Below are 72,089 nucleotides of genomic sequence, written 5' to 3'. Positions count from 1 at the left end.
AAAACTATATATGAAGCTCTGAGGAAGGGGCGTTTATATGACATGATAGTTATGTGTTACTACTATCCTTTTGATTAAATCGTCAAACCAATGCTTCTATATGGCTAATAAATGGTGTTTTTATTATACTGATGCAATAAACAGAGTCCATTTGAAGTTCTGTATAGTTTTTTTTTAGATATGAAGGGGAAAATGGGCACCATGTTTTATGTTTAAAAGAGAAAGTAAAATTACAAAAAAACTGAACTCCGAGAAAAATTCGAAAAGAAAAGTTCTAAATCAAATGGCAAAATCAAAAGCTCAAACACATCAAGCGAATGGATAACAACTGTCATGTTCCTGACTTGGAATATACATTTTCTTATTTAGAAAATGTTGGATTAAACCTAGTTTTAAAGCTCGCTAAATCTCTCACTTGTAGAGAGCTCGTGACAATCATATGTCAGTATATGTGAAACACAGTATGGTGTCTTGTTGGTCTAATATTGTTAATTGTTCGGAACAATGTCAAATATTGTGTAAAGATATATTTACCAACCAAACGAAGATAATGGTTAAGTTTTTAAATGGTTGATCATTTGTATCAAATATTCTAAAATAAATAGAGTTTTCCAATATATAAGGATGAATCAACAGGGTTACAATTGTTATTAAATATGGGAGCAGTTGAGCAATCAAAAGAGAATATTTCGACAAAATTCCAGAAATGTTTGAATTCGAGAACGGCAAACTCTCCAAAAAAAATAAGTTCGAAAGATTTTAATGAAAAACTGAGTTTGAAGAATATCTCTTACCTTACAAAGATGGTATAGCTGTATGAAGATTAAGAATTGGTATCATCTCAGACTGTTAAATTACAAAACTGATAGATGGATCAGAATTGGTAGACAGGAAAAGCACCGTAATGTGCAACTCTTTCCAAAGAGATAGATGAAGGACAGCTCTAACGGGAGACAGAAGGGCTTTTCAAACACTATACGGTAAATTAATCAGAATTATTATCTCACAAGCTAGTTCTCAATGTATATCATTAATTTCTTAGCTTTTAATGCTTATTTATTTATTTGTGTCTATGATGAGTTTATTTACAATCACTGGGTCGATACCACTGCTCGTGGAGTTTTAATTTCCCGAGGGTATCACAAGCCCAGTAGTCAGCACTTCTGTGCTGACATAAACTATCATTGATATAGTCAATTTTGGTCAGCAATGCTTTTCAACTTCGTACTTTATTTTGTCTTTTTAACAGCGTCACTGATGAGTCGTGTAGACGAAACGCGTGTCTGTCGTAAAAACAAAATTGAATTCTGGTATCCATGATGAGTTTATTGTGCATATTTTCCATGCGCAGAATGTTCTTCTATGTAACACATCTTATTTTATATCATCAACTTGTTTTTACAAGAAATAACATTTTTTAAAAGGTTAATTGTATTAAAATGTCTACCCTTGATCCTGATTAAACTTAGGATGTATGGTATCTGTTTGGTTGATTGTTAAAGTAGGTTAACTAATTGAACATAATTTAAGACCACTTATGCTGCTTTCACACGTAATTCAAATTCGATTCGCATTAACTAATTCGAATTTGATTAATTCGCATTCGAAACGGTTTACGTCCAAACTTTGCTTTGTTAGAAAAAGATGCTGTTCCTTTTCTTATATAAAAATCATTAAAATGGTTGGACTTTTAAATTCAAATGTGAAGATTCTGTTTGATGAGTTATCATAGGATTAAACGCCTTTTTAAAGGAATTTATTGGTGTATAAACTCGACCAATTCACTCACAAAAAAATAAAAGTCTGAAGGACTTTTACGATATACTTGTGAGTGAATTGGTCCAGTTTATACACCAATAAATTCCTTTAAAAACGCGTTTAATCCTTATAATTCTTTGTAATTGGAGATAAGGAATACATTTTTCCACACTCGTAATCTCTATCGCATTTATAATAAATTGTATATTTGTGTCATTGAATAGGCCAGGCGCATGAATTTATTTGTTGGCTTACGCAAAAACATGTTCTCCATGAAATTTGCAATATGATAAATAAAATAAACTACAAGAACTCTTATTATCATTCAAACGAATGTTTTTGTTTTTGTTATTTTATTTAACGATTAACTTGCACTGAAATAAATTTTGTAAACGTCGGTGTTATTATCGCCGCTATCTTGTTTTACAAAAAGAAGTTCGGTCAACATCGTCTATCGAAAAATATCAACTACCAAAAGTTCTCTCGACCAATCATATCAACGTCTTCCCTAATATGCAAATCATATAAGAATTTTAACAAATTATCTATTATATATTTTAATGTTTTTTTAATACACTAGATGTAAATTTTTCATTAAAACATTTACAGGAACATTAGCTGTCAAATTCAGGTTGATCAATCTCACCTAAATTCTCATTTTTGATTTATTACATACTTTAAAGAGGGACGAAAGATACCAGAGGGACAGTCAAACTCATAAATCGAAAATAAACTGAAACGCCATGGCTAAAATGAAAAAGACAAACAGACAAGCAATAACACATATGACACATCATACAAAACTAAAGAATAAGCAACACGAACCCCACCAAACACTCGGGGTGATCTCAGGTGCTCGGATAGGTAAGCAGATCCTACTCTACACGTGGCACCCGTCCTATATTCAAATTACAAAAAATCTGCAATTAACAATTTATGATGCATGTACTCGTATATGCAGTTCGTTTGAATTTTAGTGTAGACGTCATCCATTTGATTTACAATGAGGTGACCTCCGAAGATTGCCGCAGGTCATATAACCCGATATAAACATAAATATAAAATGTAAAGACAGACAAGAGCTGGAAATCCTTCTTACGACTTGTATCTGTATGATTTCATATTAAAGATTAAAATATAAATTGCATATCATCTTTTTACCTGCATAAAGATTAATCTGTGCGGATTAGATATATATCAGTCTCTTTTGTTTTACTTTCAAAGTCGACAAAATACTAAAAAGACCAAAAAAAGAGTGACGATTCCCTTTGGGATCATCTTACGGTATTTGTATATTTTAACTCGTTCGCTATACCCGTGAAGTAGTGAAGGTTTAGATTTCAATGTATAAATGGTAAAATATTAAGTATGGGATTTTGTGACCGAAACTTATATCAAAGCTATTGTGTTTCTCCCCTTACCTGTTGGTACCACACTAATGTGCTGGCAACCACTGTTTGAGCACTAGATATATAAAAAGGCTAGCCATCCCATAAATCATTTTATCCTTTATGTAAGAAAATCAGAGCCATGAATTACATTATTTACAATTCATAGACCTTGCCAGCACTTCTAAGTCCATAACTCGTCGTCCTTGGAACCAAGGTTTGTAGGGTTCAAATTCGACGTTTTACCCAACTTGAAAACAGTTGCATTAAAATGTCCTTTCCTCAAAACAGCACCGTAATTATGGTCTTCTCCGTTCATTGTATTCTTCATTTTCTGAAATACTTATATAAAGACTAAAAAGATACAAGTAATATATGGCTTTTCAAAAATTCAAAACGAGTAAAAAAGATAAGATGATACAAGACAGAACACATTAAAACAAAAGAACAAAACTAACAGATGGTCAACGTACCAGCAATGTAACTACCAGGAGGTTCGGTGATCGTAATTTGAAATCCATCATCTCGTACGGTTAAACATGTAACAATTGTGGATTTGTATATGTCGGTGAAACGAAAGGACGGCTTACTCAACATATATGCGGTCATAGCTCAGACATTAACAATACCGTAATATATCTTATTTTCGCGACTTTTGCGATTTAAAAAAACGCAAATATAAGTCGTCGCGAAAAGGTAACGTTTTTATCTTTCTCTATTTGGCTACATCAAATTAATTTGAAAATCGCGAAATTAAATCGCTGCGAAGTGCTCTATAACGAGCTAAACGCAAAATACTAGTATAGTATCCGCGAAATTAAGATGAATTACAGTAGTTTTATTAGTACAAACGATTTTCTAAAAACTTTTTTATTTGTCAATCTAATCTTTTGATCCTTTCTGCGTGAGTTTTTATCATCGAAAGTTTACCACAGGATTAACAATTCTTATCTTACAAAAATGTGTTGAATATTTTAACTCTACTCCTCGCAACTTAGACGCAGGCAAGTAAATCGTCATTATTCATTACCTCCTCTCTATGTTTACTCTATTAATGACGTCCATAAGCCGTTATGTATATTTCTTACTCGTTGAAGTTTAATTCAATATTTAATTTATATATTCCGCCATTGCGTTATTGTGCTATGTTCATTTTTGAATACTTGTCTTTCCTTTTTGCTATGTACTTTTGTCTTTAGAGTGTCTAAAAGACATTTCGCTTTTCTGTTTTGAAATAGTTATATATTTCTAAAGTGATTAAAATTATAACATAATGTTGACTTCTGTACTCACCTTTTTAACAATTTTACATATTATGTTTATTTCGTTTACACATTGTTGTCAATATAATAGAAATATATGCGACGTTCATAAAAGTGAGAGGTTTAGCAAGCAAAAAACAGGTTTATTCCAACATTTTCTTCATGAGAAAATGCCTGTACCAAGTTGTTTTCCGTATGTTTCATCTATTGATTTTCCCCATTTGATAAAGGGATATCCGTTTTGAATTTTCTGTGGAGTTCGGTAATTTGTTTGCTTTACCTTTTTCTTTTTGGCAACTTTTGTTTGGAATCCACTGTTACAATTCCCGTTTCAAACCAATACAAACTTACAGCTATCATTTCTGATACTGCCAAATTAATCAGACAAGTTGGCATTGTAAAAGATGAATCAGCGAAAAGATCATTTCTAAAACGTTCCTTTGACAACGAAGTGTTTGATCCAGCAGCTTCGGCAATATATTTTGATATACGTTTAAACGTAAATTTCTCCGGTTTACTTTAAAGATCAGTATGTACCTTTCATCTCAAACCAATTTCGACAAAATTCAATAACAAATACATGTTGTAAAAACTTGTGTCTAATCCATTTGTCATTTTTTTTAAAATAAAATATGTTTAAACTTAACTAACACATGTTGCAAGATCTCATTATTAAATTATTGACTCAAAATCTTAACCTCCTGAGATTCACTGTTGCTTGTCCACATTAGAATATAATCCGGCTCGTAACGTTATTATTGATGACCTCAAGATTGTCACCTACACTTATCTGCGAAATGCGTTATCCAAAAGACCGAATACTTATTGTTTCAGTCGAGGATTTTGCTAAGCAATGGGCTAAACATGAGAAATATAACATAGTTCCCCATTCGAATAGGCTAAAACTGTTGATATAAATCAAAAAAATGACCAAATCCTGTACTATCATAGGTCTGTTACTATGGAATTTCAACAAAGGATAAAGAACTGTGTCTCCCTTCATTGTATCTGATTCCTGTATCACATACGTGTCTTTGCAATCTCTGGGTCTTCCATGTACTCCATGAAACGTCTTTATAAACTATATTTATTGTATCAGCAACCAAACCCTGGATTCAGGATTATTGTCTTTAACAGGGATGAGATTCATATTCCAAAGATATGTTAGACTACATATTATCTAGATCTTTTTCCTCTTGCAAAAGTATAGAAAAACATTTGACTTTTCTTCCCATCACCCAAGTTTTCCTAAATCCAAACAAATTGAAACAACTTTAAAGAATTGATTCAGCTTTGTTTCATTTAAATGAATGGCAAACGTAGATAAAAGTATCTTGTTTTGAGAATGGATAAATAATACTTTGTAAAACATTAATTCTGATTCTAAAAAAAATATCTGAACATGCCTGATCTTTTGATAGACAAAATATTTATTACGTTTAGATCACGTGTTTTTTCAGCAAACAATCAGTTTAAACGGGCCTCAACCATGCACATTTTCATCCTGAAGTAGCTTCTTATCAACAATGAAAGGACTCTAGAATTATCCTGTACTTCACGTTCAGATAAATAGATAATGTCCTGTTACAAATTAATTCAAAGTTTGGTGACTATTTGAACACATCCATCCAATCGAATTTAAAATAAGGGATACAACAACAAATACTGTTAGTCTGCCTCGTATCTTGACTTGCATGTTTCCTATCAAGATAGCTGTTAAAAAGATAGCAATTGAAAATAAGTAATAATAAATCCAAGTGGTGACATTGAAGTCATCACTTTGAAAATACCACGGTCACCATTAACAATTTGTTATCCATTCGTTTGATGTGTTTGAACTTATGAGTTTGCCATTTGATTAGGGACTTTCCGTTTGGAAAATCCTCGGAGTTCAGTATGTGATTTTACTTTATAATGGAAAATTTGTTTTACTGATGTCGGATATATTTCAAACGTCGTTACCAGAATGTCGTCCTCTTTTTCTTGAATGTGACATTATTACCGAAAACCATTTTTGTTCATACGCGAACAACACGACAGGTGCCATATGTGGATAAGGATCTGCTTACTTTTTAGATCGCACCCAAGATCACCCCAACTTTTGATGGGGTTCGCTTTGTTCAGTATTTAGTTATTGATGTTCATGTTTGTAGATTGATGATTTTGTTTTGTTCAGTATTTAGTTATTGATGTTCATGTTTGTAGACTGATGATTTTGTTTTGTTCAGTATTTAGTTATTGATGTTCATGTTTGTAGACTGATGATTTTGTTTTGTTCAGTCTTTAGTTATTGATGTTCATGTTTATAGACTGATGATTTTGTTTTGTTCAGTCTTTAGTTATTGAGGTTCATGTTTGTAGACTGATGATTTTGTTATTATTATAGTTTATCTCTTTTTCTGCCATGACATTGTCAGTGTGAATATTTCTTTGGTATCTTAAACTTCCGTCTCTCCTTATAGCAAAGATTAAAAATAATAAGCATGGAGACGTATATACAACACTAAAAACTTGGTGATTGGTCATGTATTCAACCGGGTGATGACAGGTGTTCCGGAGGCTCTTACAATGCATCTTGTCCGATGTTAAGGTCTTAATTAATTTCTTATATGGTTTGGAAGCTATGATTCCTCACATACAGTTCAAAGATAGTTATGAAAGAGCTTCGTTTTACCAAGTTTCAAATCGAATTGTTAAAGAGGGACGAAAGATACCAGAGGGACAGTCAAACTCATAGATTGCAAATAAACTGACAACGCCATGGCTAAAAATTAAAAGACAAGCAGACAAATAATAGAACAGAAGACAATACATAGAAAACTAAAGACTAAGCAACACGAACCCCGCCAAAAGCTGTGGGTAATCTCAGGTGCGTGGGAAGGGTAAGCAGATCCTGCTCCACATGTGGCATTCGTCGGGTTGCTCATGTTATTACAAATCCGGTAAAAAGCCTAATTTGGTAAGTCACAATCGTAAAAAGGGAAGGTTATTGTGGTTACGACATAAGGAACATATCCGATATCATCTGTGAAACGGTTATTCTATAACGGTCAACCAACTCGTGATGGCGTACGTAAAATGTACGAAGGGATGATTTCATCTTCACCATTTGAAACTCTTTGTGTAATAGCTTCCTTGTGAGCAGCAACCCTCTATCAAGAAAATCATGGTAGGAAATGCAAGCACGGGAATATCGTATCAATTGGGAAATATATACCCCGTATGCAGGTGCTGCTGGAATGTTGCTACTTAGAAATGGAAAGTTCACAATTGGAAAGATGATATCATCTGTTTTGTCGTAAAGTTTTGTTTTCAACCGACCCTCATTATCAATTTCTAGATGTAAGTCAAGATATGAGTTCGACTTAACTGTATCTGTAGTATCCTTTATTTCTAATTCAATGGGATAGATGCGTTCAACATAGTAAACAAATTTTTAATTATTTAGTAAAATTACATCATCTATATAGCGACAAGTAGAGTTAAAGGATTTTGCTAACTTCTTATCTTTCTTCCTAAGAAGTTCCTGTATGAAGTCAGCCTCATAAAGTCGACAAAAAGAGGGGCACAATTTGTTCCCATTGGAATGCCGACAGTCTGTTGAAAAATCTGTCCTCCGAACGTAATAAATATGTTGTCAATCAAGAAATCAAGCATCTTGACAATGTCAGTTTCAGAGAATTTTTTGTTTGAATCAGAGTGATTCTTTACAAAATAGGATGTATCCCTCCCCAAGACAAGATACTTGTATCTACGTTCGCCATTCTTTTTAATGAAACAAAGTAATACCAACTCTTTCAATTTGTCTTTTAGTTTGAAATGGGGATTACTTGTGTAAAGTGTAGAGGAGTCAAATGATTTAATACTATTGCAAGATTATTGCAACTTATTCTTTGAACAGTTTAATTTCATCCGCAAAAAAATCATGAAAATAATTTTTATTTTTATTTCAATTTGCATAAATCCATTTTCAAATAACAGTTAAAAAACATAAATCTATTTTCAAATAATTGCATTTCAACATAAAAATCACACAGACTTTGCGATGACGATTGCATAGTATACATACTATATATTTGGCAACCGGCATACCATTTAATTAATGATTGATACGAGTATTTGATTTCATCAAAATTGTTTTAATGTAATTTTATATTCCATTTATGGCAATTTTATGTGTATTGTATATGTAATTCATGAATTAAATTTGAGGGTCTGCATCGGTTTACATAGTTTCAACTATGTATACCATATAAAAAAAACTAGATATGAATGATAATCGGTAAAGGTTACGTGAGTTGGTTGTTGGATTAAAATTCTCCGTATCTTATAATAGACATAATGTTCAGTGATAATAGCAAGAATGATATATTTTAAGGGGACATCTTTCTTTTATATATCAACATAACCTGCTTATCACTTAAGATCTCTTTATGTTTCGTATGTGAAAACTCAATTTCTAAACGTTATATTAAGTAGATTTTGTTTTATTTTCTAACTATCCAACTAATTCGAATGTTTAAATGTTAATCCCCTGTCCTCATTTATACCCCCACATGTCGTACATTGAGGTTTCTTTTGTGCAGCTTATTCATTTTAATCTGATTTATATTGAAAAACTTTTAATTGTTTTGAAAGAAATAAACGATGTATTGTTTAGTATACATGGTTATGTGTGTGGTATTACCCCGTATTAGTGATTGTAATCTTAATAAACTTATGTTATTGATTGGACTGGATTGTAGTACATGTATGTGTTTGCTTTGATAATTATCAATGAAAGTGAGTATGCTTGCTTCTCTGTATCTTCTGTGTTGATAGTCAATGCTGCAAACTGACGTGGTGGTCTTCGCTCATTTCAGATTATGATCCTGGTCACTAGAATGAAATAATTAATATATTTTATGAAGTTTATGTCTATTATTAATTGGAGCATTATTCATTATCAAATTTTTACAAGTTTAAAATGAGTGCAAAGATACTGATAAAAGATGCACATATAGACGAATATAATGAGATTACATAGTATGTATTAGATATGATTTCATTGATTCGCTTATATCTGTTTTGGTGAACTATCGATACATGCGACATTTTTTGTCTAGTATAAGTTCCGAATGCAGAAACAAGAGACGATCTCCAAAATGTAAAAGAGGGACGAAAGATACCAAAGGGACAGACAAACTTATAAATCTAAAACAAACTGACATGTATTCTAATATTTATTGATGCGTTCCTATATAAATGAAAAATATATCTTGCTTTTTATTTTTGCTGGTGTGCTTTTTCTGTATGCTTTTTGTGCTTCTTTGTTGCATATTTGTTTGTTATAGTGGTTGAGATTATAACACAATGTTGACTGCTGTTACCCCTGTTTTTGACATTTTTACGCATTGTGTCTGTTTGTTTTATTCACTCATCGTTGTCAATATAATGGAATTTGATGCGACTTTCATACAAGTAAGAGGTTTAGCTATATATATAGTTATAAAACCATATTTAATCCACTGTTTTATTCATAAAAAAAATGCCTGTACCAAGTCAGGAATATGATAGTTGTTATCCATTCGTTTGATGTTTTTGAGCTTTTAAGTTTGACATTTGCTTAGGGACTTTCCGTTTTGAATTTTCCTCGGAGTTCATTATTTTTGTGAATTTACTTTTCATTTTGTTGATTGGTACCTGACGAATTATTGCTTTAAATAAAACGTCTTTAAAGTCATAAGAAACGAGTGACCGGTGAAAATAATGTTCTTCCAATTCTTGAACCAATGCATACAATCATCATAAACTTAGTCTTCTGTGCACGAATTTATCATTTTTTTCGCATAAATTTCGCATAATCGTCAATTTTTTTTCAATCGGTCAGTGTTGTTGTGAAAATATGGCAGGTAATTAAAGTTTGTGTTTTGAAGCCGAAGTTTAACGATTGTCACCTGTTTGTCAACAATCAACAAAAAATCAACAAAAAAGCATGGAAATTAGGCACGTGTTTAACATGTAAATTTAGATAATAGTTTATTTTAAGGACTATCCATGCGTATTGCGATCACCGGATTTTTACGAGATGGGTCACACTGAGGTCACTTTGCATACGGAAAATATGTCGGGGGAGTGGAAGGAAGCAATTAAAATAAAGTAAACTTCTTCTAAATATGAATAAATTAAAGAATTTTCTTCAGAAAAAAATATATGTACATAAGTTTTATAATGAAAACTATCCATTGAGCTATAAAAAAACATATGCATATTTTTTTTTTAATTTGAGGTTTCTCTAGACTTTAAAATTAAGTTTTAAGTGCACAGAAACTAAAAAAATGCTTTTATTTTTAACTTATGAAATATACGAGAATGTAATTGTTTATTAGAATTTCGATTAAATAAAGGGAATCATTCTTCCATAAACCAATTTACACCATTGGTATTTAAAACTGATCATCCAGAATGAGTCCTTGTCAATTAGACAAATAAATATACTTATAATATGATATCTTCGATATTAATTCTGTTGTAACTGTCCTCAAACCACGTGAACAACCACATATTTATCTTTCACGATATGCAATATACCAGATATAAAACAGCGTAAGCGCTTGCATAATAAACATTTTACTGATCTTTTTTTTAAAGATATTAAAATATGAACACACACACACACACAAGTCACAACAATATTACGTCATCAATATCGAAATGGGGTAGGGGAAGGGGGTGTTTGAAAATAAAGCGAACGTCATGCGAGCGTATAATACTTAATTATGTTAGCAAAAATGTAAAAAATTTATGATTTTTTTTGGATTCATTTTATCATAGCATATGACTACTGTTTTTTTTTCTCATCGCTAGTGTCTTTTAACTGATATAAATTCATATAACCAGTATGTAATGATAGTGTATAATGATTAACAAAAAAAAACATATAGTCAGATAACAAAATATGAATAATGTTTCAACTGTTCAAATCATTAAAATACGGCTTCGATCTATGAAAGTAGAGTCAAAGGGTATATATTAAACTTCATTACATATAGTCCATTGCATTTCATTTGATAAAACAAAAGACTGAAATGGATACTTTTCTCTAAAAGAAAAGTAAATCTTTTCTATTCATGCAGTCAAACGTGCGATTGCGTTACGTTACCAACAACTACGCAATATTAACATTTTGTAATGGCGATATTTTATTGGAATTATTTATAAAGTTTACATGATTCTTGAAAGAGAAATAGGAAGATGACTTGACAAAACATGTGATGGTAAATATCTCTGTATAGTCGTGATTTATATAAACTTAATTTTCTATTTTCAATACAAGTTAAGAGATTTCAAGTTGAATGTAGTCTTGTTGTTACGTCACATGACCATTTTTTTCATTATGGAATAACGAAAAAATATTACTTATGTTCTACGATGAAGGTAAGGTGTGTATGAGACAATATTCAAAGTACTTTAGGGGGTTTCAGTGTTCTTCAACTTCGAACTTTATTATGCCTTTTGTGCTGTTTTTATTCGAGCGTCATAGAAGAGTATTATGTAGAAAAAACGCGCGCGTCTGACGTACGAAATGTTAAGCCTGGTATCTATGATGAGTATATTGCAAACCTGGAATCGGTGTAATTGCTCGTAGTAGTTTCTTTCCCGAGAGTATCACATACATTATGATTTATATATAAATAATTGAAGATGTGGTATCATGGCGTAATGAAACAACTCTCTACAAGAGAACAACATGCCAATGAAATTAACAACAAAAGTTCACAGTACGGCCTTCATAGTCAGCTATAAAAGGCCCCAAGATGACAAATGTAAAACGAGTCAAACGAGAAAACCAAAGGCCTGATTTGTGTACCGAGCAACAAAAAACTACCACTGAATAACAGACTCCTGACTTGGGACAGACACCTATAAAATGTGACAGGGTTAAACATGTTAGCTAGCGCCTAACTCTCCCCTTACCTGGAACAGTGGTGTAATAGTACAACATAAAAAAACACTTTAAAAATCAGTTATGAATGGCTTTACTCATCAGAGAAATACAAATAGAAATACATCTAACTAAAACACAGATTGGACGTGGACGAGTACTTGTACATTCCAAAAACTAAAAAATATTCAGAATTATCAATCGAATAAGTCACTTTTTCTTTCAAGGAAGAGCACCGATGAGATCAGGAAACCGGATGTCTACATTAATTCATCAATAAAAATAATTAAGCTCGGTGTTTAGTTTTACGCCGATTTACATTTCATTTCCATTAGGACCAAAATAAAATAATTCATATGCGCCAAATACCATGATATTTCATATGTACCACTAATCATATTTCAAATGAGCAAAAACAATTCATTAATTTTCATTAGCGGCGATAACACAGGTAAATATGGTAGTAGTATTTTAATGATTACAGACCTACAGTCATTGGACAATTTTGAGTTCCCACTCAAAATATGTCCTATCATTTCAAGTAAAATCGATATTTAAAAAAAAGGACACAGTGACTGTTTGACTGGTATTAATAATATAAATACCATAAGATGTAGAATGTCTGAAGAAGACACTTTTCAATAATAATGTTACGTTACTTATGTTTGGTAGCACAATATAACATACTATTCATCTTAAATCACATTCACAGATGAACGAAAATGAAATGAAAATATTACACATATGTAATTGTTTCTACAATTTTTCCAAAATTTAATGCAAGTATTCCCCGAACGATTGATTACGGTATATTTATGTTTATTATGAGTGTTCTTTTTTATCCGAATTTGTTATTTAGATAAATTATAACAAAATGTGTTTTTTCATTTAAGTTTTGCACCTTAGTTTTGAATTGATTGGAATAAAAAAAAAAAATACTATTACCTTCATTTTGTCGTCACAATCGTACGAAATTCATCTATCGTAGTATGTGCGATGTGGTATTTCTCAGCTCTTGACATGTGTTTTCTAAAATAGTCTACTTTTGTAATAAAAAAGTCGTATCAAACTCAATAAAATTGAGAATGGAAAAAGAATGGAAATGGGAAATGTGTCAAATCGACAACAACCAGACAATAGAACAGAAAACAGCACGTTATACTTACATCATATACTGGAGAAATTACCATTCGATTTATACTGTATATGGTAAAAGGGTAGAATAAATTGATACATCATATTAAAATGAAATATAAATAGGAAACATGCTTTTTTTAAAGTTACATATTTTTTTTTATCTTTAACCACTACATTAAATAATTTGCCGAAACATATTTTCAGATTTGTGTATTCCTGCGTGTTATGTCATGTAAAACACCAGCAAATGATTTGAAGCGTTGACAACATAGACTAGAAACATAATGCCGCCGACAACACATTTAGCATTTAATCGAAAGAAGCAGACTATAGATCAACTGTCGTTGGAGCGCCCACAGGATCTGCAGCGATTTTATGAATCGGTTGAACTGGGTCTTAAACGAATCGAATACCGACTTATTCGATTAGAAAATTCGTTTAGTGGTTCCGATAAACGTTACGAAGAAGAAGTGCGGAAGTACTTACCATCGATACAGACGATTATGCGATACATCAAGAAACCGGTTATCTTAACCAAAGTCGATGTTCAAGACTTGTTTGATTCTTATGAGCAGGCTCTTGGAGATCCAACCATGGAAGTCAAATTCGATATGGAATCGGTTAGATTAGTGCAGGATTGTGTTAATAAAATTATTAACTTTTTACGAAGTGGGTTTGAAGAAGTAGTAGATAGTTTGTCACTTATTTCAAATTTCATGAAGAAATACTGTTTAAGCTTTTGTAGTGTGAAGGGCGACTCATTACTAGAAACCGCCATTAACTATGAAAAAACAAGAAGAGAATTTGTTCTTGCTGTTAGTACAAATTTAACAGATATTTCCGCTATGGCTGACAAATTTGAATCTGAAAATGGAATAAAGTTGTCAGACTTTGGTTCCGTGGCTCGTGGTTATGCTGAACGTATGGAAGCTAAATATGCGCCATATTTGTTCATGTTTGTTCAAGCCGTTCAAAATGTTAAAGACAGTATAGCCGAAGTTCGTAGATGGATTCAAGAGGACGATAGTTATTCTACATATATCCAACTAGACATCGTAGAAAAGGAGAAAGAACGTGATGAAGTTCAACGGACTTTACGAGATCTTCAAGTTAGGTGTTCAGCTCTCGACCACAGACGTAAAGTTTGTAAGAGAGATATAAGTGAGTGTGTAAGTGAATTAAGACGGTTGGCAAATAAAGAAAAATCGCTTAAATCTCAAGAAGAATGTATACTTGAAGAGCTCAGAGACATTGAAATGGACATCGAGGTAAAAGAAATTCGGAAAGAAGAAAGGAAAAAAGTGCTTCAATATGCAACTAAGAAAGAACGTGAAAAATATGATCGATTAATTAGTGAACTAGAAAGTTTAAAGACAAAACAACCCGGCTTGGAGAGAAAAGCTGACGATATTAAAAGAAAATTAGAATTTCTGAGATTTCGACGTGAATTGAAACACAAACGTGAAGAGCAATTGAAGGAAATAACAGCTGATTATACAGCTGCAGACAAAGAACTAAGAAAACGAGAGAAAGAAAATGAAAGACTTCAAAATGCTGTTTTAAAACTTCGCGAAATTCATCGTTATAAAACTAGTCCTGAGGTGCTAAAGAAATTATTTTACAATATGCCACTTAGTCATAGTAAAAACAAAAAAGGCAAACGAAAAGGCACACTAGGTAAGACTATACAGTTACAGATTTTTTTTTATATTATATAGAGAATTAATCTTGTCGGACTTCCCTCTGTAAACAAAACATCTATAAAATAAACAAATTTGGCAAATACCAGACAGGGAACGAACTTTTGTGTTCCCTATTTCAATCTTCTAAGGTTATCGTAAAATCCTCTTTTTTTTTTGTGTCCTCAAAGATGTTGAACCTGTTTCATATACTAACTTTGACCCAGAATCATCACCGTCGTTATATATGTATATCCAACATTTATATGTTTTACAAGAACCAATCAACTCTTCTTCTGTATATGAATTGCTCTATTCAATGTTCTTTTTCAGATTGCTGTTTGGCTTACTAGCTAAAACAAATCGCATCATTGTGACACACAATTGATGTCTTGCAAAAGTTTTGATTGCAGTTAAAATTATGACGTTATAAAAAAAATATAGTTGTTTGATATAGATATAAATCTCCTTTTAGCTATTGTACATGTAAATATCAAAAACACTGGTAGGTTAAATGATGAATTTAAAAGCTTTTTCACTCGGCCTTGATTAATAAATGTTCATTCGGTGGTATTTGATTACTTTTTACAGATATTTCAGAAAGCCCGAGTTTAACCACCCCAACTCCAGTGGTGGTGTATTCAGGTAAAAAATCACGAAACTAACAATGCCTGCATGACTAAGTACTAAGCTAACTCCGCTAAAACATGACTCTATGATCCTTTATTTTTAACAAATTCGCATAACTCAATCACCCTATTACCGTCTATCGGTACCATCCGACAGCAGTAATAACTAGAGAGGTAATATGCTATTATATATCATTTATTCTGGTATCACCTAAGTTGGACAAGGTATACAGAAAAACACATTAGTTTACATTACATTACATATAAGTACATTTGTTGAGGAAGCATTAAATATGAGTTTTTTACAACGGTATGATCAGTATAGCCGACAGGTTAACATCAGAGAGAATCCAGTTTGTCATTTATAATTCTAATAAATTGGCACAATTTTCGGAGTTTCGATTTCTGTTTTTGGTTCATAATAGTATTAAATTTTATAACATTACAGTTCGTTAGGTATTTATTGTCAATATGTAGTGTTCTATCTGTCAGGAGACTGCTGCATTCCATTACATAGTGGTATTCATCACCTATCGCAACTCTGCATAACGGACACTTTCTCTGTTCTCGGGGAATGTTTTGCCATCTGCCATTTTCAATCGGCAGTTTATGGTTCATTGTCCTAAACCGCGACATTGTTATTATATCTTTATCATCAAGTACGTTAAGGTAGTGTTCGAAATTGTGTGATGTCTTGTACAGGCGATAGTTCAGGGCTTTCGGCGAATCGTTTACCTTTCCTGTCCATGACTGTTTAAACTGATCTTCTAGTCTTTGTTTAATTGTAGATTTAATGTTAGGTGATGTGTTTTGGAATGACCATAAGTAAGAGAATCCACAATTGTCTAGGACACTTTTCATCTTGTCTAATGATCGCGATCGAAATGTTGTTTCTTGTGATAACTTTAAAAGGTATCTAAACATGACAGCAGCGAGCTTACTTTCTTTACCGGTAATCAACTTTGTCCAATAAGATATAATTCTAGTTTTGATATCTATTTCTAGGGGATACCGACCCAATTCTCCGTAAATGAAGTCGGTTTGAGTAGATGGCTTAAGATGTAAAAGTAGCTTAAAAAATTTAGTTTGGACTCTTTCTAGTATATCTATGTTTTCGTAACCCCATATTTCGCATCCATAAAGCAGAATAGGTTTTACCAGTATGTCAAATAAGTCTACGTGGCATTTAATTGATAAATTGTGAATTCTTCCCTTCCTTAAAATTTCGTACATTGCACTTATTGCTTTGCTATTAGAACAAAATTTAGACGATTGCACAATCTGTCGTATTGCAATGGCAATTGGAAATTCAGACAAAAACTATATCGTGTCTACCGTACCAATAGCCGGAAATTAGTGTGTATAGCCTGTTGTTGCTAACATTTTGTTCGTTCAATCCTGTCTTTCAAATGCTCACACATCACAACTGCAGCTACCATATTATTATCTAGCAAAGACTAACTACATACGATTTTTTAATCATTATTGTGTTCATCCTCTTAAAATTAAAAGATGAAGATAATTCATTGGGTGGTTTTTAACTGATCAGTGATTTTCTAACGTGCAAATCTGTCCGTTATACAAGTGCACATATAAACATAGGGCTCATCTATCAATTTAATGCACAATATTATACATTTTTCATATTATTTTTTAAAAAAAAGTAGATAAACCTCACATACGTTTATCCCATTGTATTGAACAAAACAGTAACAATTTTAAACTTCTTTGTATTTGAATTTTCAATGACAGACAGCAACAAACTACAACCAATGAACTACAGACTCCTAACTTCAGCCAGGAAAATAGCATGTGACGGGATTGAACATGTTTGTATGCGATCTACCCTCTCCCTAACTGTGGGCGGCAGTGTAAAAGCACAATATAACAACAAAGTGAACAAATCAATTATTATAAATGACTCGATTTGTGGCATGGATGATGCAAAGCACAAAATAGAACTAACAATACCCAAAATACACAATGTGAAGAAACTGAAAGATAGTTCAGTTTGCTAATAACAATTAATAGATAAACAATATACTCCCCGACTAAAGTAATAATCAGCTATAGCACATCTAACGGATTCAGTGTAAAGACGCAATGAATTGTTTTGAAATACGACCTAGTGCTCTTCCAAAATATAAGTACATAATTACATATTGACCGGATGTAAGAACATAAGATTTTATAGATGTAATAATTAAAAAAAAGTCAATATATTATAAGTACCGATAAAAACAATATTCAAAAATCTTATAACGGCTTTTAAAGTTTATTCAAAGGATCCATGCGTTGAACATTGATTCTCAACAAAAATGTTTTCCAGAGAGACTTTCCCGTAGAAACTATTCAAATGCTGAATTGAAATTCTCGTCCAATAGTCTAATTTCGATTTGTCAGTGCATATATCAGTTTAACGCTTGGATTTAATTCTGTTTTATGTATATGTTACAGTAAATAGGTGCAATTAGGAATTACACGTAATTACTAAACAATTCAGTAAATACATGTACTTACTAATTTGTTTTAGTAAGTACAGGTAATCACTGATTTTTTTTGGTAATTTTTACAGCTATTTACTATCTTGATATTTTTGTATCAAAGTTTGAGACATAATTTAAGAAACCAACCAAGAAAGTAAAGGACTGGAGATTGTAGGACTTACGCTTGGGTTAACAAATTTAAGGTATTTTAAGACTACATACTCTTTAATTACAGTGAGGGTTTTGAAACTGAAAAATGGGTTTTTTTTTTTTATAATTTGCAAGGGTTTAACTTTTATGAGACTTCCAAACTTAAGGTTAAGGAACAGTAAATGGGCTATGCCATAGATTTTGGTATAATTTTGCATATGACTTAGAATCGTTTATTTATATCTGAAAATCGAAAAAAAATAATATTGTTGATAGTTAGTTGTCCGTTTTAAAATTATTAAATAATCTGTAACAGGAGGGTTTTTTTTACGTTGTGTATATTCCGTGTCATTCTCGACATATTTTGACCAACTGTTTACCCCTGTCTGCCTTTTAATTTTAGTTATTACGTGTAATTCCTAATTTCATCTATTTACTGTAACATATACAAGGTTAGTACCGATACTTGTGAACTATCATTTACCGTTCCTGCCATCCATCCCATAATCGGTACTTTTTGCGTTAAACTTTTAAAATGCAGAGTTACTGTTTAATACCATGTAAATACACCTTAAGTTTACCGCTACACCAACAATTGTCATTTGACTTTAGAAAGTTTCGTTTGTTCTGTCTAAGTAATTTCGTTATGTTTTTATTTTTCAAAACACATCCTACATTGTACATATATTTTTGATTTTTCTAATTTCCATATTGATATTTAGGTAAAGACATTTCAATGTAAAAGAAATTTTAATATCGAAGTTTTTTCAGACGGAAATTATTTCAAACTAGATTTCTCTTAATACTGTTAATTTTGTTTGTCGATAAGATTCCTGCTGATGAGCGGGTTTCAAATTTTGAGACACTTATTAAAGTAGGACAAAATTTTGAAAATTTGTATCAATGCTGTCAGATATTATAAATTATGATGTTTTGTTCGTCTGGAATACTTAAAATAGTAAACTCAGCTCTTAATTTTATGTTTTATGCTGAAGATGTTATATATTATTTTTAACAACAAAGGATGCATTGATTAACACATTTATCCGCCTATATGCAGTAAAATATTTATAAATAATATATCTTAAAAGAAAAAGTTCGGTATGACATCCTTACTTTAAAAATCGTGTATTTGGAAGCGTTGTTTGTTATAAGAATTACTAAATATTATAATGTAAAAAAAAACAAAAGCACGAATTGATGGTATTTATATGCGTTCTGTAAAAACACGAATTGATGGTATTTATATGCGTTCTGTAAAAAAATCTGAAGCCATGAAAATAGTATAGTATCAACAAAAGACTATTTATGTATGATTAAGTCAATTTAGGTTGCAAAATTCATAAATGATCATTTAAATATCTACAATTAACCATCTTAGATGTTTTGCTAGAAATACATATTCAGTGTTGTTTTTACTTCGGGTTTTTGTGCTCATAATCATGTTTATCCTCGCCATATTATGAATGTGCCTGTTGTAAGTCAGGAGCCCGTAATTTAGTGGTTATCGTTTGTTACTATTATTATTTTTTTTTATTATTATTCTTTTGTTCGGCTCTTAGGTTTCCCCGTATGATTTATTTTGCATTTGTCAGTTCGGAGCCTTTTGGATCTTACTATGCATTTAGGGCTTTATTCATTGTGGGGGACATAATTGTAATCTATAGTTTCTAACCATTTACTCTATGGTGGAGAGTTGTTTCATTGACACTCATGTCACATTTTCTTATTTTTATCATAAGATACGTTCCATTATAATTTCATAAAAAAAATACCAGTTCTAAGGTGATAATGAATTAATATTAATTTATAATAAATGTGTCATTCTTTTACAGATAAACTGGAGAAAGCATGTCGTGTGGTGGCACAGTCAATAGAGAAGGAATGGGTTCCTCTTTATCGTATGTTACCCTTTCATCCCCCAAGGGGCGAAGAAAATTTGCGCGTTGACATAGATGACATTATAACAAACTTCATGCGTGAAAATCAGGAAGTGCAGGCAAAACAAGCATTATTAAGGTGGCGTCGTGTTCACACTAGAGCAACTCTCGAAGATTTAACAAACACATTGATGTACATGAAGAGACGGGACATTGTTGAGAAAATAGGCGAAGAAATAGCAAAGAAAAAATCCTCCCAAAGTGAGAAAAAACAGTCACCGCAGCGGTCAGTGCGCGTAACGAAATTAGCAGTAGGTCACCCTATGAAATTAAAACTTGCATCGACAGCTGCTATTCATTAGATATAATTGTTTAAAATCGGTGAATAGCGGAACATATGAATTATTTACTACATATTATTTTGTATATTAAATTATAAAATCAATGTGAGCATTTTCATATATATGTTAGCTTAGCGATACATTCCCGTTGTTGACATATATGGTCATAATTTCGATGCTGACGACTGGTTTGTTAATTGTTCCTTCGATTTGTCATTATGGACGCATAGATATACAATATATGTTCATTGTGTGAAAATATCAAATTTATTTGTACGAGCTTTAGAAACATGATGAAAAGCGATGCTCTGTTTCGTAGCGACTACAAACAAATTTTTAATTTTCCGACAATGTACATATATTGTTTTTATACTGTAATTTACACCCGGTACCTGAGGTTAGCTCTTCAAATCGAAATCATTGCTTTTGAATTTTCAAAGAAATCGACAAAACTGAAACGCGGACCGCGAAGAGTACCCAAAAATGAACTGTTACCCAGAAAGAAATATCCGTCTTACCGCTTGCTCAACGTCTAAGCAGGTAACAGGATAATGTAAATAAAGCAAAAATGTATTTGTGTTATCTGTAACAATAACATATCCATGCCTTATATAACATGTACTGTAGTACGACGCTAGATTAAAACTGACGAGGAAAGGTAACACACGGCCACCGAAAGCTTTATTATTGGGAAGCCCAGGTGGTCGTGGGTCTAGCGGGAAGGCTACAGTGCAGGCCATTTGGTGTCACGATATCTCAGTAGCAATGGTTCGAATCACGGAGAAGGAAGAACATAAAATTTGCGAAAGCAAATTTACAAATAAATTTACAGATCTAACATTGTTGGGTTGATGTTTAGACGAGTTGTATATACATAATGTACACAGCCATGTATCACCATCATTGCTGGTGATCCGATGGATAAATCTGTTGTAGAGTTGTCACTGACTCAGACGTACTTATGAATATAATTATTTTCTGTGACTGTATCTTAAGTTACATTAATTTGTAGGATCCTTTACTATAGATAATTGAGCTGATCTGTAACAATAACATCTCCATGCCTTATATATCATGTACTGTAGTACGACGCTAGATTAAAACTGACGAGAACAGGTAACACACGGCCACCGAAAGCTTTATTATTGTGAAGCCCAGGTGGTCGTGTGGTCTAACGGGACGGCTACAGTGCAGGCGATTTGGTGTCACCATATCTCAGTTGCATGGGTTCGAATCCCGGTGAGGGAAGAACATAAAATTTGCGATGGCAAATTTACAGATCTAAAAATGTTGGGTTGATGTTTAGACGAGTTGTATATACATAATGTACACAGCCATGTATCACCATCATTGCTGGTGATCCGATGGCTAAATCTATATATACAACGATACAAGCCGATAGCTACCAAGCAATATAATTCATAGAACTTTTAATACCACTTAAAAGAACTATGCTCTCAAATACTGTTAACCACTTTCTGGATTCCTTTTACATTTGAAACGGATATGACACTAATAAAAAAAAAGTATGGTGCTTTGGTTTTATGTAACCCAGTTTACGGGGGATATATTCTTACACAACTTAAAATAGGTTGTATTTCTAGTTGGGAATAGACAGTTACAACTCTCTCTTCAAACTTGAAATTTATGATTTATAAACAATTCATCCTTATTATTAGTCTGTGCCTCTCATAGTTGTACATTTTATCAAAGCAGTAATAAAATAAAAATCTTAGCATGAAATGCAAATACTTCATGAATTTAAACAGTTGAATAATAAAATAATTCATATATATATATCAAGTGTCGATTTCAAAGTAAGGTTAACTAGCCATTATATTAATGCATAGGAAAGAAACTTAATAGGTCGAGAATGTGTTAAACTAAAACATATTCGTGTTTGTACATATTTAAAAGAATTAAATTACCTCTATTCTCTGAAGATACACATCTAAATCTATTGTTATAGCCTGTCAAAAGGTTTCTTTTTAAACGTTATCCGATTCAATTGTTTTCTTTTAAAAATAAAACAATGTTCGGTATTGAACTAGAATTTGGATACCAATTTATAATTCTTATTCAACATATACGACTACAAATTGTGTGCTTCGTTTAAAACTTTTTTTTTCGGGTTTTTTTAAGGACAAGGCATGATAGAGCACGTTTTTTGGCCACCCTATTTTCTCATTTTTCGAATTCTGCTTTGGAAAGCCACTTTTTATGTTAAAACATTTCCTGAGGTTTGAAGTTTCTTTGGATGAACTTCAAGAACACTTATTTTCGCAACTGCATGGGTGATGTGAGGGGGTTAACTTTCTGTTATTATTCAAATATTGTAATTATTATTCATTTTGCAGGTTATTTTACAATAAATTTTATTTTATTTTGTGATTGCGCCAACGTGACCTTGGAAGACCCCCCCCCCCCCCCCCCAACTTGGAATTTTTTTATTCCAATGTCATGAGAACTGTTTTGGCTGTCTAAATCACCATTTTTTTTTCTGGGTCACGTAGGCGCTAGGTATTAATTTTATGAAGCAATGGCAAAAAATCGTTATTTTTTCTTCTTTTGGCGTTTTTGGTGCCCTTTTACCCCTAACCTTACCCATTTTCTAAAATTAAGGGTTTTGAAGTAGTTATTAAAGGTACCAGGATTATAATTTAGTACGCCAGACGTGCGTTTCGTCTACATATTCATCCAAACAAATTTCAAACCTAAGCGAATATTTTAACGTGATAAGTAGTTTTCCAAAACAAAATTAGACTTGAAAATGAGAAAATATGGGGGCCAAAAACGGGCCTTATCGTACCTTGTCCTTTAAAAGTATAAAAAAAAAGTGTCATGATCGTTCCTGTTTAGATTAAGAAAATACAATTTTATCGTCGTAAACTTGGCTTCACGCAGAAACCGAAAGAAAAACTATTCATTTGAGTCATTTGCCGGTAAAATGAGAAAAAAAGGAATAATCACCGCCCAAAAATCTGTATAGATTTTCCATTTATAAAAATAAAAACTAACAAATGAATAGCAACTAATAAAGCCTTTATATAAGTGTTTTCAATCAGTACATGATAATATCACATTAAGAGTACAATCCTCTTGTCTAGTTCAGTAATATGTTGTTTCCGAATATGTGGCACTGCCATGGATATGAAAGATTTCAAATGCTACCATGAATTGATGTGTTGTGACAGATTGTTAATGTCATGATACAACCCCCCTTCCGCGTATGTAATATTGTAATGATTGTATAACCTCGCTATATGACATACTTGGTATAGAAACTGTCTATACAGTACATCAGTTGTGTCGAAGGAGACTCAGTTACTAAAATGGATAAGCCCGTGACATTGTTATGATTACTTTTAAAGATATTACAAAATATCTTTGAAATTAAAGGGAAAACAAGAAAAATATTAGGCGTACAAATACAATTAGTTTTACATAACGATTATTTCCCACAACAATACTACAATGTATTATTTTTGTTGTTTTGGTTTTTTAGTTAAGAAATGCAATTGAGCCGAAATAGAAGCAAATAAATAATATACAACACTTGTTTTAGGAAAACCACACAACTTTTAGATCGAGAAGAATACACTTCGAGTAATGAGAAAAAATTTTCAATGTCTACTAAATCAGATTAGACGTCCACACAGCATGAGAAAAGTAGCTCAACATTAGCAATATTCCAACAATACAAATATGGTCGTCAACGATCTTTTTTTTTCATAGACAAGTGTCGTAACTTAGCCTTTAATCGCCACGAGTCAACAAGTTGTCAATAAATGTATTTAGGATTAGTCTTCAACATCAAATGTGCAAAGGATACTTGTAAGTGCAACTCTTCTTATATAAAAATAAGGAGTTTTGGTATGATTAATGAAACAACTATCCAACAAAGTTCATATTAAGTAGATGTAAACAATTATAGCCATCCTTACAGCCTTCAACAATGAGAAAAAAATACCATATAGTCGGCTATAAAAGGCCTCGACAAAAAAAAACACCTATGTTTATTGTGAAGTTTTTCTGTGTTGGGTGATATACTAAAGATTGTATTGGAGTATTGAGCTATTATAAACAAATGACATAAAGACTCTTCAGTGTGGAAACTTGCAATGGCATTGATATGTTATAATATACAATATAACATTCAACGCCTTTCTTAAACATTAAAAGGTATAAATTGTGTATGTTCTAAGAACACAGAGAAACGACTTTAAAAAGCTATAAATTGATCATTATGATAGAGCCATCTAAATTATAGAGTTGTCTTTCTTCCATTACAGCTAATATATTTTCTGATTAAAAAACAAATTTAGAGTAACATGCATGCCGTTGCAATATCTTTTTTTTTTTTTTAATAAAATACACATTTTTTAATTTACGTAGACGTCATAAAATCAACCTGTTGATATGCATTGTAGAGAAGTCGTATGAGTATAGAGTTTCTACAATTCTTGGTATGTACAAACAGTTTCGGATTTAGAACCTGAAAATTTGGGTTTATTAGGAAAGAATGGATGCCTTGATATATATCCCTTTTGTGTAAATGGCAGATCTTTGGAACCTTGTTTTTAGATTTATTTAATACCTATTTCTAGACACAGGTTAGAATATGTATATTTTCGCAAATCAACTTGAAGGGTAGTGATCCGGCGAGCTGAAGAGCAGAACGTCGGGTCGTAACTCTTGTCTAGCGTAGATGAAAGCATAAAAACAGGGACCATTGTTTGGACACTAAATGTGCGTCTCTTTCTGTCTCATTGTCTCCTATACTTCACACCTCCTTTCGTTTATTTTGAATACTAAACTCGATTTACTGAGTATGATTTTCACAGACTATTGTAATTTATTCAAAACTGCCAAGTTAATCAATATCTATTGGAATTTTAATTACATGGAATTTAAAATGGTTAAATACTTCGATTTATCATCCCAATTCATTGCGACTGTCTACGATTACAATTCTGTGATTCAATAAAATACTGTTATTGAAGCAGATTTTTCGACAAGAAACAAATAAAGTTTTAATGATTTTCATTATGTGGATAAAGTCTCCAATTAATCAGATCGAATTATTTAAAATGAAGGGAAATGTTTTAGAACCATTGTAGCATATAAGCAATAAAAGATTAAATGACACATTGTTTGGTCTACAGACTCATATTTCTATAATTAACTGGTTGGTAATACTAGTATGTTCATAACACTATAAAACTATATTTTAATATTAATAAATGAAATGTTCATCTATCATTTCGGGCCATAATTTTACTAACAAATGAACGGGTTTTCATTTAGGACTATGTTTTATTAAAAATAAAATATAATCCCCATTTTATGCAATGGTTTCTTGACTAATTGTAGACATTGTTATTTAGCTTTCAATTTTAATCATAAAAATTATATTTCCTACTATCTAAAGTTTATTGAGAATAAAAAGAGTTTTGGGGATTGAAGGCAAACGAGACAGCAACTAAACAACGTATATAACCAAAAGACATCAACACACAATCTTCAACCATTATGTCATGTTTTGTACACTATTTAAAATTAAACCAACCGGAGTCTAACCTGGTTGTGAATACACCAACGACTTTCAAACATTTACCATTTACGTGAAATACTAAGATAACCAACATATCGGTTTTTCCTCATTGTTGAAGGACTTACGGTTACCTATATTGCTTACATCCACTTCATTTGAACTTTGGTGAATAGTTGTCTCATTGGAAATAATACCACATCTCCTTATTTTTATATTAAGAATTAGATGTAACAAAAGGCAACAAACTGGCGAGGCTTAGTCCTTGGGTTTAATGATTTATTTTCTTTATCAAAAGGTTAAAGGTCTGTGTATATTTTTTATGATTCAAATGTACTGGTTGGTAGTGCATCATCCTTTAGAATTATGTAGTTACTATTAATAGAGTCTGATTTATTAAAGAACCGTAATCTTATTCGCACTTACAAACCCCAGGTTATCACTTGATTAACATTCATAAAATGATATAAAGAGCTGAATAAGGAAATGCTATCAATTTAGGGTTGGCAATAGAAGATATCGATGGAGGAATAAGTTTTATGATATTTAGAATAACTATGCATAATTATTTCCATCATTACTTTCATACTGGATCATGGAGGCTTACAAAGACCTATAAATAGGTCCAGAAGTAATACAAATGACTGGAGCAAACCATAGATTACATCTATGAGCAAACAAATGTCAAAGGATCAAAGGGATGTAAAAATTGTTACATTACGAAGCTACAAACAATTAAAATGTCAAGCAAATGTATATTACTACAGATCACTAGCAAACCATACATAGATTCTACCGATACGCCTTTAACATGACAGTAAAACGGCATTATGAGCCATACGTGGTTTTATTCCTGATAATTGTCTCTCTTAATTGGACACGCTGCACCTATTCATGTTAGGAATCAGACATCCCCAGGTTAAGGACATTGTAAACAAAATACTACATTGATTTTAAAACATAAATAGAATTAATCACTTTCTACTGCTGATCCAGGAATAGATCAGAAACAGTGTCGTGTGTACTTTTAAATTTTGAAAAAAAGCTTCGATGTCTATGTTTCAAATTTCCAACGTCATTCGGATGTATCTCGTGGTTTTTCCAATTTAAGTATTGATTCAGTATTTTACAATTAAAGTGTCCGGCATTTAGGACCTGAACAAGCTGTAAAATTAGTATAATCACAAAAATACTGAACTCCGAGAAGAATTCAAAACGGAAAGTCACTTATCGAATGGAAAAATCAAAAGTTCAAACACATCAAACGAATGGATAACAACTGTCATATTCCTGACTTGGGACAGGCATTTTCTTATGTAAAAAATGGTGTATTAAACCTGGTTTTATAGCTAGCTAAACCTCTAACTTGTATGACAGTCGCATAAAATTCCATTATATTGACAACGAGCGGCGTGAACAAAACAAACAGACATAATAGGTAAAAATGTCAAAATACAACAGTCAACATTGTGTTATAATCTTAATTACTAAAAAAACGTAAAAATATGTAACAAAGAAGTACAAAATGGCATATTGACCAGGCATATTAGCAAACATTAAAGACAAGAATACACAATCGTAGTACAATAACGTAATCACGGGATGTATAAGTACAGAGCCACGTCATACATGTAAATAAATTAAAGATTCATTTGACCAAAATGGTGTGTTATTTGTTGATATAACCACGCATCTGCACACAGATGTATAATTATCGACAAATAAAGAAAGAAGATTACTCAAACCGGAGATATAGTGATCGTCCGTAATTTGTGGTATGAGTGAGCCTTTTACACATGTTGGAGGCTTCCTGTGATGATAGAGATAAAGAACAGCAATACAAGTGTTTTTCCTTTGATTGTTTTTGTACTTAAATTACGTAGCCACGTCCGGTCGTAAAAGGAACGTTTATTTCAAGGCTTCGTCTACTGTGATTGCAACACTCTTTGCACATTGGAGACTCCTTCCAAAACTTTCTGAGTGATTCGTAGAACAGTTCTGTTGCAAGTCAAAATTGTCCTATCAAGTATACTAAAATTTATCATACCATTAGACATGTTAGAACTAGTAATTAGTTCTTCGCCGTTACTGGCGTACATGGGAGTAATTCTACCCGTTTTGTTACTTGTTTCACTCTTCGAACTGAATAATGATTTTTAGTTCGTTCATTTGGCGGTGTATCTCGGCGGGTCAGTAAATATATCATATAATGGAATAAAAAAACATTGAAATCAAACCGAAATCTATTTAAAAGTTGTCGATTTTGTCGATTGTGTCCGCAATTGTTTATGTGTGTTTTACGACTTTGAATATTTTATCTTTTGTGTCAGTATAAATGTCGTTATTTGTGTTGTACTTTTATGCGTTTAAATATTTGAATACTACAATAAATTGAAATAAAGACAAAGTGTTGGCAGATCATCGATTTGGATAGTTATTCGTAGGCGTACTATTTACTTTCGATAAAAAATGTATCGAGAGGGTTTATCAGAATGTTATTTTTATACGAATTATTGATGCAACTGTCATGTTAAATGTTAATGCCCTTCTGTGTCCTTAATTGGAATAAATTTCTATAAAGGAAATCTCCTAAAGTCTGGTAGATATCTTTTATTAGGTTCTCTTGTACTTTTATTTTATAATTGTATTTACAATTCTGTTCTATTTTCATGTGAAACTGATGTTAAAAGTTCACTTCGTCTGTTAACTTGTACCCATCGCGTTTCAGTTTCAAAATGAAATCATGTTTATGAATAAACCTACATCTGTAATATCGTACGATCTTACTTTGAAATAACTTATATTGCCTTTATAAATAATAAGGTTATAATCGTGCAAAGCTATATATGTATACGCATATGTGAAGAAATGATAATAAGATCAAAGAACCAATTTCCCATGAATTTGTTTTTAGCACTTGTCATTTAAAAAAGGTCCTCCACATGGCCATCATTGGTGTCCGTCGTCGTCGTTGTAATTAAACCTTTTTCAATAATCTTAATATACACTGACACTACTTGACCAATTTCAACAACATTTGGGGTAAATGATCCTTACAATACATAATATCATGTGTGTTGTTTATTTCGACCCGTCAACGGGCCAAAATTGGCCGACATGGCTGACAAAAGAACAATCCACAAAAGGGTAAACCGCAGTTGTTGGCTTAAATATGAAAGTGCAGTTAGAGCAAAACTGGTTAGTTTAAAATGATCAGCAAGATCGATTTGTTTGGTAATTTTTAATTAATTGGACACCCCAATTTGGAGTTATTGTCCCTGCAATAGTAAGTTTGATTAAAATTTCTCAGTTTTAAAAATTTAAATAGATACAGAGATGTTTTTTACTTAAAAAATGTTCTTTACAAATATCTACCAATAAGTCGGCTGATCATCGATTGGTTCTTTACAAAGATCTACCAATAAGTCGGCTGATCATTGATTGGTTCTTTACAAAGATCTACCAATAAGTCGGCTGATCATTGATTGGTTCTTTACAAAGATCTACCAATAAGTCGGCTGATCATCAATTGGTTCTTTACAAAGATCTACCAATAAATCGGCTGATCATCGATTGGTTCTTTACAAAGATCTACCAATAAGTCGGCTGATCATCGATTGGTTCTTTTTGCCCTTCGAAGATTCTTTTAGTTCACATTTAAAGTTTTGTTTAAAGAAGAAGATTCAAAGTTTAAAAGGGCAAACGAGTTCAACAAATTATGACCTTAAAATAATTCAACATCATCGAAATCGTCAATTAGACCCGTATTGGAATTTACAAATATTATCGTTGAAAGACAATTATGTCATTTTTCACTTTTGGTATATTTTTGGCGGAACTATTATAAAAGATAAAGAGAAGATTTAAAAAGCCAACATATTCAGTTTAGTTCATGACCAAAGTCGTCAATTGCCTATTTATTTATAGAAGTAACTGTATATGACTGTCTTGCAGGTATCATCTGACCTTGACTTCATTTTGGTGGCTCATTGGTTAAAGTTAAGTTTTCATGGTTAAATTAAAAACGAAAATGTGATATGTTTGCCAATGAGTCAACTCTCCACAAAAGACAAAATGACGCAAAAAATAACAACTATAGGTCACCGTACGGCCTTCAACAATGAACAAAGCCCATGCAGCTTTAAGTTTTTTCTCAGATACCATAAGCAATAGGTAAACTATATTTAATGCATAGATTGATTGTAAGGTGTACATTTCTGCCTGGTATGGTTCATCTGACCTTGACCAACTTCCATGGTTCATTGGTCAATGTTTCGTTTTCTTGGTTAAGTCGGTTTCTTATATACTATAAGCATAGGTAAACTAAAACTAGTGTACTGAGTGATTGTAATGACTGTATTGTGTATATGTATTTCTCATTTTGTTTATCAACCCATGACCTCATGTCATTGGATCATGTTTAAAAGTTCATGCGATAGTTGTAGTAACGCTTTATATGACTATCAACATGATATCAATGTTTAGTAAAGAAGGCGAGATATTGCAGCGTGTGCTCTCTCGTTTTTCTTCAAGTTTTGTACCATTTATTAAAATAAGGCCTTTGAGTATGAGATGTATTGTTTATTGTCATTCAGTCTAGGCAAGTGTGAAGCTTCGAATCGCCCCGAGTCCTTGCAATATTTCATGTACTGTATGTCAAATAGTAAATATCAAACTTTGACAATATAGCCACATTTTGAATTGCAAGAAGGAGGTAGGGATAAAAATATGAACTACAAAAAAATAATCATTTTAATACTGCATAATGCGCTAATGGGTTTAGCCTATATCAGTTTTGTTCTGTTGCTTCATCAAAAGTAATCAGCTAAAGAAAACACGACAACTTTCCAACCGTTTAAAATTACTAATCTCTTGAGTATTTTCTCACTTTTCGCTGTTTCCTTAACTCTCTGTCGGATGATTGCATTAGTTTGATTTTTTAAAACATCTATTTTCATTTTTATGCCCCACCTACGATAGTAGAGGGGCATTATGTTTTCTGGTCTGTGGCTCCGTTCGTCCGTCCGTCCGTCCGTCTGTGGTTCCGTTCGTCCGTCCAGGTTAAAGTTTTTGGTCAAGGTAGTTTTTGATGAAGCTGAAGTCCAATCAACTTGAAACTTAGTACACTGTTGCTTATGAGATGATCTTTCTAACTTTTAAGCCAAATTAGACTTTTGACCCCAATTTCACGGTCCACTGAACATAGAAAATGAAAGTGGGAGTTTCAGGTTAAAGTTTTTGGTCAATGTAGTTTTTGAGGCAGCAGTCCTTTTGTGCCAATTACTGTTTTTCAGGGGTATCATTTGCGCCAAATTTTATTTTCAAAATGTATCAATTGCCGCCAATATTCGGAACTCATTTGCGCCAATTTACCTGTACATATATCTATCATAAATAATAATGATTACTATATATGTATTCTTATTTTTGCCCCAAAAGGTATCACATGTTATGATATTTCACCATAAAGACAAGTTCCTGAAGAGAATTAAATGACTTAAGGTGGTATGGGTGTCTTCCTCCATCTTGGATTGTAAAAAACAGAGAATCAAAGGTCCAGATTTTCCATCAAGTTAGCAAAATTTGATGCAGGAATGCAGATGTTTAATGTACATTTTCATTTAAAAGTACCAATTTATAAGAATATAACTTCTAAATATTGATATTTTTGCAAAGGTTAATTATTTTTGGTTGTTTTTATTTTTTTTTAAATTTGGCATTTTAAGGGGAGGTAACTCTCAAAAAGTGCATTTCCTGAAGGATTCTGTATGGAATTTTCCTATTTTGTATTTTAGCTGGAAAAAATGTACGGTGACACTATCTTTTCTTTTGATATTCTCAAAGCAGTGTCTGAAAGCTATCTTTTCCTGAAGTATTTAACAATTCTATCATTTTCTTTAGTTTCTAATCACAAAATGGTGTTTTTTCCTGTATAATCCATACAAAATGTGTCATTTTGTCCCGTCCTATAGCTTGAGAAAATGCGCGGTGACCTATCATTTTTATTATATTTTTCAACATGTATCAATAGATACAACGTTTTGGAAAAGTATGAACAAATTCTATCATTTTTATTTTAGACTTCCATACCACCTTAAGCAGCATTAGACAGTCAATGTACAGAGAGAGAATAAAACTTATTGCTTTGCTTAACAAAGATATATAGAATATAGAAAATAGAAGTTTTTGCTCTTTATGTTTTAGCCACAAATGTTGATGACACAGAGCTTTGTTCCCACCATGAGTATGGGCTTTATTACTATTATGAACTATTATTAACTATTTTATGGATTTCATCCTTCAATGTTTGTGTTTTTGGACAATAAAAAGAAGTTAAAAGCTACTACATACATTAAATTGGGAAGTACCCATGCAGCAGCAGTAATAAAAACATATGTTTCAGAAAAGGAAACATGTGCCGTGTTACACTGCCGGTTCCAAGTCCGAATAAAGGAGTAAGGAAGTAATTTTCTTTTAACTGGCGCAATCGTATGTTTTATTTTTGGCGCAAATGAAACCATCTAATTTTAAAACATGTGGCGCAAACGTAGCATTTGAGAAAATAAGTTGTGGCGCAAAAGATTGGCGCAAACGGATCTCTCCCGTTTTTGATGAAGCTGAAGTCCAATCAACTTGAAACTTAGTACACTTGTTGCTTATGATATGACCTTTCTAATTTTAATGCCAAATTAGATAATTACCCAATTTCACGCGTGTACTTTGGACACATTCTTGTTTTCTTATGTTTTTACCAGAATTTTGAATATTTTCATTTTTTTGTTGTCAAAACCGGACGTTATGATTTTTGTATTGGTTTATTATAATTTTATATATAATTTTAAACCATAACTGGGATTTTAAATGGTCATTGCAAAGGTTTTTTTATGACGTTTCTTTTGTTCAAGAGAATGTAATATATAGAGTTTTTGAAGTTTAGTCTCGATTTACGGTTGTTACAGATAACAAAATGAAACTTTGATGTATATGGAAACTAACACTTGTAAAAGCTATTTTTAGTTCAATAATATCAAATATAATCTTTAGTTATCTTTATTTCATTTTAGTACATCAAAATAACGCTTGTTGTTAATTTTAGAACGCCGACGAGTATGATGTTTACTTTTCCCACCGGATATTTTGTAAAATTGACTTTAATTTCATTTTTCGATTTCATTCGTTCTAAGTTAATGAAAATTCAGATAACTTAGCCTGACAATTTAAAGACACAGAAAGTATGCAAATGTCCGAAAAAGAAATTGTATCGCCACAATCGAATGAATACTTATAATTCACAGGTATATCTGAACTTAATGTGTCCACCTTCCTTTATTATGGCGAGTTGTTATATTTGATCAAGGTGCTATATAAATATAATAATCTTTAACCTAATACTATTATGGTATAAATCTGCCATAATTAAAGTGTATCTTATCATATATTTGTAGCCCACTAGAAAGTTATCTCTGTTTGTTCAAAGCTTTAAAAGTGTTCGTATAGTCAGTCAAATTATGAATCTTTTATAATAGACTACATTTTGTGATAGAAGAGGGGCATAATGTTTTCTGGTCTGTGCGTCCGTTCGTTCGTCCGTCCGTCTGTCCGTCTGTCTGTCTGTCCGTCCGTCTGTCCGTTCGTTCGTTCGCCCGTTCGTCCGTCCGTCCGTCTGTCCCGATTCAAGTTAAAGTTTTGATTAAAGTTTTTGTCAAGGTAGTTTTTGATAAAGTCCAATCAACTTGAAACTTAGTACACATGTTCCCTTTGATATGATCTTTCAATTCTAATTTTAATGCCAATTTAGAGATTTTACCACAATTTCACGGTCCACTGAACATAGAAAATGATAGAGCGAGTGGGGAATCCGTGTACTGGGAACACATTCTTGTTATCAGATCTTTCTAGAATTCAGTATCATTATTTGTAATATATTTTTTTAATAAATCTTTTATAATATAGTCAAACCTGCTTAAGAGACCACCTGTATTAGACAAAAACCTGTGTTATATGACCATTAATTTTAGATCCACTGTAGTGCATTTCATATAGATTGAACCAAGACCACCTGTCTTATGAGCCAAATGATTTGCTCTCCCTTGAGTGTTCTCTTAAAACATGTTTCACTGTATATAATTCGCTGATCTCCCCCATACACACATGGTCAATGTGCTTTCACTTGACATCCAACGTCTGACGTAGGTCGTCCGTATTTAAAATCATTTCAAAAATATTTTCCTTTGAAACCACTGGGCAAACATGGTCGCCATTCGCTGTTGCCAAACTATTCGCTGTTGCCAAACTATGGCACATAAGGAGTAATATGAAATATTTTTAATCTTTCTGACACCCTGCAACTGTTTAATATCTTCAATTGATCAAACTGATAAATTAATGCAAAAGTGATATTAAAGTTGTTAGCCCACTTTCAAACTTAGCCTCAGTCGTAACAAAATAAGAAAATGAACATATCATTCAATCAGATGTTTTCTTCAACCTTCAAATATGCAAACCAAAGTTGTTTGAAATTTTAAAAAAATGTTGTTATACTTTTGTAAATCTTGTTCCCTGTTACTATGGTTGACCTTGTTTAGCCACATCTACTTAATTTTATAATGGACATAGATCTATAGCTAGGAAAGTTACAACTGTTGGCAATGGGAGATATCCACAGTAGCCAGGAAAGATGTCATTGGCATACATCCAGCTATGAGAGTGGTCATAAGTGGAACAGGAAGCAAGAACCCGGAGATTCTAAGAACCTGATTTACCACTACCCTATGCGATTATTTCTTGTTTGTTTTTTTAATTTTTTATTTGTATACATTCAAAATGGGTTTTCCATATTTCGAACATCGGTAAACTATTGTAGCCCTCTCTTGTTTATTTCTCCCACTTTGGGCTTCGTTTTGTTCAAGTGTTATAAGTCTATCTTAACTGTTTCCTTGGCATACCATCACTGTACATGTATGTCTGTCCAAGATGTTCTTTGATTTTACGTTTCAATTGTCTATTCTCACAAATCTTTAGGGTCCAAAGAGTTTTTTCATGACAATGGAAATCTATGTGGGCTCCTGATCTTGTAAATATCTATAAAGTAGGATTAAAAGGAAATTGTCATTGAACCAAACAAGCGTCCTATATGCCTATCTCTATTTGCCGCTTTACTCCTTTCAATAGAAATATTCTGGTGTGCAATTGATATTGAATACTAGTGTAAGAAAACTTTCGAAATTTTATGACCATATAAATTTTAAGCACATTTCCGTTAGTGTTGTATGCTGTATTGTCCAAAAACTCTTATACAAGATAGTACCATTCACTAGACACATAAAAAGTGTTCAGTTCATTAATGTTCTGTCTTATATTTAGAAGGTCATATTTTAGTTGTGCCTTGTCACCAGTTATTGGTTTGAGCAAATACATTCGCCTCGCTGTTATTTCTCTAAGATATACACATCAGATGCCTGTCATTATAGACATTTAAAGAACTCTTTTCCTGTAATTAATTTGTGATGTTGGTGTAACATCTGGCTAACTATCTCCATAAATATTGAAACTTTGTCGTTAATGGTTCCAGGCAGATGGACCAAACGTTTCTTAATTGAAATATGGTATATTACCCTCAGGCATTTCTTTCATTCGTAATGAATAAGTTCATGACACAGGCAATAGGGTACATGGTTCGGATGTTAATTTTTTTATAGCTTGCACTCAATACTCAATTTTATAATAAAAAAATAAAAAATAAATAAAAAAATACTAACAAGTCTTCACATTTAAACCAAAATAAGCTATCATAACTGAACCAAGAGGTCATTTTAGACATTCTACAAACTTTAATTATGTTAGTTCTCTTCATTATTTCATCTTCTTTCTCCAAGACTTACAAATTCTTTTGATTTATAATTCGTTTTTTACATATGCAATGTCTTGAATTGATTTGCCGTGAAATATATACGTTATAGTGGCAATAAGTAAAATGCGGCAATAAGCTAACGTCTAGGCATTAAGCTATTGCCTGAAATTGTCAGACGTTAAGCTGATTTCCTGAAATCGGATGACAATTACCCAACCTTTTGACAAACCTCATTTTAGGCAATAACTAACAAATATATATTCAGATTTTTGTTTTATCATCCAAGATTATGTACATTCGGTAAAATATTCTTGATGTAAATGTGTTTAAATTACAATTTGAATATTAATATACATGTATTTAACAGATCTTTAAATTTAAGTGTTTTCCCATAGTTAAGGTGGCTCGTGGGTACAAAAATTTTAGCAAAAAATTAAGCTTTTATTTTTTTATTACAAATTTTATTTATTACACTATTAGTTATTACTTTATGATATGGTACAAAAATCAACCCAAAAAATCGATTCGGTCTGGCCCCATATGACTTTTAAAATGTTTATATCATTGGAAAAGCTCCAAATTATCTCCCTTTGGTGCAAATATGCCATTTTTTGGCATTAAATTTGAAATATCTTTTTTAACTCATCGGTGACCTTTATTTTTTTTTTTTATTATTGTTTTCAAATAAGCTTTACATAAACTAAATAATTGTAAAATTTAAGCGATTTCTGTAATTAGGTTATTTTTATATTTCGATATTACCTCTATTTCTCTTATTAGTTCAACAGAAAAAAAGGACATTAACAAAAATATATGCTTCTTCCGGCTTCTTCCGGAGGCAGATTGTGAGTTTAAACGAACGGTGACCCCATTTTTTTATTTTCTTTTTCTTTTAAGTATATGAATCATAGATATGACTTTTACTAAAATCATCTTTCCGTGTATTATCTTGCAACACTTTGCCCAATATTGTACCGCGATTTCGCGTGCATCTTCTAGTTGTTTTGTAAAGTAGCTGATGAAAGAATTGCTAGTATCGGCAGCAGCTTAACATGATGAGCAGGATCTGCCTACCCTTCCGGAGCACCTGAGATCACTCCGTTTTTTGTAGGGGTTCGTGTTTCTTTTGCTATGTTCAAGTTGTGTCTTGTGTACTATTTATTGTCTGTTAGTCTCTTTCTTGTTTTAGCCATGGCGTTGTCTGTTTATTTTCGATCTATGAGTTTGAATGTGGTTCTGGTATATGTCGCCCCTCTTTTACGGCATAAGTAATTGCTTCTCCTACATTGTTTGTAGCAACCGGGAGGTGGTGTTGCTTGGTTATTTTAATACAGACATGTTTAACATCAGCTTCACTCGGTTAAATGAAAAGTTATGTAATTTTTAAAGTTATCAAATAAATTATTCCTTTCAGTTAAAGGTGTACTTCAAGTACTAGACAGTTCTGTATGTAGTATTCTTAATTTGTTTACGTTTTGTTTGTCTTTGAATTTAACCTATATTTTTTTTTGTGATAATGGCGATCAATGTTATGTAAAACATTACATGTAATCGGGTTGTTACCCGAGTCACTTCTGGTTATATACTGTCATATGACATAAACGTAAAAGATATTAATATAATTTACTACATTATCACTTACATACAAAACCTTTGTTTTCCCCTTTGGCATACATATATTTTATTGATACATAAGACCACCGACTCTTTGATCATTGGGCGCTTTTAAATGATAAGTGTATGTTGTCTGTTTTAATTGATTGTATGTGTTTTGACAAAAAATTATAAATTTAACACCCTCTAGAAACATTAAAATGTACAGAACATTCACTTTTATTCAATGAAACAAAATCATTAATGAAAGTAGGCTGGATAATGAAACATATGCTCGAATTAGCAACTAAAAAAATTTGAAAGTTTCAAGAACAGTACCCATATACTACACCATTTTGTACACATTGCTTACATTCATCACCAAGAATTAAGACACTACCATGCTCGCCATACCAATAAAACATAAGAATTTTCATTGTACCATAAAGTCACCTTTGTGTACATACGTCGATTGCCAGATGGCGTTTTCATCCGGCAAAGTAACATTTTATGATGCAAATGCCAAATATAAAGCAGTATAGCTAATTATTTTTACGATAGCTACAAAAAAAATTGAAAGTGATGTATAGATGTACCATCGGAAAAAAGAACAATAAAAGAGCAGACATTAGGTCCGAGAACACAATTATTTCGTATATAGTGCATTTCTTTTAGAACATAAATGAAAATAAAAAAAATCCCACCTGCGCTTTCTCAAAGAAACTTTTACAGTGTGTTGTACAACTTTTGGGACAAATTATATCAAAATTATAGAAAACTTCATCGGCTCTAACTCAAAATATGGACAATTGTATGTTTAGGGCGTCTTGAAATCTTTTGACAGCTTCCGAAGTGCTAATTTTAAACCTTTCCAGCTGGACCAAATCACTACTTTCCTTTAAAATTCTGGACCCAAATTTTTTTACAGTGTAATTTCATCCCCCTACTTGCAATTTGTGGCATTTGACATGGAGAAATAAATTTGGAAGGGGTATAAAAATTAATGGCAAGTAACCCACTGTCAACACTAGGGACTATATTTAAATCAAAAATCTGCTCCACAACATATATATATACAAGACGCCCCTTCCTTGCTTCAAGCTGATTTATTCTACATCATTCTTTCTTTTAGTATGATGGAAATTCATTTTCTACATTAAGTGTTAAATGGTATGTAACCAGTGTTTATGTTCTTAACACTATGTCAACTCCATCTAGCTCGTACTGAGAGATATATAATGACAATAATTGAAATGTTTGTTAAGTCATTTGATACTGTCGTACAATTGTCGCACATTCACAAAGACATTTTATCAATCTTATTTGTCGTCTTTCAGGAAGACGTACCGTGATTTGGCCTGAGGAATGACAGTAGTAAGGTTTATTGAATAATAGTTATGTCTAAATGTACATTAATCAATTTTTAAAGTTACTTGACAATAATATGTACATGTTGAAATCTGTAAAAGAAATTGTAATTAATTGTATTTCATTGTTTATTAATAATTATTAATCTCTTACAGGCTCTATGCCTGCTGTCAATGATTGTGAAAGTGCATACATGTATGGAATAACTGTTACCGATCCTAGTTCACATATCGGGTCTCTTTTAAGGGTATGTGTATGCTTCTGGGTCTGTTTTAATCTATCTGTCTTGTTGTATTCACACGTTTGCTTTTACCTCATAGGATTTTGATAAATACCCTTAAAATATACTGAATTTAACCACATTCATAAAATACTCATAAATTGTATGTCTGGTCAATATAGTTTGATTTCGCATATCCTGGCCAGCTTATTTCACTTACTATCATTGATGAAACAATTAAGTTAATAACCAGTTACCATGGAGGCAAAACATATACATGCTATAAAAATAACACATTAGAAGAAACAAGACAGACAACAGATCACAAAGCACTCGGGACGGAAACATAAGACTGAACACGCAACTGTTAACTGAAGTTGAATTTAGACACTGAAAAGTGAATTCACATCGATTGCTTCTAGTAGTCCTTTTTGCTATTATTTTAATTGGAAAGAACTACAGATTTTGTTAACTGATTTTGAGTACATTGATCCTAATGGTTTAAAGTTGATCATGACATGTGTCGTTAGTGTCCATATGTTTGAAGGATTCGTGTCGTTATTGTATAGTGTTATCTTGGTTTAGATTTTATTTTTCCACAAGTATGTGGGATTCGTTGCTATTAGCCATCATTGGGTCGTTTGTGTAGTGTATTTATGAATTTAGATTTGTCAATACTCTCTTTGCTATTAACCACCCAGGGTCCAATACACTATTTACCGTGACATCATCAACAATAGTGAATCATACAGAAACATGGTAAACACAATAAGAATTCAAAAGAAAATAAATTAATTTGAATATAATATACCGTCCACGAAAAATCATACTCACACAATCAAATGTTAGTCGCGCCTTGGTCAGTATTCTCTACAATTTTGTGTCATGCGTGACAATGCCTTTTAGAATAGCATGATGATCTTATGATCATTTGTTTTAAATACTTCATTCAATGTAACCATTATTGTGATCCTTTGCTAGCTGTGGTACCATCGCTGACATTAGCAATCACGTAAATAAAAGGTTACCACAGAGATGAATTGAACCTATGAAAATAACAAATTTAAAGACAAACGGACACACACAAATATCAACGCACTCAGGACGGAAACCTTTGACGTAAGTTCAAAACAACAAGCAACTCGATGTTGAATTTATACGCGCGAAAAGTGAATTCATTGATTGCTTCATGTAGTCTTATTTCACGGAAGACTGAATACAGATTTAGTTCAATTGATAAGGAGAACACTATTCTTGATTTTTTGGTTAAAAATTGACCTTGTAATTCCAGAGGATTCACATGTACCATTATACAACATCTTACGTGTGCCATCTATCCTAATCGTCAATATGTCATTTCTTCATAAAAAAAAAAAAAAAAACAACAACAAAATTCGTTTTTCATTACTCTGCACTTGAAACGTTACGAGGATTTGTAACGTAGCAAAATTGTACTTGATTAAGGAACACTATCAAAGATTGCATTTAACTTTCTCTTTGAGGATTTATTTGTAGATTCAATAGTTTATTAAAGTCTCACCACTTGAATAACATTATACATTCCAATATACATATAAAACATTGCGTATAACATGAAATATTGGATAACATATATAAAACATATTGTATATTAAAACTAACAGTAAAATATTATTAGCTTCAAATACATGTACTAAAACATATACAACTTACAAGTGCCATTCTATTAAGAATTATGAGAGACTAATATTAAAGGATTCATTATATACAATATTTCACACAATTTTAAAACTATATATATTTAAGATTTAAAATACATCATTACCTATATACAAATAAAAAAATTGTTCTTTGTATATATGTATACAGTATATATCTGTTCCTGATTATTACAAAATGATATTCATCTTCAACCATATTATATATACCACGTTACTTAGTTACATATTCAGGGGCGAATCCAGCCATTTTTAAAAGGGGGATTCCCAACTCAGGATAAAAAAGGGGGAGTCCAATCATATGTCCCCATTCAAATGCATTGATCGTGCAACCCCCGGAACCCTCCTCTTGGATCATCCACTACATATTGATATTACATCTAAGATTGTCACTGGTGTTACTGCATGGGCCCGGGCACTATCTGTTTTCTAAATTTAATTTTATAATAATTGACCACGTTCAAAAGCTAGCATGATGCTATTGAATAGTATTCTTATGATGGAAAAGTTTTTTTTTTTTAACATATGCATCTTAATTAAATAAAAGAATACTGTTCAAATCGTACTATAGTAAAGAATTCGAATGCAAGAAAGGTAACTGATTATTGCTTGATAAATGAGCAAGTTCGACAACTCTTGTCCACCTACAATCTACGCATGTGTGTCACCTGAACTATTCTTGCTTGCCGGTTTGTTTGAAGTTTCAGAGGAATAACGACTAGAATGGAGTTATCTGGAAAGATATGTATAGTTATATGTGCTTTGATGAGTGGTAAGTCCAGGGTATAGATTTTTTTAAAATTTGAAATGTAAGAATGGTATAGAAACGACAGGTAAATATTATTACCTGGTCAAAGTTGACAATGTCAACATATTTACCGGCGCCATAACCGGCGTACCTTAAAAAATTCATAGTGAAAGTAGATTTGAAAACTTTTAAACTTCCTCTTCTTAGGAAGCTAGATTCTTCAAATTTTCCATCATATACAAGGAAAGTCCGTTTAGACATTTTTTTGTGTGCACCTTCGATGTTTAAACCACGTGGGAAAATTAGCGTTACCTCTGATCATGTTACGGATCAATACTTTTAAATTACATGTAGTCTTAATTTTTTGACGGTTAGATTTTTTGAGTACATATTATTTTGATGATTCAACAGTATGCATATTATATTATGTGTATCTTTAAAGTGTATCTAAAGGAATTTTGAGAGTCGTTACATTTTCGGTTTGGCATTATTCATTATTGATTGGCTTGGCGTCTAATTGGCCAGGCCATTAAAGTCATATTTTTATGACAATATAATATTGGATTATGTTCAGTACTGTTTAATGGTTTACAGATACATTGTTTCATAACTAATAATACAGTAAGGACATTTATTGTCTGAAAGGAAAATCATTAAAATATATTTATAGATATGCTGGGACAATTTACACTATTATAGTCCCAGATATATATTCAGAAAAACTCTAGACATATTGGAAGTATTTTGTTAAAGAAAAACCCACATTCTCCAAGAATATTTTAGTAGTTTTACAAATTTTATATTTAAACTATTTAGACAGTCTGCACGGTTAGCCACTAGTCCAATGCCCCAGACTAGTAAAATTTCATTTGGACTATTAAGTTTTTGCAAAAACTTTGTTAGGCCAAATAAGAAAAATGTCAGAATATTGGTCTTCGGACTAGTAGTTGAAAAAGTTTTTGGTGCAGACTGTTTAGAATTGACATAACACCAGGGTGTGTTCTATTTGTCTGGTATTTTGTAACATTATGCCTAACAAATTCCATTCCATTGTGTATTCTTCAGTTTTGTATAATAGTACACACAATAAGATCATTTATTCTTTGCATTCTACATATATAGTGTGTAAAGTAGTCTGTAGTTCTTTCGTAACTGTCAGCAAAACTAAAATGGTCCTAGTGTAACTATTATATGTGCCACATTTGAAAGCTTTATGTTGGACAACAAAGTTTATTATCCATTGAAGTTCAGGATTAAAGAAATATACAGCCCATAATAAAGCTTTAATGATGCCATGTTTCTGTAGGTGTTACATAAGTCCATCTGTCCAACTGTTTTGATTAACAATTTACACCTATTATCCACTTTAAATGACTGTAATTCTCTAATTTAACCTCTGTATAGACAGGAGTTCAACCATGTTGACATTTTCACACTTAAAATTTAATTCTTCTTAACATTTAGTTGTAATACCCAGGGGTCATGCTTTACATGATTAAAAATAATTTCATTGGTCAACAAAAACTTGTTTAAAACAGTGATAAAACTGTTGACTTAATAGATAATGGAGTATTCTATTTTTAGATACATGTAGTATAAACCTACCATACCTGTAGAACGAAAAATACATTTCTCAAAATAAATAAAAGTATCAGTTACTTGATAAAATATTTGATAAACGGCTTGAATAACATGTTTCTAATTCAGGTTCATTTTCACATTCCTCATTTGAATGATAAAATCTTTGATTAGTAGAATGTAAAAATGGGAATACATGTATATATATATATATATATATATGTATTAAAATATGTTTTAGGATAGATGAGTATTTAAGTGATGTAAAGCTTTTAATAGACCATGAAAAGACAAAAGTAATCAATAAACTGAATTCAAGGAAATATTTAAGAGTGGGAGTAATTAAAATGTGAAAAAAAAGGTTAAATCTGATTGATAATGCTAGTTATTTAGACTTGTTGAATGAATGTTTATAAATACTAGGTTAACAAATGGACTGATGCCAGGGTTTCCTGCTATTAAGTCATGTAAGTGGTTGTTACTGCAGAGTGAATGCAGTTGCTGCACTACCAGGTGTCAAAGTTGTCATAATACCTGGCTATGTTTACCTTAGAATATTGATGATTCTCAGCTAATTACATATTGTGTCATTTGTTTGCACATTAGCATATATGATCATGGCAGACTTCATAGTCACCAGGGAAAAGAAAATTACAGGTCATTTGATCTAAAATAAACATATATATATATATATATATATATATATATATATTAAGTTGTTTGCTCTTTTGTTGGGTTGTTGTCTCTTTGACACATGTCCAGCCTGTTTCCTTTCTCAATTCCACAATAACTAGGACAAACATGAGTTGTACTTTTTCGGTTGAAAACTAGTTTTATCACTAAATGGTTTAAATACATTTTATTATATAAAACTCACTTTCGTACATTCTATTTTCCTGTTTGTTTGTGAAGTCTCCAATTGGCACTCATCCCACAAAAACAATAATTCAACAATAAAAAGGAATCTGATATATCTTAATTACACATTCCCAACCTCAGATAACCTTACATGTATTAACCTTGATAAGTAATTAAGTTACATCATACCCTTAGTAAAATGAACTTACTGATGCTGAAATTTCAAATTAGATGTTATTTGTTCATATTGAAAGAGTAGACTATCTATATTTTGATTATAAACAGTGAGTGTACATGTAGCTGACATATTATGTACTGTTAGTATCAGGACTATATTTTTCTTCTGTGTTTGACCCTTGTGACTTTCTGGATACATGTACATGCAGGAAAAAGGGAGGAGGGAGTCTTGAAGACTGCACATATAAAATAGGTCAATTTTTAAGTCTTAAGTCAATCTCTAGACATATGCTACGGCCTACAGGCTGAGAACTACTGAATTTGTTTATTGTTGTCGATTACTTCCTCTCTTTTTCAATTAAAAACTTTTCTCCGGATACAACATCACCATAACAAAGGTTCAATTTAGGTCACTTATTTTTCTAAATTCAAAGATATTACCAGTTATAATTTTTGGAGGTAAAAAATTTATTTTAGCAACAACCTTCTGGTGGTGAAAAGATGTAGACATATTGCATCAGTTTGTATATAAATATATATTTGTTAGCTTAAAACCTTCATAACTCTGTCATTTTTGGCTTCTTTCCACTGTAGTTAGACAATTTACTTTAGCATCAAGTGTTATCACATACATGTAGTATACACACCTATAAACTGAATTGACTGTTTAATTGTTACAATAAACATGATAAATACCTGTAATTGGAGGAAACAGTCAAAGAATAGAATCGTAACATTTTAAATTGTCTGATTCTTATTATTATTTGGACAGTGAGTGAGTGTTGTCTGTAAGACCAGAGGGCCAATATCAAGTAGTAGAGGGCTAATATCAAGTAGGTGACAGAACATATCTGTTTGTCCATTTTTCTTTTGATCTCATTGCTATCCTTAAAATGTTGATTTTTTTATTAAACTGAGTGACACCCTCTCCTTTTAATCAGAACCTCCTTTCCAAGTAAAATAAAACTTGAAATGATAAGGTGATTTCATCTCTCACATGACAATATATTGAACCCAGTTCTTATTTGTACGTGTTTACATGTATATATATAACATTGTTCATCATAATTTTGCATTATGGTCTGAGCCATCAGCTATGTTTTTTTCTCAATGAAGACTGGTGTTACTAAATTGTCTTGGAGAACTACATACATGTAGGTTTACGATTTCTCAACAAATGTCTAACAAGGATGGACTGAGATACAGGTATCAAGAGATTTCTGAATGCAAACAACATGTTCTTGTACTTTTACATTTGATCATTTAAAAAAATTATCCACCAAATTGGCCATTGAGACACAGCAACATGTAACAGACAGATTATCATTTTACATTTGAATTTAAAATGCATGGGAATTTCGATTTTCCTTTTTATGTAATATTTCAATAAACATTTAGAAACATCAAACCATCCATCCTCATCATTTCATGTCTAAAGTAAAGGAAAAAGGTAAAACCCATTATGTCTGAAACCTGGTTAAATAGGGTATTTAAATACGCCTTATGCAAGCAAGCACATTTTTAGACACAATGTAATGAATGACCTTGGAAATCTGTTTACCACTTTCATTTTTAGAATAATAACACTTGAAATATTGTACCCTAAAAGCTTTGTTAATATTTAATGTATATGCATTTTGGTTGAGAACGTTTATGTAATTATTTGATTATTGAAGAATAGTTGAGGAATTATATTTCCTGAGATTATAATATATCTGCATAAATCAATCCCCAGAATACACCATATTGATCAGTGTGTATTACTCATTCCAGCTTACACAATATTTCCTAGTTATTGGAAGGGTATAACATAAGATTAATCAATGTAAAGTAGAATAGAAGTTCTGTACATGTCAACGGATTGTACAGTGTAATGTTACATAATGTAACGTATTTGGCAGCGACAGCCTCTCACATTTATCTTTTGTTAGAAATTCATATATGGGAAGAAAAGGATCCTCTCAACTTAACACATTATAAAAATAAGGAGATGTGATATGATTGCCGATGAAATTACGTGAGGTGGAATGTCAATGCAACTTTAAGTCACCTTCAAAAAGTAGCAAGCCAATACTGTATAGCTTTATATAGAATACCCTCCTGACATTACAAAATTTATACAATGTAACTATTTTGAGAAAATACTTTTAAATGAAAAACAAACATGATATATATATGCAAAAACTTTTATTGAATCTTGGTGAGGTTCAAATTTTTTAGAGTGCCAAGACCTGGGAAAGTTGTTTAACAAACTGTAAAAATCAGTTGCAGGGGAGGATCCACCTAAGGTTCCAACCCTGTTGCACCCCCTGGATCCAGCATTGAGTTGGAAAACGGTTAAGTCCAACTGATTGCAACAAAGCACAAAAAAAAAAAAAAAAAATAGAACAATTGTACCAGTCTATAGTTTAGTTGTATTCAACATCATGAAAGATATACATATATATGCAAATCAAAAACAGTAACTGGTCTCAGCAGGACCAATATATCTATGGATGATGTAAGATGATCCTTACAAAATAAGTAACTTAATTTAGTTACAGCGGACATAAGTACTACAATGGCTATAAATGTGAAATAATGTTAATGGTCACATCAGAGAGTACATATTAAATACATGCTAAAAATATTCCAAAATGGTCTCCCATTTAAAAAAAAAAATACTTGTCTTAAATGACATTTGCCTTGCTTTTATAAAAATTGTCTACCAGATTGTCCGGCCAATGATACATGTGCATGTTCATTGAATCTTCCAGTATGCAACTAATTTGTGTTGGTGATAGGCAAGCTGAGCTTACTTGTAGGGTATGGAATATCTTGAAAATAATCTACAACATAAAAAAAACATAAATTACAAATGTAATTGACTCTTTATTTAAGTCAGTGAGTATACTTCAAGTTAAACAAAGTGTTTAAAGTTTTGTTCAGGAATTCAAAAAGATAGACATATGTTAGGTCATTTATTTACTGTTAAATTAAAACAATTCCATGAATTCAAGGAATGTTTAAAATAGACCTCATATTTGGATCAGTGGACAATAGAGTGATCATCTTTTTGTGTCATCTTTTTGTAAAGTGTTTTTGTCATGCAAATATTAATTGTTAAGCTACATTATGTTGTGCTCTATGATGCCATTAATCTTTACTCTTTGTTTAGTTAAAATATTGTTTACAAGATTTAAATGCAGTTACCTGAAGCTGTAAATAAAGGGAAATATCAGTAGGTTATGAATCTTCTTACTTTGCACCAAACAAAGTCTAAAATTTCATCTGTTGATCTATAAGGCTTACATGTCAGAGATAAAATTTGGGACAATTAGAGAAATGATTGTATTTCAGTTACAAATTTAATTCTTTCTTTAATTTTAATTTTGTACTGGTACTTGTTGAAGCATCGTGTTTGAAAATGTGTGACGATGTATCTTAAGATCTGATACATAATTATAGATCCATAGCTTATGCACATTTTCTTTCTCTTTTAATATCCGACATTTTTATGCTCAGGGACATTCAGGTTAACCCTTGTCCGTCTGTCCATACATGTACATTTAGGTTCATCTGTCTATGTCTCTAATAATTAGTTTCCAAACTCTAACTTTAATTTGCCTCAACCAAATGTCATGAAACTCACACAATGTTTGTTACCACAAAACTCAGATCAAATTTGATGTTGGGTGGTGTCACTCTTAATACAGTTCTCTTAGGTTATGTTCCTTTTTAACATTATATGCAAGCAGTGGCATCATCTGTGTCCCATAGGAATAGATAAAGACACGTTCTCCATTTATTTCTCTTTAGTATATATTTGAAGGAGTTTTTATTCTTGATGCATTTTTTGTTTGAAAATTCTGTAGAATTCTATACAATCATGACAATAAATACATTTTCTATTGAAAACTAAGCCATCTTTTTCTCATGTTGATTGAGTCTTCTTGTTTGAACTGTAAAAAGATGCAAATTGCAAAGCTTAAACCAGGTACATTTAAAATTACCCTGTATTTTATATTATAAACGAAACAATAAAACTAAAGTGGGAAAGGTCATGAAAGGTTAATAGAAGTCACAAACTTAGGTCACAAATCTTTGTACAGGTTGAATTTTATTACATATTGTAGTCCGATGATCTATGATCATTGCTATACATATACAGTACAAATGTACAAATAGCCATGTAGAAGACATACATAATTTATGAAACTATTTGTATTTTCTTGGCTGTAACGATTGGTGACAGATGTTGATATACATCCAGATGACACATTTATAATACTACATGTAAACGTGCAAACTCAACATGTATCATGTGCAATAGGCCTAATATATTTTGAAATGCACATATTCATTTGTACTCAACAATTACTATGAACCTTTTTTTATATGAAAAATTGCATGTCATTTGCCAATTTGTAAATTTTTGCAAATTTTGTATGATTTTCAAATATTTTTATTGGATCCTTAACGATGAACCATTCAGTTAGCTTTAGAATGCCTTAGTAAATAATTTAGAGTAATACATGTTTTTTGAAGAAAATAGTATGCATAATTCTGTAGAAATATTAAAACCATTGTAATCCAAATTCACTTTGGTTACATCTTCAGCAATCTTGAAAGTTTAATTCCTTTTAAAAGAAACATGCTAAGGCTAGACTTACAATGTAGTATTAACCTGAGCTAGACTTTATTAAATCAATTACTAATCACATTACCAGAACTTGTAGTTAGTTGTAAGTCCTTAATATTTATGAATACCAGTGTAGCAGTGTTAAAATATCTGTTTGTTTAAAATTAGAAATAATCCTATTTTAAATTTAAACATACATATTTATACCATAATAAGGCCATTAATTGTTTAGAATATAATCTTGTAGTACTAATGTCATTCAAAGTTGTTAAGTAAAGTATTAAACTTATTGTTAGGTCTTACATTTATTTCTTTGTTCAATGAGAATAAAAGATGCCTTAGGCAGGGATCAACCCAAGTTGTTAAAGGGTTAACTGCTGTGTCCACCTTTTCAGCACCAACCACCCTTGGATTAATAGGGCACCTCTTACTTTTCAGAGCATTAACCTTACGTTTCTACATATCTAGTAAATGAATATAGTCCTTCTAGTAATACTAGGTGACTATTTCTCATCAAATGTCTTGAATGAGATTTCTAGTGATAACTGAATTTGCCTACTTTTAATAGAAATGATCCCTGAAACAGTTCCAAACTAGACTTCTTTAAAAATTACATGTATATATCCTGGGCTTCCAGATTTCCAGTAAAAGTCTGAAAAATTTAACTAAAGCTGCTCAAGTGAGTGGAGTCTGTTTTTACTTAACTGAATGTCAAGAGGGAAAATTTTTCTGACTTAGCCATTATTGTGGTATCATTACATTTTGTGAAGAAATGTTGTGCTCTGTATACCTTGTGAGTAATAAATTCTGAACAAATTTTGACTGGATTTTAATGAAAAACAGTAAACTTATAAAGAACTTGCAATAAAATCTGGGCAGAAGGGACCTAATTAAAACTATTTACATAGAAACAAACTATATGCATTACTGTAGTACAAATATACCAGTAATTTATTTTATGAATATGCATTAAAAAATGGAAATTATTTTACAACTGTATAAGGACATTTAAAACATGTCAATCAAGCAGTAAAATCATCAAACTATAACCGGAGTATTGGAATGCTTCTTACCAGTCTTTGAATCATTAAATTCTTCTGTTATATAAAGAAGTTTAAGAAAATTGTTTGAAATTCATAGACTGTGAAATGTTTTTAATCGTCATCGGTAACTTACACTACCCAGTACTAAGCTTATAAAAAGGTATGCTTAATAATATTTTAGGGAAAGTGGAACATGTGTATATACAAATGAATTATGAAAATTATATAAACTATCCAGAGAAACAAAATGACATTTACAGAGGAAATAATATAAATAAATAATATTTAACATAGCAGAGGAAATGTGTATTATCAGTATAGGATGTCAGAGTTGCCTGTTGCAGTCATTAGGACTTGTTACAGTCCTGATGGGTCCTATTAATTCCAGCAGTGATAAAACCACTAATGTAAAAAAACTCCCAGTGAATTAATATTACATATTACTATTGATTAAGTAGATCATATACTAATGTAGATCAAGGAGGAGAAAGTTAAATATTTGGTATCTGTACAATTCCATTGGATAAATTGGCTATAATTAAATATAGTTGATCCACAGTCAGATTATAATTAAGTGCCTGATTCACATTAAAAATTGTAAAGTTTTACCATGTTTCTTCAAAGGATAGAAGACATCGAAGATGAAGTGTACAACCTAAGAATTCTTTTGATCTTTATTCTAAAAGTGAATAGATTTAAGCAAAAAAACCTAAAAAAAATCTATTACAAAATGTACCCAGTATATTTTTTGGAACGGACGGATCAAGCAATTCAGTCATTGAAAGCAAATGTAGATGTGATCTTAGGCTCATTCAGACTAGGGTTTTTAAATTTGTAAATTAAGTTTTTTTTCTGTTGGACTTTTTTGCCAGTTTTTAAATTTAGAAAAAACAATCTTTTTTGTGGACTTTTTCTGTGACCCTCCTTTTATATCATAATATCGGTATGTTGACTTGGATTTACAAAAATTTCAATGATGCATTAATGTAATATGTGTACCACCACATGTACATGTATATAGTTGCTATAACCATAAATGCATATATATATTCTTGATGTTTATCTTGTGAAAAGACAAATATTCCTGATAGAGCATACAGATAAGCTGATGATTAATTCTTCATCATTAGCTAAGAGATTTATAGTGTGTCATATGTTACAAGGCTGTTGTATAGTATGTTTCAAGGGCAGGTTATCTCACACCTGCATACAATATGGACATACTCTGGATTGTCCTTGTCATTAAATCACAGAAATACCATTTGTTAGTCTTGTCAGATATAGATGTAAGAAATGTGTGAATGTACTTTTTATATCAGAAAGTCATACGATTGTATCTGATTTGATTGCTTATCTGATGAGGTTAAAGTTGAATTGACAATCACTTTTCTGAACACTTAATTTTAATGAGTAGCTGTACTTACATGTCAATGGGCACTTGACTTTTACTTAATATTTGATTAAATGAAGATGTAGCATAATGCAAGCACCCCCAAAAAAGAAGCAAAACAACATTTTAATGAGGATATGCATGTATCAACTAAGCAATCTAAAAATTATAAAAATAACATTCCTTCAAAATCACATTTAAAGGGGAGTCTGCTGCGGCATTTAAATATACATGTATAATATTATTGGATAATAAATAAACCAATAAAGTTACAAGTATGTTGAAGTAATTTTAGATGTAAGACCGATTTTTACCAGAAAATATTGAGAAGTTTCTTGTATGGTTCTGTACAGACATACTGTTATTACTTTGGTACCTAATCAAAGCTAACATGGCACAGCCCATATGTACAATGCAATGTCCCCTCTCCTGTGATTCCCTATATATAATAAACCGTATTTTCCCACTAAAGAGGGGCCGTGGGGCCCCTGCCCCCTAATTATCTGCCTCGGCAATGTACAGTATATGGAATGAGTGTTACATTGGACTGGAGACATTTGTGTGAAAATATTTAGAACTATAGTTTGTTCAGTCTCATTATTAAGGTCAATTTAATCAATTAATAAACAGATGATATCATAATGTAGATTTAATCTATTTTATTGTGTTGTTCTTGTCACATTAACAACATACTTATTTTATAGTGATATAAGATAAATATTTAATGAAGCATGTTTTTTATGTAAGTTTTTGCAGATGTGTACTATAACTGTCAAGGTCTGATATTGACAAACTAATCATATATTGTGTATAGGAATTTTATGATTCACTGACACACAATTTTATTATGTTTCCGCCAAGGTTTAGAGTCAGCCAGATTCTGTCTGGACAACACTCTAATTTGACTCTTTAGGATTGAAAAGAATCTGTGGTGAATTCTTTTTGAATTCAGGAAACCAATACTTTTGATACTTTATAAAGTAAAATATAATTTTATCAAAACTAATATGTTTCCAGTGTTTGTTCATACATGTATCTCCTGTGTGGGTTTCAGACGCAAGTCCAATGAGGAAACTTTCAAGTATAAATTCCAGTAGACCAGCAGTGAGCTTTGATAAAATTGTATAATTAATGAAACCTCCAATGCACATGCACAATATCTTTAAAATGCAGTCTATTTTCAGTTACAAAATCATAAGCAATGTAAAAATAAAAAAAAATAAAAATAGTTAGCCCACCCTGAATATATTAGTTGAATAAATCATTTTTTAGATTGTTATCTACATTTGATCAAGTTCTTAGAATGCTGTTCACCATTGAAGGTAACAGCTGGTGACAGCCCACAATAGTAACAGATCAATGCTTGTTATATTTATACCTGGATTAATGAATTAAGTTTGTTTTATCAACTTTTATTATGTAATAAATCAAAGATTATTGATTGATAGTTAAATCACTGAATAACCATAAGGTTTTGTAGGTTCCTAGCACCTGCTGGTGTTGTTAAAAGACATTGTTATAGGCTCAATGACAATAGCTGATAATGAAAGTTTTGTTTTGACATTGTGTAGAAATGTTGTACATTGTCATTTTGTGAGGTAAATTAAACAAGGTTGTAAAATTAAACATGACAGCTTTGTATATATGAAGCTGAATGAATGAATTAAAATACTTTCCATCATTGGTCCTTTGGAGGTATTTTTATTATGTTTATGATTAAGCAATGTAAGATGAGAACATAAACACTGACACACATCTCTCACACATCTCTCACACCAGGTTGTCCATTTATTGCATAATAAAATCAATCAAATATCTTTATTCAGCATTATAGGGTCCACATAGGGCATTTCAATAATAATGAAACACATAGAAGACAATTAAATTTAATGATCCCAGCTACATTCTTTTCTACTGACTTTGGTGGTAACACAACAGTCATCAGACTATTGATCTGCCTCCCTCTAATTGAAGTAAAACTCTGGTCCTTGTATTCAAAAATAGACACACCAAGTCCTGATAATTAAAACAATACATCACATGAGATTAGGAATTGTCAGAATCCAGCAGGAATAGACAGAAAATTGTCTTGATATCATTGAAATCCAACAATCCAGCATGTCAATTATTTAGTAAGGGAATGTTGTTACCTAAAACATTTTTTTTTGGTATTAAGGTATCATATATAATCATATATATGAAAGGCGAGGACTGGTCCAATGGTCTGGTGAACCTGACATGTACTTTTTAATACACATTTTTTGGAGCTTAGGGTCAATTTTGCACTTTCAGGTATCTGAGTATATCTTTTTGTTATAGTTTATCACATTATGACCTTAACCTTCCAATAACCTTGATTCATGATTATAAAGTCACAGAAAAATTAGTTGGGGTACCTTCGATGCATTGTCACAGGTAACCTTTTCATATGATCTTAAAATTATCATTGTATGAATTGTATTGGTATATAATATTAATTGTTAGAAGGGAATTTTAAATATTTATCTTTTGAAACAACGCTTCATTCTGGGGCCAAACAAAAATGTATTTGTTAAATATTACATGCTTAAAAAATGAAGGGAGGGAGGGATTTTTAAAATGATTTTAAATTATTTTTTACATCAAGTCTATGGGAGAAACAATGGATATTTAACAGTGCTTACTGGTAATAAAAAATCTTCTAAAAAACCTAAGGGTAGGAGAGGGTACAGTAATCACACATACTTTTTTGTTTGGCCTTGACAGGGTAAAAAAAAATTGACACTATTCATAAAGAGGCTGATACTACATTCTTGGTATATAATGTATATACACTGGATATAGGAAGATGTGGTGTGAGTGCCAATGAGACAACTCTCCATACAAATAACAATTTAATGTACCTGGCATAGAAAGTGAAGTTAGCAGGAAACAGAATTATATGTGGGATGCATCTTGTGTACTAGTAAAAATAAACAGATGATTTATTGCACATATCATATTTTTACATTTAAACTGCATAGACAAAGATACAGTATTAGGTTTCTTTTTGCCACATAATAAAAAAACAACATTATATGGTTACTGAGAATTAATTGAATAAGTCACCCAAGCTGTCAGTCTTGTTTATAATTTGACACCTGAAAAATAGTAGGCAAATTCGCGCAATTATAAGTTGATTTAGAACCAACTAAATTATACCATGCTTTAGTACAGCCAGAACAACCATGGTTATGATTGTTGCCATAATAAATCACTAAATTCAAGATGCTAAATTTTCGCTCTTTATCATACAGGGTCTTGGGATTTTTCTCATTGTTGAAGGACGCACAGACTAAATTGACTCATTGATATTCCTAATTGTCTTCAATATGATCTTTTTAAATCAATCAAATAAAATATGTTCTCATATTATGATGAGTTGTATTGTGTAAGTTATTTTCAGATTTGTTGGTCAGACCTGAAATTGATAAAACCTGAATTGAGGATGGAATACTGGTCACAAATTGATGCATGTCTTTATCACAAACCAAGTCACTCTTTAGATTTACTCTTTTCAGTATTTTTTTAGTATCAGCAAAAATGGTACAGCCACTCACAAGTCTATCATGCAGTGATGTTGAAACAAGATTTCTTTTTTATGACTTATTCTGAAAGAATACATCCTCTTTATTATGTTATTTTAAAGATACCAACTAAGTTAAAAGTTATTTTGAGTACATGTAATAGGAAGAATACATCTTAATACAGTCTTGTGAATATCAAGTCCTGGGAAAGCTTTGTTTGATTAACCTGGCTTTTTCTGAATGTTCAATAGTTTTTCGATAGGCATATAATCTTGGATTTACCTGGCTTTTCCTTCAATATTCAATAGTTTTTCAATAGGCACATAATCTGGGATTTACCTTGCTTTACCTTCAATATTCAATAGTTTCTTCAGTAAGCAAACAATCAGCCTGTACATAGTATAGTATTTTATGCAGACAATTGACCTTGTTTACTGATTACAAATTCATTCATGATCATGTTTATACATTAAATAATAATGAATGGCAGGTAACCTGAGGGTACCTATATTTACCTGAGTACACCTGAGATTGTGTAATGGATATTATATTTATACTTTTTTACTGACGCATTTAAGCCTATATGATTTGATATGAATCATCTAAGATAATAGGATGCAAGTTCCCAATAGGTCAATATACTGGGATTGGTACAATTATAAATGGTTTTGGTCACAGGGTTTTGATTCTTACAAACATTTGTAGTAATAACATTTTGGTGGGGATACAGGTGCAGCAGAAAAGGCTGGCATCTCTAAACAATTTCAGGAGCATGTCCTTCCTTAAACATTGAATGGAAAATAATACATTGTACTCAATTTCGATGCTGCTTTAAAAATAAAATGAAAAATAAAATAGACCAATATGGATTTCTAATTCAGCAGTTCAATATGTTCTCAGGTGTTTAAAGAGGATGGTAAAACTTACCAAATATTTTTTTTTTCAAAGTATCTAAATTGACTTAACTACCGCTTTTCTAAGCAATGTACTGTTATTTGATGTCTTTTTCAAAAGTGATTTTTTTTTCAATTTTAATAATGCTGATATTTACTCATTTCTTTAAACATAAAATAGTTATACAATGGGAGATAACTCAATTATTTTTCTTAAAACTTTTTGACTTATGTAAATGATTTGATATTAACTTTAACAATGTTTAAGGTTCATCATAAGGAATTGAAAAATATGGCCGTGTTTACACCTCCAAAATTACTATGAGTACAGACAAACTGGTACATCCAGGAAAGTTTTAAGGCATGGCAGGAACTAGATATATAAAAGTTATATGAAGTCTTTGTTTCAGAAAATTAAAAACTTACTGTACCTGGATTTTGATGTTCATTTTTTTCCAGTCTGCAGAAGATAGCAAAATAAACAAACACCCGAGTTTCATTTGATACGGTCCACTCAGTTACACAGTTTAAACCTGTTAAATTACCTATTGTTTACAGGTGTCTATTGTCCATCTATTGTCCATATAAATCAATACTACTCGCAACATTGATTATATGAGGGGAGCTTCTCAATCGTTTTCACTACTTAGTTAATTTTTGCACCTTCTGCAGGAACGGAAAAAAATGGATAGCAAAATCTAGAAAAGTTTATAATTTTCTGAAACATAAAATGCATTTAAAATTTATATACCGGTATCTAGTTCCTGCCATCCCTTAAAACTGTTGCAGGTGTATAGGTTAGTCTGTACTCAGAGTAACATTTGGGGTGTAAATACGGCCATTTTAGCCAAAAGGTTATGATGAACCTTAAAAAGGGGTGTTGGATTAATCAAATATAAGAAACCTTTTTTGTGTCGACTCATATATAAATGAAATATGAAGCATTGTTATATATCTTCTGCCTGAAAAAAAAGTGGAGGAATGGACCAATTTCTACTCCTTTTGTTAGTTTGTCCTCGTTTATAATTGTCTTTAAGTTTAGTTCTACATTTCATCAAAGTTCTACAAAAAGTATATAAAGTAAACTACATTCATGTGGTTCAAACTTTAAAAAGTATTTTTGAGTTGATGTAAAAATGATCTAACTGTACAAATGCTGTATATAAAAAAACAACATCCATCAAGTGTATTTAGTAATATACATGTAGGCTCCATATCTTTGTATTGTTGAGTTTGAGAGAATAAAAACAAGCCATTCAGTGTTCTAGATATCCATAAAATGTATACAATATATCACCAAAATATATGGAAATTGGATATGTTGTCAATAATTATTGTCAGAATTGTCGAATTATTTCTAAATATTCTTATGTTATGTACTTACAGTAGATAGTTCATAATGTCTAATTTATTTTCATTTCAGTGTCAAATGGCAGTGAGATGTTAACTCTAGATAAACAAGAGGAATTCGTTTTAGTTGGTGCTTCACCTCAGTATAAATGTACTGTGAATAAGAATGCTAACTTTCTGATAGGAAATCCCTTGAAATGGGAGAAAAGAGGACGAGATGGTTCTAAAGTTGTTATATCAGTGCTAGCCAATGTAGAGGCAGGACTTGCAGATGAATATAATGTACAGCTAGATACTACAGATAGTGCCATGTCTTTTACTTTAAGCTTTAAGCAAGGTTAGTCGTAGATTTTGTTTGTATCATCCAAAGATCCGTCACTTAATTCAATCATGAGAAATGACAGTATTCTCTTTTTATTTTGAAAATATGCAAACCACAAGTCATTAATCAACATTTAGTTTTCAAGGTAAGGACACCGTTTCTCCTATACTCTAAGCAATAGATCAACTTTTTTTTTCGGTCATTATAAAAAATTAATATATACCCTGGTCAAAATCATGGATATTAACCATGGTTAACCACGCTTTTGCTGCTTTTGACCATGGTTGATCTTTGGAAAGCATGGTCAGTATAATGACCATGGTTGAGCATGGTTGACAATGGTCGAACCATAGTCAAAAGCATGGATAACCATTGTCAACCATGCTTTGACCATGGTCAACCATAGTTGTCCATGTTTCACCATGGTCAACCAGGGTCAACCATGGTCACATTTCGCAGGGGTTAAGGACACTGTTTCTCATATACTCTAAGCAATAGTTTAACTATTTTTTTTCGTTGATGGATTAATTGTAAGATGTATATGTCCATTTAGTAGTGTTTATCTGACCTCATTTTCGCGGTTTATTAGTCAGGCTAATTCAGCGTTATGTTTTCTTGGTAAGATTCAAATGTCTTATGCCTAGGTCGCACATTCACGGATCATCTCCCCAGATCCGCTAGTGAGTAAATCTCACCGATGATCCCGTAAATAGAGTTTCCGTAGTCTGATACAGATCCTATACGGATGCACAATGGTATTATATTGGTTTTGACGTTACTACCACAGATAATAAAGGACAGGGTTCCTTTTTGCCACATGAGTGATACAGGTTCTTTCAGTAAGACACGGTAAGATACGAAAATGACCCAGTTTAGTACGCAACGACACGTGTCGTGAAGTCTGTACTGGCTAACTGCAGATAATCAACGGTTTACTACTGTATAAGTAAGGGTTAGTACGAATGAGAACGGTCTGAAACAGAATAGTACGAACCGTTAAATTTCTATAATTTACTTGTTATTCATCATTTCTATATGGCAGTTAATTGAGATTATTTTCGATCTTGTTTAATAAATCATTTATCTGTCTGTCTGTACTGTGTGGTGTTATTCGTGACATGTAGCAGTTTTTGAAACATATTTAGGACTACATTTTACTCTGCCTCCTGTCACCTCTATGTCTGTCATCATGTATCTCAAACTGCACCATCATTTTCTGCTATATCAATATCAAATTCCAGCCAATTATTTGCAAGCAGCAGTTGTTGATTATTCATGTTGGATAATCATTATGTATACCTCAACTTCAAGACACAGAATAAGTAGCTATAGGGCCCTATAGGTATGAAGTATTTATACAGAAGCTAGCCTTATGTCAGTCTGTGGTCGTTATAGACATAATGCTGTGGATTCATTATTATTCGTTAAAACCAATATTCGTGGGTTTCGTGGGTACAGGTGAACAATGAATTTTAATGTTCAACGAAAAACAAATTTCCATAAAGTTGTATCCACACTTTGGCAGAACCTTGAAATCAAGTATCTACAAAAATTCGAGGTTTCCGCAATCCACGAAAATTTGTATCAATAAAAATAAAAGAATCAATGGTATTCCATTTTTTGTGGTGTTGTAACATAGTAAACCGTAATAGACTCTTAGAACCCTGGCTGATATCTAGCTATCCCTATTACAACGTAATAAAAATGTGCCATTACTTGGCACATTTGTAACAAATCTTATTGTATCCTTACCAATATGTGGTGTAACCATAATAGTATGTAGTTCTCCAAAACTAGCCGTAGCAATCATTTGGGCCTACGAATAAGCACGGATTAATTCGGTTCTGCCAGGGACTTTAACGGATAAGTACTGTCTTATACGGTTTAATAAGGATTTACTACGGTCGTTTGATTTGTGGTCAAATTTGGCGCATGTTCAAAAATTGTCAAGGATATACGAGTACTACTACGTATGACTACGACAACAATAAGGATATCTACAGACTAATACAGATTGCCACGAATGGTGCCGGATAGTATCCGTAGCTAATCCGGCCTCAAATCCGTGAATGTGTGACCTAGGCATCAGATAATTATTCTTTGGAGCATGTTTTCTGATATGTTTTCGTCTTTCCATTATTTGTCCTGTATGATACATTTTTTTTTTTATGCCAAATGTGATGCTATCCAAAATTTCTGGGGAGAACACTGCTGTATCATCTCATTGGCTTAAATTGATCCAAATTTTATTATTTTTATATATATTATCATGATTATTGCCATTGGCTTAAAACAATTTAAATTTGATTATTTTCCCTATTTACAGGAATTAAAGAAGATTATGATGGACACTTTGCATGTGTTCTGTATAACAAGAGTAACACAGTCTTAGCAGAGAAGGCAGTAAATGTTCATGTAATACGTAAGTTGACAGTTAATTTTACCAACAACTAGGACAACACATTGGAAAAGAAGACCTATACAACGGACTACATGAGTCATTCTCAAATGATTAGAAAAGATATAAATTTATTTAGGAAAATGAATTCCAAATGCTAAATGAAAATACCATACATGGAATTGCAAACTTACTTCGCCTAACATGCCTGAGGGGTGGGTTGGAAGAAGATGATGGTCTTTAATTTTATGTTCTATTGTGATGTTTTTTTAACTTGACTTGTTTAGAAGTCAAGATTAACACCATAACCAGTTAAGTAACATGTATATAGTGGTTCAATGAAATAACATATTTTAATCAATTATAGTTTTAAGGATGTACTTGTGTGAGGTTTTGGAATAAATGTCAATTTTGGGACTCCTTAGTGTTTTTCCATACTATACAAGGTACAATATTTTGCCCCATAACACCTATTTATCATTTAACATAAGACTGAATAGCTCATAAAAGGTCATTTGACAAAATTTATGCAGATTATTTTTTTATTTTGATTTGAGACCCAAATAATACCAATGCAAATATAAAGTAAAAGTTTGAGTCAGCCTTTTCGTGCCATATTTTATAAATCCAATATCTCAAAAAGGAGCTCTATGACCTATCAATTTTTAGCTTATTTTCATCCTTAACTAATTCTCTTCCAGCTTAATGTACATATGTATCAATTTTGAAATCTTGATTTATTTAATTTTACCTTAGATCACCTAAGTTCATCCTTAAGTACATTTTGTGAGGTATTTGAATCTAGTTTTGATGCTGCAGTCAACTAATTGTAAATTGGTCTGAATTTTCTGCATTTATTATAGGATTAAATGCTCTTTTTAAAAAAAAATTTTGGTGTATAAACTCGACCAATTCACTCGCAAACAAATAAAAGTCTGAAGGACTTTTATGATACGTTTGTGAGTGACTTGGTCCAGTTTAGACACCAAAAACATTTCTTTAAAAGGGCATTTTAAATAATCCTTATAATTCTTTAAAATTTGAGTTGGGGAATATATTTTTCCACACTCGTTACCTCTATCACACGTAAATTGTATATTTATGTCATTGAATAGGCCTGGTGCATGAATATATTTGTTGGTTAACACAAAAATATGTACTCAATGAAATTTGCTATCTGATAAAAAGTAAACTGCAAAAACTCTTATTATCATTCAAACAAAGATTTTTGTGTATTAATTTATTTAATGATTATAGATGTTAAATTTTGTAATGTTTGTGTTTTTTTATCACTGTCATCTTGTTTACATTGGTAACGAAAAGAAGTTCGGTCAGTGTCGTCTTTCGAAAAATAACCAACGTCAAAATCAAATACCGGAAGTTCTCTTGACCAATCATATCAACGTATTCCCTAATATGCAAATCATATAAGAATAATTGGTAGGTCTTGTATTTTCTAACGGTTTATTGGCTACTATCTTTTAAGTATATATTTTTATGCCCCACCTACGATAGTAGAGGGGCATTATGTTTTCTGGTCTGTGCGTCCGTCTGTCCCTTCGTCCGTCCGTCTGTCCCACTTCAGGTTAAAGTTTTTGGTCAAGGTAGTTTTTGATGAAGTTGAAGTCCAATCAACTTGAAACTTAGTACACATGTTCCTTATGATATGATCTTTCTAATTTTAAAGCCAAATTAAACTTTTGACCCCAATTTCACGGTCCACTGAACATAGAAAATGAAAGTTCATGTTTCAGGTTAAAGTTTTTGGTCAAGGTAGTTTTTGATGAAGTTGAAGTCCAATCAACTTGAAACTTAGTACACATGTTCCCTATGATATTATCTTTCTAATTTTAATGCCTAATTATATTTTTTATCCAATTTCACAGTCCATTGAACATGGAAAATGATAGTGCGAGTGGGGCATTCGTGTACTTTGGACACATTCTTGTTAATTGAGTTTAAAACTGCATTTCCTATGAATATATCTAAGTGATCTTCCTTGTAAAATGAGAGCAAAATAAATAATTTCTTGTCCTATCCATACCTTGCGAAACAAATAAATATGCAATACCTTTCTAATAATATCCCAGGAATGCACTCTCTTAGTTTATGTTTTTTAACATCTTTATTTGCTGTGTTTCTGTTAAAAATGAGGTATTTAGGAGTAAGAACAAAAAATGGTGTTGGTGGTTCTGAATGTTACCTTGTGAAATAGCAATTAAAGAATTTCAGCTCTGTATGTTACATAGTCATATGCATATGTCATTAACATGAACTTGTCCTAATATACACCTAGTATTTCCCACTGATGAATAACACCAACCCTTCCTTCCTTGTTGATATGATTGGTTAAACAGGTTTATATCATTCAGAACTCCACATATTAATGCTGTTCTTTTATTGATTTGTTTATCAGAAACCTTCAATAGTATAACAGTTTTAATGGCTACATTGTTTTAATGAGGGCAATTTTGGGAATAAACCAGCTTTGTTAAAATACATTGATTTATATTTGTTACAGAAACGATAAAAAAAACAGAATTTGAAATAGGAGACCAAAAACAGACTGTAGCAGGTGAACCAGCCTTGTCAATCAGATTAGAGGAAGGAACTTATAAACCTATCTGTAGAACAGAAGGTTCTAACCCAGCAGCCGTTATAAAGATTTACCTTGGTAATACAGAGGAGATGGGCGATCCTCAGGTAGAGGTACCAGATACTAGCAGGACCCAACCACCACCAGTGTTTAATGTAGAGAAGTCCGTTACCATCATGCTCAAACCAGCAGATAACAATAAAATACTTAAATGTGTTGCCAAGGTTCGCGATGATGATACTATGAAAACAGAAATCTCCTATAAACTTGAAGTTTTCAGTAGTAAGTATCACAATCTTAGCTAGACCTTTGCTGTATTTTAACTGCAATTTTATTAGATTGAAAATCTCACTATACTGTATATGACTCCAGGTGTCCTTGCAATATATATTTATGGTAATATTAAAAATATCTTTAATATAAATAAATAATTATAAAAATATAAGATGTGGTATGATTGTCAATGGGGTCATCGTACGTCTTCAACAATGAGCAAAGCCCATACTGCATAGTCAGCTATATAAAAGGATTGCTTGACAGAAAACTTTCATTCTCAATAGGACTCTGTTAGCAGTTATGTTAAACCATTTATACAGGAGTTATGGAACTTTGACCGAACTTTGACCAGATGAACACAGTTAAGCAAGAACAATTAAATCTCTGTTGTGCATTGATAACTAAATTTTAAAACAAATTTAACATATCAATCCTAAAGAAAATGGAAAAATGTATTTATTTATCTTAATCACAGTGGAAATTTTTCATGAATGAGTTTGCAGATTCTGATTATATTTTTGAAAGACAATCATGACGATATTCCATGTTGTATAATTTATAAATTCATTAATTTTTTTTTCAGTTCCACCTGAAATATCATGCAACAACATCACTGCTATGAAAGGAAACAAATTTGTGGAGCTGACTTGTACGATCAAAGTACCAGGTATAACTTGTACAAGTAAAAACATCTTCTGGGAGAATGGTGAAAATGGAGACCGGTATGAAGTCGATTATAACCAGAATGGCCTCAGAGTATTTTGTTTGGTATGTTTTACATAAATGACAGTATAGATATGTTTACTATGAAAAATGACATTTTAAAAAAAATAGTTGCTTAATATTGACTTTTATATGACCGTCATACAAGTGAGAGGCTTAGTTAACTATAAAACCAGGTTAAATCCACCTTTTTCTACATAAGAAAATGCCTGTCCCAAGTCAGGAATATGGCATTTGTTGTCCATTCGTTTGATGTTTTTGAACTTTTAATTTTGCCATTTGATTAGGGACTTTCTGTTTCAAATTTTCCTCAGTATTTTTCTGATTTTACTTTTTGATATATATATGCACACCAATATTATCTTCATCAAAGGGATTTAATTCTCAAATATCTTTAAAAAACCCGACCAAGGAATAGATTCCAGTCATTAGTTGTCAAAAGGAAATAATTCACGATTTTAACAATACTTTTTACAATCAAACATCATGTACATGGAGTTGTATAAAGTCTTTGCAGAGAAAAATACATAGTTTATACTTTACCCCAAATCATTCTTAAATTTTCTATTTAAAAAAAGGCAATTATTTCATGCATATTCAGGACATTGCTCTTACAAAATAGACAAAGGATATATATTGCTGTAGAAGAGATATTCTGTTACATAGGGTAGGAAATCTTGACTTCTAACAATTCACATTTATTTTTGCAGAACCAAGTAAAGGGTGTAGTTTCCACCACTTTAAGGATTGATGCAGTTACAGAGGCTAACTTTAAAACTGATTATTTTGTGGTCTATGTTAACAAACATTCGACTACAACACGCAAACAAGCAATATTAAATCAAGGTAAGGCTAAAGTATCAAGAGGTCATCTGTCAGAGGTGGAACATATGTCGTGCCATTTATTTCTCATCAACTAACTCGACTCCCTCTGCTTTTAGGTTGATTTCACTTCAGCTCATGGTCCCCTTTCACCCCACCCCTCTATCCACTGTTAATTGATGTATTAAATTTGAGCACAACTTAAAAACATTTCACATTTATGAGATGAGTTAGTGCAGTTAAACATGTAATTCAGAGTTTAGTATGACGTCCAATATCACTGAACTAATATACATATTTGTTTAGGGGCCAGCTGAAGGAGTTTCTCGCTGCATTGAATACCCATTGGTGGCCTTTGGTTGTTGTCTGCTCTATTGTTGGGTTGTTGTCTATTTGACACATTCCCCATTTTCATTCTTAATTTTATATTGTATGAAATAGATTTTCTTTGATTTATTTATTTTAAAACAGGACAGTAAAATTCACTCAGCCCCTTTCATTAATACTCACTTATTTTTATGCCCCACCTACGAAAGAAGAGGTGCATTATGTTTTCCTGTCTGTGTCTGTTCGTCCGCATGTTCCGCTTTAGGTTAAAGTTTTTGGTCAAAATAGTTTTTGATGAAGTTGAAGTCTGAACAACTTGAAACTTAGTACACATGTTCCCTATGATATGGTCATTCTAATTTTAATAAGAGTTTTTATACCAATTATATTCCAATGAACATAGAAAATGTTAGTGGAAGTGGGGCATCCATGTACTATGAACACATTCTTGTTAAATATTGATCTATGTTGCATTACGCTTTATCTTATCAATTTTTTTTTTTATCCTCTGTCAAATAAAGTGAAACACAGTGATGCTATTAAAATGATATATGCAGATCTTTCATTTAAACACATTTGTTTTTTTTATTTGATTGAAATATATTTGCCTGTATTAGGTGAAATAAAAGAGATCTCTACTATGTCTACAAACCAACAAGCAAAGAAAGGCACTACTAAAGGTTGAAAACAATTGTGTTATGTTTGATAGTTATTTGACAGTTTTGCATTGCCTAGTTTTATTGTTCTATGGAATCTTCATGTTAATGTTTATGCTTTTATTCCAATGTTTCAATCTTAAATTTAATGGATGCAAAAATCCCCTGGTATTTATATTCAGTACTTTTAATAAAATTAAGCATTTTTTAAACATTTGAGCTAAAGAAATGTTAAACACTACTACAGTGATCAAAATGTGGCAAAATTTGTAGTACTTTGTTAATTTGTACAATGTCCATATTACCTTATCATGAAAACATCAATGGTAATAGAATTATATTTGTCCTTTAATATAAATTCAAATATGCCAATTTCTAAGTCTAATCAACAAACTGTTCGCATATAGTTGAATTAAACATTGTCTACTTTGACAACTGTCTGCCGTTTTAGATTTTTAAAAATGATGATGTCATCTTGCCAATTTCGTAAATAGTCACATTTTCAACGTCTTCCCTTAGAGTTACACAATATATCTGTAAAAATCTGCCAAAGACACATTAGTTTTAGGACCAAAAAAAGAAAGATTCATCCTTGTCAGATCAATTATTATATATTAAAAACCAAAACAATAAGAAGAAAATTGTCTCTAATTTTAGTTTTAGTATAAATGTGAATTACTCCGTAAGATTTAATTTTATATTACTGCAATGATTCTGGCTTTTTGATAGCTTTGCTTTTTGTTAAATTGGGCAAACAGTTTCTTGTGAACAGTCTTGTTTTGATTAATGGTGCACTATTACACACAGAACAAAAAAACAGGATATGTTCCTTGTACCTGGCCCTTTACTGCATGACTGAAAATGTTTGCCTTTGTATGAGTACTCATTCATAAATTAAGTGACCTCTCTGCCAGGTTTACTCCTTGAATCGCTGCACAAATTAAATGCTACATTTTTTTCATTTTTAAACTAGTTATGAAAAAAAGATTTATTTCACCATTTATGTTGGTTATGCTACTGTATGCTCCCAGATTACCTCATCTTCAGGTAGATTGACAGGTCTGCATGAATCTTCATTTATTCTCCAATAAATTTAAATTTAAAAATCATTGCATAATTATAAGTAAACACAGAGTTCAGCAGCAGTGATAAGTTTTCTGATTACTTGTAATTTAGGAGAATAGTTTTGAAAAGAGCTGTAAACAAAAACATGGTTGCATGTTTTTCTCTAAAACTAGTATCATTTTTTGAATATTTTAGTTGTTTGTAAGTTTTATCAAAATTATACAAAAAGGCTTTCATTTTATAAACAGCATGATTTGTGTCTATCAAAATTTAACCTAGAAAGATAGGTGACTTATAAAAAGTATACAATGACTAACGTAAGGGTACCCAAATTGCACGGAGTACCCAAGTTACACCTATTTAGCAAAAATAACAGCGTAAATATTAAACAATTTGTATTTTTATGATTTGATAGTATGCACGTCTTTCAACATAAGTAAACATATTTAGATATACACAAAACTTTCACAGTATTTATCAACAGATGTAGTGTTTACTGAAAAAGCAAAATCTACGGAAACATCGCCATGCGACGTCATCAAAACGTCATCTTTTTTAAATTAACAAATACAATATGTTACAAGTATCCATTTCTTAAAAAATGAATAGTTAGCATGGACTAGTACTAATATTCAATTGTTCAAAATATTTGAAGAAATTAAACAAAAGCTCTGTTATTCGACATTTGACAATGCTAATTTAAGCATGGATGCAATTTGGGTACTCCTCATTACGGAATCAAAGATGGTTTGGAGGTGAGTTCAGACCAATTTTTCTAGAATCCATATGGATTCATCATAAAATTTGTGAAACCTTTAATATAGTAAATAATGATACATCTACAAAATAATAACATAATGAAAATTTTTGTCTGAAGCATGCATAAACGAAGGTTAAAAAACTGTCAAAATAGGTGCAATTTGGGTACCCTCACGTGATATCATCCCTTAACTGTTCAAAAATAATAGATGTTATGGCCTGAGCTGGAGACATAGTTGTACATGATTGAATATTCACTAAACATTTTTTGTGAACAATACAGGCAACGGGTAATGCTTACAGATATTGAATAACAAACTTGAGTTTTATTTTCTCTGATTACTATTTGTGATGATTTAAAGAAATAGATTTATAGATATCAATGTAAAAACTGTTAGTGGTCAGTTTTGCATGCTCAAAGAGATGACCACAATTTATCTATGTACTACCCTGGACATAATTTGGTAATATTTATGAATTTATATAATTGTCTATTTTACAGATCACAGTGGAGCAGCTAGTCTACAGAATGTCTTCTTCTTGATGTGTTCATCTCTCCTGGCAGCCATATTGTTGTAGGACATATATCTATTAGGAAATGTTTACTTGTTTATGAGTTACCTGTAGAAACATATATATCAGAGATTAGGGTGGAATAAAAGTTTTAAGTCTTCACAGTAAAGGGGCAATTATTAAGGAACTGAGAGCTAACGTTGGAATTGTATTTTGTTTTTACTATTGCTTAACTATATCATCTGTGAAACTACACAGCAAATCTAAAATAAAAATATTCATAAACAAGTAAACCTATAATAAATTGAAGAAGAGAGAGATCTGATGGGACTATTCAGCCAAGTTTGCCTGTTGATTTAATGGTTGTGAAAGAGGAGTGCTAGAAGAACAAATTATGACAGTGTTGATAAAGAAAGATGGACTAAAAACAGTAATACTCTGTTAGTCAATGTGAACACTAGGGTAGTCCTACAAATAATTTGGTAGAAAACAGTGTGTATAAATTGTATTGGTCCCTGCCATTGGCAAACTTGTGTAGCCTACTGTTGTTTGGACTTTTTATTCTGAGTCTGTAAAAAAATAGTCTTACATTGAGTGCTACAATTGATTGACTAAATATTTCTGTGTTATATCATATGTGTACATTTTTGCCAGTTTGTATATATTTGCATTGAAATATTTGGACTTTCTTTTGGTTGTGAATAAAAGCTTTGTATTTGTGTATATAACAACAGGTATCCAAAGAAAATACATTACAATAATGAGAATTCCCACACAAATAAAATGTGCCAATATGAGATCATGTTACCATCATAATCTGTGCAATTAAACATTTTATTATCATTTAGGATGTTATAATTTTCAACATAGAGATTATTATTTACAGTGAGAATTAGATAAAACAACCGGTTTCTATAATTTTAGCTCGTTTTTATTGGTGCATAATGTTTCAATATATATATATATATATGTATGTATGCAATATTTTTATCCAGACAATATTTTCACTGTTAGTCTATTAGATTTGGCAGCCAAGAAAAGAAGTGAAATAATCTGACTTCAAAATACATGTAGAATTGATATTGTTAAATTTGGAAATGAACTAAATTGTGTTTGAATTCGAACTTTCAGCATAACATTTAAAATTAGAAAATATGTTTGTTAGGCCAAAAAATACCTGTAAATGTTATAATAATAGGAATAAAATTAAAAAAAATCCCACTTTCTTGCAAGTAAATATTCTGATTTCTCATTTTAACTAGTTATATTATATTGCCTCATATGTCATACATTCCTATCATTTCATTATAGATTTTATTCATTTTGTTTTTATATTAGGGAGGCTTTTTTATACTGCAAGTATTGATATATTGCTTTGTTTCACCTCATACATACATCCTGCTGGTGTATTTGATGATTGGTTGGTATTTAAAAAAAATAGGTATTAAAGAAAACTTGCCTTTTATTGGCTTAAAAGCTTTTGACAGATATCTCTAAAAGTGCAGTTATGAATTTAAATGCATTTATGTACGTTATTTATAAAGATGCAGGTAATTGAAATGGCCACCAGTTTTTCAGTGAGCAGTTGATCAAAGATACTGTTAGTAATCTGAATGTAGTCAATCATATTATAAATGTTGATGCATATCAGTTTTAAATGGATGGCTTTATTCTATATAAATGTGTGTACTCTTAACCTCATTGTTTCAAATATGAATGTCAGAGAAGATGTACATTTTATCAGAAAAATGCATATATTACATATGATTATTGTGATGAAAATGTTGAATATAAAAAAAGTATTATATAATCAGTGTGTGCCTTTTTGAATCGTGGTGTTTTAATTTACCTTAGCTTTTGCAGTTTTGGAGAAAAATAAAATTACAGGTTTGGCTTTGCAGAATCTACCTGAATTATTTCTATTTGATTAGATTGTGGCATGACCATGTAACATGCATAATTCATTCATGTTTCAAACTTTTCAATGAATAAAAACCGTGATCAAAAATCTGGAAAATAGTATATAACTGGTTTACTTCGAATATTTTTTAATGTCCAATTTTAAAACAGATTACACTAAATATAAAAGCTTCATATTACACAGTGATGCCCATAACTTGATTAAACACAGAAATTTACATGCTGTAGAAGTGTTACTAGATAATTACAGTTTGTAGTCAATAATCAGAAATAATTAAAGAATCCAGGTAGATTTTGTAAGAAAAAATAACATATGACGCTGGTGGTCTGCTTCTGTAAATCAAATTAGATATAGATTTTTCATTTCAATTAGGCAACTATTTGTAAGAAGAAATCCCATGTAAATAACCTATGTGTACTTGTATGTTTTATAGTCAGTTATTTGTGGTTATGTTCAGATACAAAATGTCCAAAGGGAGATAATTCCATCTAAAAATATAGTCTGTAAAAATTGTAATTATTTGCTGAAGATTTATCGGTTCTGAGATGTTTTTCATTTCACTGATGTTGTTAATAATTTTCATTTACTGAAAATAAATGTAAAAAAAAAAATTATACCATTATTATAATCTTTAATCAGAATACTTACAAATTCCTTTGTATCTACAATTAAATGTCTATTTATACAATTTTTTTTGGTTATTTGTACAGTTATGTAATTTGTGTATTCACATAGTAATTTACTTTATAGTGTATTAAACTGTTGTGTAGTCTATGATTTGTGCCATTTATCCATTCATGTTCAGTGTACCTTTGGATGTGGTTTATGAATTGCCTTTATTAAAAGAAAACAAATCCTTTGTAATTATATCAAATTTACTTTTGTTTGGATTAGTTGTTAAAAATATGGGTCTGATAAATACTTATGAATTTTAATTCTGTCCACATTAAACATAGTTATTTTCTGACTTTATTTGACTGTCAAAAGGTGTTGTCAACATTTGGGCATAAATGTTATTAGTCTTTATAAGACATTTGTTGAATAAAACTGATTAATGTTAATTACACAAAGACATACACTAAAAAAGCACTCTTAAACAATTTTATTTGCCTTGAATGACATATAACAGGGGGATAAATCAGGTTTACAGATTCAAAGGTATCTAGTATGCATCTTCTTGTGACAAGAGCCACCTACTACTCAGTACTGCCATTATCCACTTTGGCAAACAGGAGAATTGAAATCGGCATTGCATCAGATAATTTGCCAAGTAAAAGATGATCTTTTTCAAAATTTTGAGAAAAACTTCTTTAATTAACATTAATCAGTGAAAAAATGTAAATTTGGAATACCTGTTACTTTATTTGTTATAAGCTTGAAAATGTTTACTGGGGGAGTGTTTTTTGTTTTTTAATATTTAATAAGCAGCATTACTTTCAACAATTGTACTTGAAAGGTTGTAATAGCTATTTATAGAGCTTCAAATATTGAAATAGATATTGATACAGTTTGAGATGTTAAAATAGTTAAAAGATGTTTTTTTTTTTTATAGATTTTCCTTTTTCTTTTTGTCTGGTGCTGGTATGGTATTCATCTGTCATAGAAAAATGTTTTTTTTAATGAGGAAAGATAGATTTAAGATTGGGGAAAAAAAGATGAATTTGGCAATATGTATTTTTAACCAGCATAATATGTTTGATTTAAGAATCTTTATTTTATAATCTATTTTAGATCTTATATAAATTATACTTTGCAATCATTCCTTTTTATAAGATTTAACTCTTCTTGAAGAAAATTATATAATTGTTGAAACTTTGTAATTAGATTGTTTAGTTTGTTGGTACAAGTATAGCTTGATACAGTAAAGAGGGAGCCTTATACTTTGAAAGTATTCAAACAATTTTATTATGTAACTGTGTATTGGCTTTTTATCAAATTGCAGACTATTCATAATTATATAAGCATTTAGCTTTGCTTTTATCATGCAAACGAAATCTTAACATTTCTCCATAAAAAAATTGTAATTTGGCATATTGACAGCCATATTTTTAAATTGGAATACTGAAATTGTTTCTTATTGCAAATTTTGATTGAAAAAGGAATGAAACAATTTATAATATAATATTTACTACAATACTCGAATCAGTTAAGATACAGGTATAACATTTATGATTGCACTCCCTGAATCCAGCTATACATTTTTAGTTATCTGTCATGTAGTGAACATGTATGAAAGGTTGTTTTTTTATTGAGTTTTATTCATTCATCCATTACAGTTCATTCATTAAAAGCTTTCTTTGTACAGGTTTTTTTCTTTTATCAGCAAGATGAATACCTTAGCATTTAAAATTTAACAGAGATACTGATTTCCTAGTCAAAAGTATTGGGTATACTGTCATTGTATTGTCTCTCTGTTTGTTCATCTGTGTAAGCAAGTTTCAGATCTTTCAGATACAGACTTCCTGTTACCCCTTCTTCATAATTATTTCATATAATTAAAATCATCATGGCTACCAACATTGAAATTGTATATTTGCGGCAGACAAGCATTTCGTCTACAAAAGACTCATCAGTGACGCTTCTATCAAAAATGTT

At 31.4% G+C, this 72,089-nt stretch overlaps 3 protein-coding genes across 6 annotated transcripts in view; all 3 read left to right on the top strand.

Moving 5' to 3' along the window:
- LOC139510714 (uncharacterized) overlaps positions 1-122 on the top strand; it is a 10,676-nt gene extending 10,554 nt beyond the window's left edge. Inside the window, exon 7 of the mRNA XM_071297244.1 lies at positions 1-122. This exon is cut by the window's left edge and continues 1,063 nt beyond it. The gene's annotated coding sequence lies outside the window, so the exon portion shown is untranslated.
- Positions 123-9,102: 8,980 nt separating this feature from the next.
- On the top strand, positions 9,103-20,738 carry LOC139513393 (uncharacterized). 3 transcript variants are annotated; one of them, XM_071301819.1, is made up of 4 exons: positions 9,103-9,190; positions 13,674-15,146; positions 15,740-15,793; positions 20,249-20,738. In XM_071301819.1, the coding sequence occupies exons 2-4, from the start codon at positions 13,754-13,756 to the stop codon at positions 20,653-20,655; spliced, it is 1,854 nt and encodes a 617-aa protein (XP_071157920.1). In that variant the 5' UTR covers positions 9,103-9,190; positions 13,674-13,753; the 3' UTR covers positions 20,656-20,738. The 3 variants fall into 3 exon arrangements, with proteins under 3 accessions (XP_071157920.1, XP_071157921.1, XP_071157919.1); XM_071301818.1 differs by lacking the exon at positions 9,103-9,190 and adding an exon at positions 11,523-11,664; XM_071301820.1 differs by lacking the exons at positions 9,103-9,190; positions 15,740-15,793 and adding an exon at positions 11,520-11,664.
- A 20,805-nt stretch (positions 20,739-41,543) lies between these two features.
- Positions 41,544-71,796, top strand: LOC139513392 (uncharacterized). Of its 2 annotated transcripts, XM_071301816.1 has the most exons (8): positions 41,544-41,685; positions 57,190-57,453; positions 59,765-59,860; positions 62,358-62,714; positions 63,292-63,476; positions 64,142-64,277; positions 65,198-65,260; positions 67,563-71,796. In XM_071301816.1, exons 1-8 carry the CDS (start codon positions 41,637-41,639, stop codon positions 67,637-67,639), a joined length of 1,227 nt encoding a protein of 408 aa, XP_071157917.1. In that variant the 5' UTR covers positions 41,544-41,636; the 3' UTR covers positions 67,640-71,796. The 2 variants fall into 2 exon arrangements, with proteins under 2 accessions (XP_071157917.1, XP_071157918.1); XM_071301817.1 differs by lacking the exon at positions 65,198-65,260.
- The last annotated feature ends 293 nt before the right edge of the window (positions 71,797-72,089 follow it).

This window comes from Mytilus edulis, chromosome 2 (genome assembly GCF_963676685.1).
Source record: "Mytilus edulis chromosome 2, xbMytEdul2.2, whole genome shotgun sequence".
NCBI lineage: Eukaryota > Metazoa > Mollusca > Bivalvia > Mytilida > Mytilidae > Mytilus > Mytilus edulis.
The sequence above is the reverse complement of the archived record's forward strand: the minus strand, read 5'-3'. Positions and strand labels throughout refer to the sequence as shown.

Excerpts from the sequence above, each read along its gene's own strand:
- LOC139513393 (XM_071301819.1), top strand. The coding sequence starts at position 13,754 with ATGCCGCCGACAACACATTTAGCATTTAATCGAAAGAAGCAGACTATA. Across the intron at positions 15,147-15,739 it reads CAAACGAAAAGGCACACTAG|ATATTTCAGAAAGCCCGAGT; the intron begins GTAAGACTATAC and ends TACTTTTTACAG. Across the intron at positions 15,794-20,248 it reads TCCAGTGGTGGTGTATTCAG|ATAAACTGGAGAAAGCATGT; the intron begins GTAAAAAATCAC and ends ATTCTTTTACAG.
- LOC139513392 (XM_071301816.1), top strand. The coding sequence starts at position 41,637 with ATGGAGTTATCTGGAAAGATATGTATAGTTATATGTGCTTTGATGAGT. Across the intron at positions 57,454-59,764 it reads TACTTTAAGCTTTAAGCAAG|GAATTAAAGAAGATTATGAT; the intron begins GTTAGTCGTAGA and ends CCCTATTTACAG. Across the intron at positions 65,261-67,562 it reads AAAGAAAGGCACTACTAAAG|ATCACAGTGGAGCAGCTAGT; the intron begins GTTGAAAACAAT and ends TCTATTTTACAG.